The sequence below is a fragment of the Prionailurus viverrinus genome, chromosome D1 (genome assembly GCF_022837055.1).
Source record: "Prionailurus viverrinus isolate Anna chromosome D1, UM_Priviv_1.0, whole genome shotgun sequence".
Lineage (NCBI taxonomy): Eukaryota > Metazoa > Chordata > Mammalia > Carnivora > Felidae > Prionailurus > Prionailurus viverrinus.
The window spans coordinates 4,615,870-4,687,958 of record NC_062570.1 but is presented as its reverse complement, the minus strand read 5'-3'; positions in this window follow the sequence as shown (position 1 = coordinate 4,687,958).

Here is a 72,089-nt window from a genome sequence, read left to right as displayed (position 1 = left end):
GTCCGCCATCACAGAGTACCACAGACTGGGTGGCTTAAGCAACAGAAATTGATTTATTTATTTTCTCACACTTTAGATTAAGGTGTGGGCAGGGTGGGTCTCCTCTCTCCGTGGCTGGTGGATGACCTCCTTCCCACTGTCTTGACGTAGTCTTCCTTCTGTGTATGTAGGTGTCCACTCTCTTCTTATGGGACACCAGTAATCAGATTAGGGTCCCTCCCTCCAAATGAGCTCATTCAACCTCCACTTTACCTTTCAAGATTTGGTAGCCAAGTACAGTCACGTGGGTAGTTAGGACTTCAATGTATGGACTTTGGGGGCAAATCCATTCCATAACAGCTTTCTGTCTGTAGTACCTAGTCTCTACTCACATGGGTTTTTTTTTTTCTGTATGCCCTTACCCCCATTATTTGCTCACCCAGTGCTAATCCCAGTTTGCCCTTAGTCCAAGTTATAACTGTTTATTTATTTGTATAGGCTTGCCTCTTCCCTCTACCTCTATACTCCAAGTTCCTGGCTGGCACTGGAATTACATCCTTAGCATGCACATCATAACCTCCAGGTGAGGTAAGTATGCTTACTCTCGTTTCGAAAATCTACAATCTGTATGATTACTCTCATTTCGAAAATCTACAATCTGAGGCTCAAAAGAGAGAAGGTCATGTTTCTGAGATCACAGTACTAATAAGTGCTCTCATTTTGATAACTTCGTCCTCATGGGCTCACTTTCTTTCTTCTACCACACTGTCCCCAAGATGAATGGGGAAAAGCCATACTCAGCCTGACATATTATAAGCAATGGTACCTGTAAAGCTGGTGTCACATTTCAGGAAATAGGATTACGTTTAGAATTTGAGTAATTATACCCACAGTTTGAATTTGAATGTCATATCCCTTTTTTTTTTTTACTGCTGCAATTTCTGTTATCCTTAAGGATTATCTAAATGGATTTTTCCCTTTGCAAAATTTAGTCACTAAGAATACTAAGAGAGTTTGTTTCCTTTTTAAGAGGTTGGAATTATACAATGAATTCATAATGTCAAGGTAATAGCTGTTATTTTATCCTAAAATATAGAGAAAAAGGTCATTGCCTTTGTTGTAAGACTTTACCATGTGTTCTTGATAACATGCCTGAGCTCTATTGGTGAAAAACCGTCATAGACTTTGAAAATCAGTTACTTATAGTTAGGGGAATATCGTTGTCTCTTTGAGTGCAGCTGATTGTTTAAAATGGAAATTAGAATTTTTCTCCATAGATTTTATATTTTAGAATGAGCTGTGCTTTAAAAAGTATGTAGTGGGGCACCTGGGTGGCGCAATCGGTTAAGCGTCCGACTTCAGCCAGGTCACGATCTCGCGGTCTGTGAGTTCGAGCCCGGCGTCAGGCTCTGGGCTGATGGCTCAGAGCCTGGAGCCTGTTTCCGATTCTGTGTCTCCCTCTCTCTCTGCCCCTCCCCCGTTCATGCTCTGTCTCTCTCTGTCCCAAAAATAAATAAACGTTGAAAAGAAAATTTAAAAAAATAAAAAATAAAAAGTATGTTGTATTTGCATTCATGCAAGTTGTGCAGTCATTAAATTGACAGGAAAGTAGCTGTTAATAGTTGTCATTTGGACATGTAGATGGAAATACTATAGGTCATGGTGTGAACACTTACACTTGTTGAGCTCTGGTTTCATTTGGCATTTCTAAACCATTGCCCTGAGCTTATGGGTGCCCTCAGCTCATGTAATTGTTGTTTTAAATTGGCATCAGGGGTGTAGAGATGGCTCTTAAGTTGTATATGAGGAAACTATTGGTTCTCTGCTTCTATGTCTGTGTAGCTCCTAAAAACAGAAGTCTAGAGCATTTTATAGAAATAAATTTTGTTTAAAATAAATGTACCTTGTGAATGAGCTAAAGGCTTACATAGTCATCAATACTTTTGCAGTCTGATATTAATTTGTGAATTTAAATAGGTCTAGGGGCATCTGGGTGGCTCAGTCGGTTAAGCGTCTGACTTTGGCTCTGGTCATGATCTCACTGTTTGTGAGTTCAAGCCCCATGTTGGCCTCTGTGCTGACAGCTGGGAGCCTGGGGCTAGCTTCAGATTTTTTGTCTCCCTCTTTCTGCCCCTCCCCCGCTCATGCTCTGTCTCTCTCTCTCTCTCTCTCTCTCTCTCTCAAATATATAAAACATAAAAAAAATAGTTCTAGAATAATTTTGTAGACAGTAACATACTTATAATGACTGGTGACTAAAACAAAGAAATAGCCTGAATCTCCAAGCATAAATTACTGTTCTTTCCCTAGGAACCCATCATATATCACATTGACCATTAAGTTGAATGAAAGCATTAATCTTCAAGTAACTTGGAAGAGATAAGCATACTATCTTAGCTAGTAAAGTTTGGTATATATCATTCTTGTAGACCTATTTTCTTTAATGATCAAAGAATTAATGTGTGGTATCTTTTATTTGGGTATTCAGGATTAAGATAACAATCTTAATGGATAACAATCATGTTGGAGGAGAGTTTCTGGGGTTCCCTCCAAAAATGGTACATGATTTTGAGTCAAGGATACAGACTCACTGACTCTACTTTCACTGAAACGATGGTTCAGATATCAACAATGTTGTCTCTTGGAACTGTCTTTTGCAAAACTGATATCCTTTCAGTTTTCGGCATGATTAATCCACCAAAGAGAAAAAAAAATGTTTCCCTCTTTCTGAACCATAATTATGTTTGTATTTAGAGTTGTCATTAAAAATAGTATTTCTAAAAACGGTTAATAAATAGACGTCAACATAAATTTGCTTGCGAAGTTATCAAATGGAAAACTGTTCCCAAGGCAGTTATTTTGTTTTACAGGAAAATTAAACTTTTATGTCCTTAGTGCATTTATGTTATATCCTATTCACTTTCATGCTGTATATGTGTGTGTGTGTGTGTGTGTGTGTGTGTGTGTGTACATGAGCATGTGTATGTGAGTAAGTGAAATGTGCAGTATTTGGTCATTTAAAAGGCTTCACTAATTTAGGCAAAGTCAGCCAGAAACAAATGCAATACATTTTGTCCAAAATAATCATGCAGATTTTCCATCATGAGAAATAGTTGGTTTATCTCAAATGAATTTTCTTTGCTCCTTTCTTTTTAACAAGCCAAGTCACAGGAGAATATTTTCTTTCTGCTAACCTTGAGGCAGGGCAAGAGCAGATTTGGGTCAGAGCACACGGTCTATATTTATGCGAAACTAGGAAAATTAAGAAAGCCACTTAGTTACAAAGCTTAGTGGGGACTCATGACTGATTTGGAGTTTTCAACAATATTCTGTTGGGAAATCTTTTATTTACTGGGTTAGTTTTACAGAGCAAACTATATATTTTCTTGGTTGTAAGAAGGAGTTTTAGATACCACAAAGCCCATGTCTCCACTAAAAACTTTTAGCCCATCATGTTCTTACCGACCAGAATTTTCTCTCTAATAAGCCACGTTAAATTATGCCACTGCCCTGCTTGACAAACAGGATTAGCTTCCCTTTATCTTGTAGGTTGGAGTATAAAATCCTTACCAGAGTTTTTATACTGTTCACCAAACCCTCTGACTCTTCACTCTCTGCCTCTTCCTTCCCCACCTTTTCCAGCTGCTTGGTCTCATTGAAATCCCTAAGTGCTAATATTAAATGGGTAGTAGTGCCAGCCTGCCATCCTACTGTATTTCTCTGGTCCACTCCCCTACATGACTGCTCCATAGCTTTCCTTCACTCCTCAAGTCTCTAATACATCAGTCTTGATCCTTCAACTCAGCAGATTCCTTTGTTCCCTATTGCACGAAAAGCAGAATTAGTTAGCAGATATATCTTGCTGCTCCTAGAGAGGAATTGTCCATGCTCCTGCCTGAAGCCAGCTCCCCCAGCCTTACATTAGGTCCCATTAGATTCACTAGATTCAGTTCCTTCCCCCTTCCTTAGGATGTTGGCGACTCTCACCTCCTTGGCATGTCAATTTCCCCCTCTTGACTGCATCATCCCCCAAAGCATATAGACATGTTATTGCTTTTCCCCTAAGAAAAATATAGCTCTCTTGATCCCATTCCTCATTCTTAGATACCATTCCATGTTTCTGTTCCGTTTTCTGCCGAAACTGGGGATACATTCATTATTTCTAGTTTCTCTGATCCATGACCTCTAGAAGCTACTCAAAGCAGGCCTCCTTTTTTCAAGGTCACCAAAAACCTCCATATTGCTAAGTCTTTTGAGCAATATTAGACTTCATTCTTTCTTCTTAGTCTTCATCTTACTTGACCAATCAATGATGTTTAGATCAATGCAAATGTTCACTGTTAGGGACTGAATGTTTATGTCCTACCCTAAATTTATATGTTAAAACTCTACTCCCCAATAAGATGGTATTAGGAGGTGGGACATTCGGGAAGTAATTAGGATTAGATGTGGTCATGAGGATGATGTCCTGAGGGATGGGATTAGTGCCCTTGTAATGGGTCATGAAAGAGCCTGCCTCCTTTCTCTGCTTCTGCCACATGAGAATACAAAGAGACATCTGCACCCCAGAAGAGAGCTCTCACCAGAACCTGACCATGATGCTCCTTGATCTTGCACTTCCAGACTCCAGAACTTTGAGAAATAAGTTTGTATTGTTTATAAGCCACCCATGTGTGGTATTCTGTTATATTAATCAGAACTAAGACACTCTCCTTGATACAGCTTATCACTTGACTTGTAATATATCACATCGATCAAGTCTCTTATTCCTCAGTGTTTTCTTTGCTGATTCCTGTTGTCTCCCCAAACCCTAAATATTGGAGGCTCCACGTCTCAATCCTCACATCTCTTCTTTTGATTGTTATCACTCTCCTAAATACCTTTTCCCCTGATGATTCTCAAATTTAAATCACCAGCCCAGACCTCCCCCAGAACTCCTGTCTCCTATTTCCCTACTTGAAGCCCTCTGTTGTTTGTCTAACAAACATCTCAAACACATTATATTCAAAACCTGTATTGACCTCCTTGCTGTTTTTCAAATGCACCAAGTTTTTATCTCAGAAACTTTGCAAGATACTTGGAAAGTATTTCCTCAGCTATACACATGGATTGAAGCCTTCCCTCTTTCTGGTCCTAGAGCAAATGCTATCTTGTCAATAAGGCTTTCCCAACCACCCTAACTAAATTACACCTTCTTTCCTAACTTTGAATTATCATACCCATTTATTTTTTTCCAAAGTACTCATCCTGAACTCATATATTATATCCTTTTGCTTATGTTTTTGGTAAATTATCTGTTCCCCAATCCCCCCATTAAGTATTAGCTCCATGAGGGCAGAGATTGTGGTCTGTTTGTGAATGACTGTATCCCTGTTTTTTTTTAAACAGGGCTTCAATAAATACATGTTGGAAGTTCAAATACATTCGTATCTTTATATTAACTCTTTCCTCTGAGATGTCTTGAATGTTGTTTTTCAATTTTTTAATCTTTTTTGTAATACAGCATCCTATCAGACAGTTTTCCCTCTCTTATGAAAACAGCTTCTAGTTGCTCTTACTAAAATAATAATAATCACTAGCAGTTATATTATGCTGACTCTGATCTAAATGCTTTATCTATTTTGTAGTTACCATAACAACCCCATGAAGCAGGAGCTGTTGTAACATCTATTTTCTTTTTTTTTTTTTTTTTTTTTTTTAAATTGTCTCAGTTTATTTTGTTTTTTTGTTTTTTTTTTTACTCTGTGATAATTATTATTATTTTTTTTTGTTTTATTTACTTATTTATTTTTTTTCTGAAATTTATTGAACAAATTGGTTTCCATACAACACCCAGTGCTCATCCCAAAAGGTGCCCTCCTCAATACCCATCACCCACCCTCTCCTCCCTCCCACCCCCCATCAACCCTCAGTTTGTTCTCAGTTTTTAACAGTCTCTTATGCTTTGGCTCTCTCCCATTCTAACCTCTTTTTTTTTTTTTTCCTTCCCCTCCCCCATGGGTTCCTGTTAAGTTTCTCAGGATCCACATAAGAGTGAAACCATATGGTATCTGTCTTTCTCTGTATGGCTTATTTCACTTAGCATCACACTCTCCAGTTCCATCCACGTTGCTACAAAAGGCCATATTTCATTTTTTCTCATTGCCACGTAATATTCCATTGTGTATATAAACCACAATTTCTTTATCCATTCATCAGTTGATGGACATTTAGGCTCTTTCCATAATTTGGCTATTGTTGAGAGTGCTGCTATGAACATTGGGGTACAAGTGGCCCTATGCATCAGTACTCCTGTATCCCTTGGATAAATTCCTAGCAGTGCTATTGCTGGGTCATAGGGTAGGTCTATTTTTAATTTTCTGAGGAACCTCCACACTGCTTTCCAGAGCGGCTGCACCAATTTGCATTCCCACCAACAGTGCAAGAGGGTTCCCGTTTCTCCACATCCTCGCCAGCATCTATAGTCTCCTGATTTGTTCATTTTGGCCACTCTGACTGGCGTGAGGTGATACCTGAGTGTGGTTTTGATTTGTATTTCCCTGATAAGGAGCGACGCTGAACATCTTTTCATGTGCCTGTTGGCCATCCGGATGTCTTCTTTAGAGAAGTGTCTATTCATGTTTTCTGCCCATTTCTTCACTGGGTTATTTGTTTTTTGGGTGTGGAGTTTGGTGAGCTCTTTATAGATTTTGGATACTAGCCCTTTGTCCGATATGTCATTTGCGAATATCTTTTCCCATTCCGTTGGTTGCCTTTTAGTTTTGTTGGTTGTTTCCTTTGCTGTGCAGAAGCTTTTTATCTTCATAAGGTCCCAGTAATTCACTTTTGCTTTTAGTTCCCTTGCCTTTGGGGATGTGTCGAGTAAGAGATTGCTACGGCTGAGGTCAGTGAGGTCTTTTCCTGCTTTCTCCTCTAAGGTTTTGATGGTTTCCTGTCTCACATTGAGGTCCTTTATCCATTTTGAGTTTATTTTTGTGAATGGTGTGAGAAAGTGGTCTAGTTTCAACCTTCTGCATGTTGCTGTCCAGTTCTCCCAGCACCATTTGTTAAAGAGGCTGTCTTTTTTCCATTGGATGTTCTTTCCTGCTTTGTCAAAGATGAGTTGGCCATACGTTTGTGGGTCTAGTTCTGGGGTTTCTATTCTATTCCATTGGTCTATGTGTCTGTTTTTGTGCCAGTAACATCTATTTTCCAAATGAGTTGACACAGGACATTTAAATTTATATGGGTAATAAGTGGTGGAGCCAGGATGTTGTAAACTCAAGGAATATGGCTCTAAAGCTGTACTTGCAACCATTGTGTTGTGCTGCTTAGAGATAGAAGTTGTGTTAAGGAGGTCTGCAGAAAAGGTGAATAGAGACTTTCATCTGATTTATGGAAACCAGTTTCTCTTAGTGATGGCATCTGAGTGTTCTTGAAAATGATTCGATAAATTTGCATAAAGGAATCTGTGTATATTTCAGGAAGAAAGGTTGAATTGTGATTTCATTTCTGGTGCATAATGGTATTGGAGAAGGTGACAACTCTTATTGTCATGGTGAGACATGGGATCAGAAATAGTTCTGAGTTGTGGCAAGAAGCAATGAGAGGGCTCTGTTCGTGTGATGTGGCAAACCCTGGAACTAGTCCTAATGCAGCTAGCTAGCTCTCCTGTAAGCAACTGGGCTGGTGAACTGAAAACTGGCTCAGGGAAGCCTTGAAAACTGGGCCCATTAGAGCAAGACATCCTCTCAACTGAACCCTATAGCTGTCCTCATAGGGCCTTTGGGAAAAGTTTCCTCTGCAGGAGCACAGCCCCCTACAGTCTTCTGTTCAGTTCTTGCCATTATTCCTAAAAAGGTTCCTCTCACAGCCAGAACTCCATAATCACTAACCCTTGAGGTGACAGGCAGTCTCTAAAAACCTGACTTGACCTCACCACTCTGGGACTGCCTTATGCCTTACGAATATGCATAGGTGAGGAAATGACAGAGCATTGATCCTCAGAGTCCTGGCCCCTTCTCTGAGCATAATGCTGGGGAGTGTGCTCTTCCATCTTCAGAATCTTTAACAGCTGTGAATAGATGCTGCCATACTCCTTGAGTATGACTTCTGAGCCCCCAGTACCATGCTTCCAACACAGCCTGCTGATACCAGGTTTTAAATCTCCACTTAGCAAACTGGGTTAGGGCAAAACTGAAACCCACTGCTGTTTTGATGTATGAAAGAGAAGAGAATCTGAGAGATTCAGAATGAGTGAACTTTCTGTTACAGTACCTGATGGTTGGTAACTCCAAGCATAGCCGAGATAGCGTCCCATTAATTGCACTCAAACCTTAAAGAAAGATGACCAGGTGTACTTCCAAATCCATCACAAATGTTATCTTACTGACTTCCTTCAGGCTAAATGTTAAACCACTGTCTCAACTTTTCCTTGCCTTGATCCTAATTTGTATGCTGTTAGCCATTAGTTGATATCTCTGTCTCTCCCCACTAGCCAGTAAATTCCTCAAGGGTAGAACCATCTCTGGTTGATCTACTTACCCTTAGACTTTGTTGTGCCTGACATGGTAAGACTCTTGCTATATGCTTGATAATTGACTGGACAAATGAATGAGTCATGGGTGGACAAAGAATTTCTCTTTTCAGATTATGTTATTGCTACTGGTTATACATTTTGTTTTAACAAAAACTTTGTCAAGAGACGGTGTCATATCAAAGAGATTTGTGGCAGGTATTTTGGGACAATTGTTCTTTACAAACATTATGCTTCAAAAGATGTTTCCTTTATACAAAGTTGGTATCTGACATACGTATGTTAAATCAACTGAATTGGATTTATGGAACAGGAGAAAGTCTCATTTTTGCCACTGACCTTGAACAAGGAGGTTGACTTCTGAAGTCCCTTCTGGCTCCTTTGTTCTACAGCTTTGTGAATTTATATGTGGAAATAAACTATGCATTGTTTCCTAGTCAAATTAGTGAAAAGGCAGATAAAAACACCCAGCCCCCCCCTTCAAAGCAGAGTCTGCTTCTCTGATAAGAAAAGAATGTAAGGAATTCTCTCTGTTTGGCTCCATTGGGTATGGATTATTTTGCAGTTGTGGCACTAATCTCAGAAAAAGCTATTGATTGGGGCGCCTGGGTGGCTCAGTCGGTTGAGCATCCGACTTCAGCTCAGGTCATGATCTCACGGTCCGTGAGTTCGAGCCCCGCATCGGGCTCTGGGCTGATGGCTCAGAGCCTGGAGCCTACTTCCGGTTCTGTGTCTCCCTCTCTCTCTGCTCCTCCCCCGTTCATGCTCTGTCTCTCTCTCTCTATCTCAAAAATAAATAAATGTTAAAAAAAAAAATTTAAAAAGAAAAAGCTATTGATTGAACATTTGAACATAATAGATATAAATAGAAACCCATATACTTTCTGTTGTTCAAATGGATGTAATTCTAACATCTTCAGAAAACCTGATAGATTTTTGGAAAAGTTCCATGAGACCAACAATGAAATCATAACATAATCTATTGTCTGATTTGGAGGGCTTTATCATTCCATTGCTAAGAGATAAAATAATATCTTGGTAAATTGGCATCTGTGAGGATCACTAATTGTTAATTAACCTCTATACTGTTAAAATTTGCTGAAAATAACCATAATAGTATTGCTTTGATTGATAAGAAAAAATGTACCACATATGTCCAATAGGTACCACATATAACTTACTATCACAAAATCTTATGTTGATTCATTTACTGATATTAATGACCACATAATGACATATATGTATATTTTCTGCAACTCTGCTGTTAGGCTTGATCAGATTCAAGCCCAGAGACCTGTGCACTGAAGCAAATTGGATGCTGCTAGTGCAGAGGGAAGAGGACAGGTGTGATGAAATCAGAAGGGCTTAGTCTCTTAATCAGATAAACCAGTGAATGTTTAGGTTGTCTGTCACTTTGAAGTAATTTTCAAAGCAAAAATGTACTTTGCAATAATAAGATTTGGGGTTCAGAAAGTCATATATAATTGGGGCATTAGGTTTGCATCAGAGGAGAAAATCTCCAGTTCTGAGAATTGTCAGGAAAGAGGGGAAAACAAGCCCAGCCCCCCGGAGTAGAACCTGGGCCTCCCAACAGTAAACCCGGGGTAGAGAAGCCAGCCATGGTCAGATGTCAGGACACATCTGGGAACATTGTAAAAGTTGCACCTGCTCAGAGACTTAGATCCTGTAGGGCTGGCTTGGCATGGGCTTTAGGAATCTGAGTTTTTAACGAGCACCCTACTAAATGGAAAATTCCTTAAAAGTGAGGAGTTATTCCCGTGTAAAACATATCAGTCATCTGTGTAAAGAGTTATTTTTCACAAGAGAATAAACAGATTTTTTTTTTATTGTGTTCATTGCCTCAGACTTTAAGGGCATTACATGTGTAGGCATAGTGACCTCAGGATATGTTACAACCTCTTGTTTCCCTCTTGGTTTTTAAAAAAGTTATACCTTGTTTTCAGCTCAAATAGAATTTCTAAAGCATGCTTGAGAAGTTTGAGCCAAATTTCCTAGATCAATTTTTTTCCAGTTTGAATTTTTATTGGAGAAACAAAGTTTATTTATTCACTTCGCATTTATAATCTAATTTTTCCCACTTATAATCTAATTATGTAAAGCTGTATTTTAGTCACAAAAGGTGTAAGTAAAGATGAATAAAATAGTCCCTGTCCTCAAAGAGCTTATAATCTCTTAGTGGATGATAGGCATACAGGTAAATAAGGGTAATAAAATGTTATTAGTGTTATTATTAGAACATATGCTTAGTATGGTTGGAACAGAAGAACTGAGTCAACTCTCACTGTGTGGGAAAAGGGTCCCAGAAAGGCTGTATAAAGAAGTAAATGCTCGACCTGATTTTTCTTTCTGGCTTTATTGAGATATAACTGACAAATAACATTATGTAGGTTCAAAATGTACAACGTGATGATTTGGTACACATATGTATTGTGAAATAATTACCACAGTAAGGTTGGTCAACACATCCAACACCTCTCATTGTTACCTGTTTGTATGTGGGCTGGAGGGTGGTGGTAAAAATACTCTTAGCAACTCTCAAGTACACAGTACAGTACTGTTAACCATGGTCACCATGCTGCACAATCCCCAGAACTTAGTCATCTTATAATTGAAGGTTTGTGTGCTTTGGCCAACATCTTCCCATCCCTAGCCTTTGACAATCACCAATTTACTCTTGGTTTCTATGAGTGAATTTGACTTTTTTAGATTCATCAATAAGTAGTATTTTACAAGATTTGTCTTTCTCTGTCGGACTTATTTCACTAAGCATAATGCTCTCAAGGTCCATCCATGTTGTCATATATCACAGGATTTTCTTTGTTATGACTGAATAATATCTCCTATACATCATATTCATGTGATATATCTATATCTATATCTATATATGTATCTATATATATATTACATCTTTATCCTTTCATCTGTTGGTGGATACTTCGGTTGTTTCCATGTCTTGGCTATTTTGAATAATGCTGCAATGAGCATGTAGGGGCAGATATCTCTTTGAGGTACTGATTTTGTTTCCTTTGGTTGTACATCCAGAATGGGTTTGCTGGATCATATGGTAGTTCTATTTGTTTTTAAGTTTGTTGGTTTGTTTATGCCATCTCTACACCCAGTGTGAGACTCGAACTCATGACCCTGAGATCAAGAGTCCGATGTTCCACTGACCGAGTCAGCCAAGTACTCTGGTTGTTATATTTTCAATATTTGGTTGATCCTCCATACTGTTTGCCATAGTGGGCATATTAATTTATATTCTTACCAGCAGTACACAAAGGTTCCCTTTTCTGTACATTCTCACCAACACTTGTTATCACTTGTCTTTTTTTATGATAAGAATCTTAACAGGTATGAGGCAATATCTCATTCTGATTTTGATTTGCACTTTCCTGATGTTAGTAATATTGAGCATCTTTCATGTACCTGTAGGCCATTGTGGGTGTTTGGAAAAATCTTTGGAAAAATGTCTATTTAAGTTCTTCGCCCATTTTTAAATTGGATTTTTTTGTGGGTTCTGCTATTGAGTGATATGAATTCTTTATATATTTTGGACATTAACCCCTTATCAGATATATGATTTGCAAATATTTTCTCTCGTTCTGTAGGTTCACATTTGATTTTGTTGACAATTTCCTTTGCTGTGAAATGCTTCTTAATTTCATGTAGTTCCACTTGTTTATTTAATTTTTAATGCTTGTGCTTTTGGTATAATATCCAAAAATGTTGTCAAGACCAATGTTTAGGGGCTTTTCCTGTTGGTTTTCTTCTAGGAGTTTTACAGTTTCATGTACAACATTTAAGTCTTTATTTTGAGTTAATTTTTGTGACTAGTATAAAATATGAATTCAATATCATTTTTCTGCATGTAGCTACTCAGTTTTTCCAGCACCATTTAAGGAAAAGACTGTCTTTTACCCATTGTGTATTCTCGCCTTCTTTGTTGTAAGTTAATTGACCACATATGCATGGATTTACTTTTGGGCTCTTTATTCTGTTGGCCTATGTGTCTTTTTTTATGCCAGTACCATAATATTTTGATTGCTGTAACCTTGTGATATAATTTGAATCAGGAAGTGTGATTCCTCTAGCTTTATATACTTCCTCAGATTGCTTTGGCTGTTTGGAATCTTTTGTGGTTCCATACAAATTTTAGTGTTGTTTTTTTCCTACTTCTGTGAAAATGCCATTGGAATCTTGATAGAGATTGCATTGGCCTATAGATAGCTTTAGGTAATATGGGAGTTTCAATGGTATTAATTCTTCTGATCCATGAACATAGGATATCTTTCATTTGTTTCTGCTTTCTTCAATTTTTCATCAAAGTTTTATAATTTTCCATGTACAGCCCACTGTCTCCAGAAATGTGGGTGCTAATGGGTCCTATAGAATATGTAGATCTTTCAAATGCCCCCAGTTATTCGTGTTATGGCTTCTGTGGCCTATAGAGGAAATGGGGGAAATTCGCTCTCATGCCTAATATACAGACAGGTATAGTTGGGGACACACAGAGGAACTCAAGTTGCTATTTAACCCATTAGTGATGCCATCTGGATGGAAACAGGAACAAGCTAAGCAGTCTCTGGGCTGAACTCAGAGCAGTTTCACTGGTGATCACTCATGAGCTCTAGCCGTTAACCCTTTGGACCGACAGGTGGGTTGTTCTAAAGAAATTAACCTAGAATTTAGACACTGCGATGCCAAAGGGCAGATGGTCATAATTAAGCCCTGTGGTATCAGCTTATGTGGAAAGACATTTGGGCTCACCTGCAAGAGCCTGAGGTGATCCTCACTGTTTTCCATGTCCTGGCTCATAAACCACTGGTTTGTAGAAAGGAAAAATGGAATATTAAAGCAGCAGATTAAATTATTAACAGGGAAAACCACCTTGGCCAGGTGTACTAATGTGCTGTCACAGGCTTTAATGCGTTTGAATGATCAAGCAGTAGGGTCTGTGGTCCCCGATGCCAGACTGGGGACCCCTGCTGAAGCACCCAATACTATAAAGATATAGAAGTCTAGGGAGACACCTAGGGCCCCAGCTCTCACTGTGGATGAATGTGCTATGCTGCTGAGAACACCAAAAGATGTTGTCTACTGGAATTTGCCATGGGATATCTCATAGGATAGGTGAGTTACTTTGTACCCCTGGGTGAGGGGGATCTACTCAGTTTCTACTGGGATCCTGTTCTGCTGAAAGCCAGACCTGTTGAAATGCACTATACCTGGAATGGAGCGCACCCCATTGAAAGAGGGGAGAACATGGGGGTCCTGGTCTGGCATATTCTGCCCCATTCTATCTCCTCATGCCTGACAGTGCTGCTTCCCCCTGCCAGCATGTATGGCATGCACAACCAGGTTAAGTTCCTAAAGCTGCTGGTCTACCTCTCAAGGCCATAAGGCATTGACACCCCACTGGCAATCAGGAGGCCGATCCCTGGCCTGGGTATAAGCCCTAACAACTGACTCTGCAGTAGATACAGCTGATTAAGTGCAGCTACTGTAGATCCTTGGAATGGACGGAATGGCATATTGCCAGGATTTTCCCTTAAGATACAGTGACATGGTAAATATAGTAGCAACATGTCTTTTATATGTTTATATCTCTTTTCTTTCTTTCTTTCTTTCTTTCTTTCTTTCTTTCTTTCTTTGTTTTATTTTTTGGTGGAGTCTTTTGGGTTTTCTGTATATAATAAGATCATGTTATTTGCAAATGGGTGATTTTACTTCTTCCTTACTGATTTGGAAGCTTTTTATTCCTTTTTCTTTCCTGATTGCTCTGGTAGGACTTCCAATACTATGTTGAATAGATGTGGTGAGAGTGGACACCATTGTCTTGTTCCTGATCTTACAGCAAAAGCTTTCAGCTTTGACTACTGAAAGTGATACTGTCTTTGGGCTTGTCATATATGGCCATTATTATGTTGAAGTAAATTCCTTTTATACCAAATTTATTGAGAGTTTTGAATTTTAAGTTATTTTGTATCTATTGAGATAGTTATAAAATTTTTATCTTTCATTCTGTTATGATGTATCACATTTATTGATTTGTGAATGTTGAACCATCTTTGCAACCCTGGAACAGATTCCCCATTTAATCATGGTTTATGATCCTTTTAATGTGTTGTCAAATTCAGTTTATATGTATATATTTTTTAATTTTTATTTTTTTAATTTAGAGAAAGAGGGAGCATGAGCAGGGGAGGGGCAAAGGGAGAGAGAATCTCCGGCAGGCTCCATACTCAGCATGGAGCCCGATGTGGGGCTTGGTCCCATGACCCTAGAATCAGGACCTGAGTCAAAATCAAGAGTCCGATGCTCAATTGACTGAGCCACCCAGGTGCCCCAGTTCATATTTTAGTTAGAATTTTTGCATCTATGTTCATTAAGGATGTTAGCCTATAATTTTCTTTTCTTGCAGAGGTCTTGTTTGTTTTTGGTATAAGGGTAATGCTGGCTTTATAAAATGAGTTTGTGTCCTCTCCTTTTCTCTCTTTCCTTTTTTTTTTTTTTTTTTTTTTTTTTGGAGAGGTCAAGAAGGGTTGATACTAATTCTTCTTTAAATGTTTGGTAGAATTAACCAGTGAAGCCATCTGGTCCTGGGCTTTTCTTTATTGGGAGATTTTTGATTAGTGATTCGGTTTCCTTACTCATTATTGACCTGCTCAGATTTTCAATTTTCCATGGAACATTCACTGTCTGTTGGTTGTAGGTGGATTAGGTGGAAGAATAATAGTTTCTAAGGTTCACAGGTTGGCCACAAGGAGGGCCACAATGGGATGTGAGTGTGGGTAGGGGTGTTCAGCAATAATTTATTGGGTAAGTGATTTGAATTTTATTCTATACATTATTAGAAGCTGTTGGGAAGGATTTTAAGCAGTGAATGACTTTGATGTTTAATAAACAGTGTATTATTACTTAAACGCCCCCCCTTCAAAATTTGCTTGAGTCCCCTATGAGACAAAAAGGGAGATTTAACGGAACTGTTCAATCAGATACTTCCTCCTTCTGATGTGTTTGTTTATTATCAGCAGCTAAGTAAATTTAAAAATAGCAGATATCTTAAAAAAGAGGATGGGCTTATTTATTGACACATTCACTCTCTCATTGTCAGATTTTATGGAAGGGACCCGAGTTACCTGTTTATTTTTTTCCCTAAACTTGAGATTGAATGTTCCTTGGATACCTCTGTGGCTCAATAAAAACCTTTGGAAGTATTTACAGAGCTCTTAAATCTTATCAAGGCTGCCTTGAGAGATGAAAAAAGTTCAAAAAAAATGTATGAAAATGAAAAGCTGTCTGCCTGCCCAAAGAATAATTCTAATCCAAACAGTGCATCCAGTTCAGCTTTATGGAGCCACAAAGAACATATAACGACATTGGTTATACATTAATGCACAAACTTCAGGACTTATGTTTGTTTAATCTATCTAATTAATTAATTGAGTCATTGATTTTTGTTTTGAGCATTGAAAACACAATATGAACTATAAAGACCCTATAAAATTAGATACAGCCAAGTGTATTGTTGTTTTATCTGATTTGTATTATACATACTTACTTGGTTTATTTTTGTACAACATTTAAATTTTTTTTTTTATTTTGAGAGTGTGTGCACTCCTGGGGGTAACACAGAGGGAGAGGGAGATAGAATCTTAAGCAGGTCTGCACTCACTGTGGTCCCAATGTGGGGCTTGATCCCATGACTCTGGGATCATGACCTGAGTCAAAATCAAGAGCTAGACCCTCAACCGACTGAGCCACCCAAGTGCCCCTATGTACAACATTTTTGTAAAGCTAGTCCAGTATTCATTAGCTCTATTGACAATTACTCTATGAGAAATGATTCAACAGTCATTTCTCCTGTGATGGATTCAGTGCTTAAAATACCAAGCATAGCTGAAACTGTTTAACAAAATGTATGCTTCAAAGAGAAATTCTGTATATGCAAAGCCTGAGGATGTAAAGTTAAAGGTAAACCTGAGCTAAGTCTAGGTGCTGGCTCCTAGACTAAGTCCTGTGCCACAAAGACATACTGAGAGCATTCCTGGGTCTGAGGCTTGGGTCCCTTCTGCAGCTGCAGAGAGGAGGATTTGAGAAGTAAAAGTACAGTCTGATGTTAGGGTGGTAGGAAGAGAAATAGACAACACTGAATAAATGGAGTATGTATTTGGTGATGCAAAGATGCCCCAGGCATGGTCAGCAACTCTTGGGCTGGTGGCTGTGCTCTTCAGCCTATTATCTAATAGAATATAAAGCCCTGCTCAAATAGTTGACTAATGATTAAATGAGTAAGCCACCTGAAATGGAGGAACAAGTACAAACGAACGACCTGTAAATTCTAGTTTATTTGCTTAATGACCGTTGACACTTTAGGTGAGATATTAGCAAAATCAGGATAAAAGGAAGCTCAAAATCTGACCTGTGCACTCTACGCAAACTACAAATATGAGAATTAGAAGTTTTATGTGTTTTTGAGTAAACATCTGAATGTTTGCTTTGAAAACATAGGAGAAATATACTTTGGGTAAGCTTTCTATGTTTGTTCCATTAAACAGAATGCTTTGTATATATGTGAAAGAGATGATTCAAAAGTTACATGTTTTGCATATAATGTTGGATTTGTTGGTATGTAGAAACTATCCTGTGCCTCCCTAATATTCACCAAAGATAAATTGGTGAAAACTCCATGAGTTTGGCAGTCATATTAATTAAGATTCTTTCATTTCTAAGTGTTAGAAACCTAACTCTGTCTAGATAATGCAGAGAGGAAAAAATTAGCTCATGTATCTGGGAAGGTGATGAGAGTGAACTTTTGTTTTGTACCTACTGTGTGTCTGGGAAAAGCCTGTACTCTAGAATCCAATGGTCTGGGTCCCAATCCTGGCTTTAATCCAGTGGTCTACAACAATCCTGGCTTTACTTCTTTCTAGAACTATGAATTTAGGCGAGTTTTTTTTTCTTTGTGCCTCAATTTCTTTACTTATGAAAGGAAGATAATAATAGTATATTCTCCATAGTGTTGTGGCATGGATTTAGTGAAATATTATGCATAAAGAGCTTAAACAGTGTTACCATTTTCTTAATCCTGACAACACCCCAATGAGGAAGGAATCATTTTACAGAGGGAGGAACAGAGTCAGAAAACTAAGCGATTTGCCCAGGCTCACACGGCTAGTTGAGACGGCACTGTCTTTTTACCTCTCTCTGTTGGCTTCTGATTAGTGATAAATGTGCTTTGAGATTAATCTGGTACAGGATTGTCAAATGAGATAGAATGGAGGACAGAAAGCAGCCCATTAAGAGGCCACAGCAAAGATCCATCTTGGAAGTCATTAAGATTGGAGTTTGGATAGCAGAATCTGGAACACATAGGACAGGATGGATTTGGAAGATATTATGAGTTGGTTGGACCTAGCGATGGGTTGCATGATCAAGGAAAAAGGCATTAAAGGTGACTGTGCCAAGACTGGATGCCCAGCAGCTGTCCCAGTCCCCAGTGCCTGGTGCACGACAGATGCTTGAGTGGGTTTTTGTTTTTCACTGAATGAGTAAATAACAATTAGACCTTGAGTAGGAGTGTCTGGGAGAATTGTGTTGTAGGGGAACTCAGGAGAAAAAACAGGTTTGGGAGGGAGGTAGGTGAGTTTCATTTTTGAGGCACTCACTTGGAGAAGCCAGCCAAAATTAGGAGACCCCTAAACAACCGGAAAGGGAAGATTAGGTGACATTTCAGTAACAAAAGATAGAGATTTCAGAGTCTACTGGGTGAATATGGAGTTTGAAGCCATATGATAAAATGAGATTTCTAATGGAGAAAATACCCAGAAGAGGAGAGACACAAAGGCAAGTCAGTTGGGTAAGACTGGTGAGGTGGGCTTCTCAGGAGTGGCCAGAGAGAGTGGAGGTGAGCCAGACACCATCCAGAGGGCAGAGACACAAGAGCACCTGGCAGCCATGGCTGAGAGCCAAGCAGCATGAGGTAGAGAGTCCACATGACTTGAAGATGGAGCCCATTAACCAGAGCTGTTTCCATAAAATAATGGGAAAGGAAGCTAGATTCTATTGGGCAGATGTGAGGGGAGATGAGGCTTCCCAGCTGGTAGGGTTCTCTTCTTCCACCTATTCCTGGTGTTGATAATGGCCCTGTCTCCTCAGACTGCACATACTCAGAGGTAAGCCTACCTACTGCTGCAGCCAGGCACACACTTTGTTTCTGAGGAGAGCTTGGCTCAAATTCGTATTTTCCCTTTCACTCTTCCACTGGCCCAAGTCAGTCCCCTGGGCCCATCCTGGCCCCTCTCAAATCCCAGAGCTAAGAATCCCTCCAAAATAAATTACCTTATGTGTTATCTTTCTATCTGAAAGGGGCCAGACAGAAACCAAGAGAAGCCCACAAGACAGGCAGCAGGGAGATGTTTATAATTTTTGCCTCTCCCGTCAAACGTTCATGTTCGTATTTTCTCTTTGACCAAACTCAGAAAGACCGACTAAAGAACAAGACCCCGGGTTTGCCAGAGAAGTGGTGTCAGAGAATGTTTATTAGGAGTGTGGAGATTTTCACAAAGCCACACACCGTGTGGAAGACCCAAGTAGAAAAGATTGTAAGTCCTGGTGGACCATGAGGACTTTGAGTTCTGAAAGGTGCCTGTGTGTTAGGTCCATCCATGCACTGGAATGAGGGTCTGTGGTTTAGGCAAGGGCAGAGGCAATGATAGCCATTAGATTTCCAGTCCTCTTGTTCTTCCTTCCATGACCAGTCCTTGCTGAACAACCCAGTCTCCCTTACCACATCCCATTCCATGCCCCTGTTACTCTTTCTGAGCCTCTTAAGGGACAGATGCCTTCCCTCCCAGCCTCTCCTTTCTTCCTTCTTTTTTACACACTGCTCTCAGATTAACCTTCTGGAAACTCAGGTTTATAGGACTCCCCACGTTAGTGGCTCTGGAGCACAATTATAAGTATTAAAAAAAAACCCTTTATTTAATGATGAAGTCCTACTTTCCATCTTCCCCCATCCAAACCCTGCAATCCACAATCATCAAAGCAGCAGGGGAGGCAAGAAAGAATGTCTTTTCCCTTTATTTCTAGTGCAATCCATTTTTCCCTTATACATAAAAACCTATATTGCTAGACATTACGACATTTTATTCTATAGAATGTTATTGAGGTCATATATAATACATATTCATTTTGTTGGAGATGCGTACCTATATTTCTACGCATCACAGTTCAGTGTAACTGCTCCACAGAGAAAGAAAACATAACCCACCATCCTTAATACTAGTTTAACAAAATGTTTTAAATTGTATTTCTTCCAGTTAATGGTGTAGAAAGCAAAATGGGGAAAGTACATGCATTTTCCTAGAATGAGCCATCAGACGTCTACATAAATGGACCGAATGAGTTTGTTTGAATGTTCCCATTCACATAGGATTACACATTCAAATAAAGCTGTGTACATTTATTGGAATATGTAATCAAGGAGCTGAGCCGAAGTGGCACCTGCTTCCAAGTGTAACATCCCTGGTTTACACTTGTGGGTACCTCAGTGTGTTGTTAAAAAGCAGAAAATGGTTATTTCTATATGCATTTTATGCAAATTTCACAGCCCTTGCTATTGTTCATCAGCTTTGTTGTTTCTCATGCACAAGGCACCTGTATTAGCAGTAATGGTGCTACCCAGAGGAAGGCTGTGTTTAAGTTTCTCAAGTTTCCCGGCCCTTTGAGAAAGTTTGGGCTCACCCACTCCTTCCTTTTTCATTCAACAAGTATTTGATGGTTGCTGGGTTACAAAGGTATTTGAGTGAACCATCTAGGCATTTTACAGTGCCTGTTCCTACCGGTCTCAGTACTGTTCGTTGGGATGAACCTGTCGTGGTCCATGAACCAAAGCATTTGGGCCACCGACGTTTGTAGGCTCCCAAGTGGTTCTTAAGGAGTGGAGGTGGAGGTGGACAAATGATCGTGCTGTCATGTGCATGATGTGGCACAAGAGTACAAATGGGGACCCATGTGTGTAAATATTTAAAAATTGATTAACCAAACTAAATGTTTTAAATTCTGTCTGTCTATCCTATTTCTGTCTTCACAATGGCTGGAAGGCCAAGTTTGAGCTGAGAACGCTTGGCTTCCTTGGAGTTCTGTGCTGGAATGTGGGAGCAATGGGGAGCTAGCCCATAGCCCCTGGCCAAGGCCTGTAGCTTGCTCCATCCTCTGCATGCCCTCGGTTGTGCCATTCACCACATGGAGGTTTGCATTCCCAGAGGCGGACACTGTGGCCCACACATCCAAGCTCTGTCCATGCTGCATAAATAGCTGTGTCAGACCTCATGAAGAGAACTGAGCAGACCCTGGAAGCAGTTTGGAGACACTTGGGAGGGAAATTGTGGGGTCCCACATAACTGGCAAGGGGCCTAGAAGGGGGCATGTGTGAGCTCTGGCCTTGCTAATGGAACCACTAAATAGTTCTCCCGACTGGAGGCACACTGCTGGACAGCTTGTGAGCATCATACCTTTCCCTTGCTTTTTAATCACATGAGTATTCATGCCTTTCCTTTGGGTGACTCTCTGGTCCTTCGTGGCTTTTTTTTTGCACCACCATACCATGTGGAAGCATGAGAAAGAGGAGGCCACGCAGACAAAGATGACTCTAACCTTCCTTCCTCCTTGTACCCAACTTCATCTCCATTATGGTGGCACAGACCTCACGGGAGTGAACCATGCTAGGAGGGCAGCGGTAGTGTTGGCCTGAGTGCTGTCTGTGGGTTTTACATTAGGACAGAGCTCTTTTGGGATTCAGGAATTTTGATGACTTCTGCCTAATCTGTTGCATTAATTCTGAACAAAGTGTGGAGAGGGGAGAGAGACAGCAGTAGATGGAAAGATGCTGCTGGAGAAGTACAACTAACTAAGGGGTTTTGGGGATTAAAAAAGAGGTATTTTCATGTGTATGTTGTTATATTGTTTAAAAATAATATGAGTTATTATTAAGAAAGAAAAATAGTTGACCAAGGCATTGTATTGAATAACTGAATGCTAGTAAGAAATGCATATACCACGTGATTCAAAGCTATGTAAATGCATCTATCTGCATAAAAACTTGTATGAGTAGATCTTGCATTAGCAAGATGATGATGTTGATTATGGTAGTGGTGATGATGATGATGGTGATGTTGATTATGGTAGTGGTGATGATGATGATGGTGATGTTGATGATGGTGGTGGTGGTAATGATGATGATCATTAGCATTTATTGGATGCTTTTTGTGCCAAGCACTTTATAAGGGTATATATTAACTCATTTAATCTTTACAAAGTCCTCAAGGCAGATACAATTAGTGACCCATTTTGCAAATGAAAATAAGGCATAGAGCTGTCCAGCAATTTGGACAAGTAATACAGGTTGTATTTTGGATGTGACTCCAGAGGCTATATGTCTAACCACTGCACCTAAGAGACTGTAGTGTCATCGTCACTGAATTAGAGTGTCCCTTTTTATTTTGTTTTGGTCTATTTTTATTTTTACCTGTTACAGAAATAAAAGAATGGTAACCTACTTAATAAACATACTTAGCAATTTTCTAGCATACCCATAATAGTACATTTTTTTCTCCAACAAGTTTGGGGGCACCATGGTGACTCATCCGTTCCTCTCCCACCTCTGTGACTCCTTGTGATGCTAGTTTTGTCTCTTCTGGGTCTCTGTTTCGTCCTTGACCCTTAGTAGATCTTGGACTGCATCAGTGATTGGGACCCCTGTGCTCTTCCTAGTGGTTACAGTGTATGATCAGACTAATTACTGAACAAAGCAGTTTGATTAAAGACAGTGTCTATTTGAGGGAAAATTAGAATCCGGGACTGAAATACTGACACAGTGGGAAGAAAATGGATTGTCTCACGAAAAGGCGTGGCCTTGCTTATTTGGTGCACTATGTGAAGAAACTGCCTGACAAAGACAGTTTGGATGTTTCTTCTTCACTGAAGCAGATGACAACAATTCTGAAGATCTGGTCCTTCCTCTCATTCTGTTTAATCTTCCTGAAATAGAGCTTTTGCTGTGTCATTCTGGAGCTCAGAGTACTTCAGTAGGTCACTCTTGCTTCTGGAATTAATTGCAGATATTTGCAACTCTCAGCGAATATTCCTCAAACTCCTTTGTCCTGGGAGTTTTCCTACTTCCTTTTGGTGCTTTTAGACGTCAACCAAATGAAACTTGTTTCTTCTTATTCATTATGGTCCCATTACTTCCTCACGTGGCAGTACCTCTCTTAGTTCCATACTTAATTACCTTTATATGTCCAAATCTTACTCACTTTGAAGGTCCAGCTCATGTGCCGATATTCTCATGAAATAAATCCCCAGTTGGAAATAACTTCTCCCTTCTCTGAATTCTCAGGACATGCACTTATTTCTTTTATTACAAAAGACATACTCAACCCTGCTAATCATCAGGTCACTGCCATCTCCATATTGACCTCTTGATACAGGACATATATTTAAATCATCTTCCTATTTGTTGTGGCACTCAGCTTAGCACCTTGTGGTGCTGAACTATGTACCACATTGGAGACAACAGATGTTGTCAGATCATATCTGAAACAGATTTAAGTCCTCTTGATATCTCCTTAACAATAAAGGCATCACAGTGGAGGCTCTAGCAACATCTAGAAACTGTAGAACCAAGGCATTCATTCCTGCAGCTGGGAATGTTAACTCTCAGTGCTGGCTCATAGCTGAGCCCCTTCTGAGAAATGACTTCACCCAAGGTATGGGCCTTACCTGGAGACACCTGGCATACAATGATTGGTAGAGGTGGAGTTCAAAGACCCTGCCCCCTCACCTCACTTTGGAGACATCTCTGAAGGGCCATCCCTGCTTTGAAGTACCCATGGGACTGAATGAGGTCTCTTGCAACTGAATTACTGTTAAGCTTCTCTATCTGTCCAGCATTCATGGATGTGGTACCTGAGAGAATTCTTCAGTAAGTTTCTTTTATGCAAATCTCCAATTTCCAGCTCTAAGTCTGTTTCCTGGAGAACCAAATCTAAGAAACATGTTTCTTCACTGGATTATTTTCTAGAGCTCTTGGACTTTGGCATCATATAGATCTGGCTTTGGAGCATGTTTGAATCCTGGCTTTGTCACTTACTAGATATGTGAACTTGGAATGTTACATTCTTATGTCAGTTAGGATCAGATTCACCTACATATGATGAAAACACAAAATCAATTCTGGCTAAATGATATTTAAAAAATCTTTCTCATACAGGAGAAGATCAGGGGTGTGGAATAGAATCCTCATGATGTGCATAGGAACCATTTCTGTGATTCTCCACTCTGTGGTGTGATCCTTGTCTTTATGATCCAAAAATGGCTGCTGGAGTTCCGGCCATTACATGAATTAACAGAATGGAGGAAGCAGAGAATGACACACCACCTCCCATTTAAGGAGACTTTCTAGAAGTTTTATACAACACCTTGGTGTATATCATCAGCTCAAACGTATCTCATGGCCACCCCTAAAACTGAAAATGTATCTGAAAAATGTAATCTTTTAGCCATATGCATGGTAAAAGTTTTGTTTTCTATAGAATGCTTTGTTACAAGGATTATAAATAAATATACATTGTCTAGGTAGATAATGGTCAATAAATACTTCAAAATCCCTTCTTTTATACCATAGATATTTTTTGTGTTATAAGAAACTTGATATTTTAATAAGGTAGCATTATAGATAAGTCAGGAGTAGGAGAAGCTAAACATGAATGAGTACTATTTGTTAAAACCTAATGGAGGTTGAGTGACCTTGAGATCACTGAGCCTTCCCTTCCTATGATGTTGTTGTAATGGGATAGTGATATGATTAACAGAAAGATGCTAATACATATTGGTAAAGAAAGCAAGTTCCTTTAATATAGGAAAAGGATATAACTAAGAATGTGCAGATAGATATTACTTAGAGTAGGAGAGACAGAAGCAATTAGAACCAGGGTACCAACTGTCCCTGGTCTTCAGGCCCTTCCCAAAGTGTTGCCATCATTTGGGACAGGAATCCTGTCTGGTCCCTTGAGTAGCGCCCTCTACCTTTCTTTGAGCTTTTGGTTTGTTTGTGGACTCCTGCCATCTCCGGACTATTCTGTAGATTTTCACCCATTTTCCTGCTTGCCAACAAGATGCAACCTCAGCATATTCTCAGAGCACTTACTCAGAGGGCTGTCAAAGGTAAGTTTTCCAGGACCAAATTTCCCTAGCTCCCTAGACTACCTGGGAGTTTTGGCAAGCTGAGCTGGGAAGATTAGATACGAGAGTTCCTGGCACTCCTTTATAGCCTTCTACTCTGATGTTCTGACCTTGGCTGCCATCTGCCCGCATTTACCATCAGGCAGAAAAATCATAGCTTCTATTCTTTTGCTCTAGTCAGAAGTTTAATTGTTACACAGGGTCGGTTGACATACAGTTATTCTTCTGTAAATTGTGGTGAATTTTATGGCTGTCTATGAGCAGTATGTTCATCCCATGGTCACTGTTTCTGAAATCAGTGTACTACATCTCCGCATTCTTTTGATCAAAGCGAATTTGTGGCTCTTTATATCTGCAGAATCTGGACCTGTTTCACCACACTCAGGCTCATCTGCGTCGATTTAGTGTTGTCTCTGTTACCTTTTAAGTTATTTTTTGGATAAGGCTTATTTTCATCTTGGGGCTGTTTGTAATTCTTCCAAGATAAAATATAGATGCAGCGATGAAAGATCATCTTGAGCACTGACCTCTGCTCGGGACAAAAAGCTTCATTATGGGGTAGCTTTAGGTCTTTATGGAAAACAACACAACTGGCTTGGCTTTTGTACAAGAATCAGTGGGGTGTATGGAAAAATCATTTGGCTTTGTCACTGTGCAGCCCTAGTTCTGAGACTCTTCTTCATTACCTTTGAGTTCTGTGATTGTCGGCAAATAAATTAATCTCTCTACGTGTACTTCTTAGTATTCATAGTATTTCTGTAAGGATTTAATGAGATTTATAAAGCCCAATTGCATAGTGTCTGATATAGTAACCACTGCTGAAGATGAAATTTTATAATAGTATTACTCATTACTTAGAGGATTTTCTTCTAATTTAGCTTGCTCTTCTTAAAAATAAGATTTTAAACACATGTTAAATCTGATCAAATCTTTTTGGGCATTGGCTGAAATAATCATGCTTTTTCTCCTTTAGTTTATTGACATGAGACATTACTGTAATATTTTTGAGATAAATCACTCTTACATTCCTTGCATAAACCCTCTGCAGCTTAATGCTATTATTTTTTGAGAGGACTTGTAGAATTGTTTAATGAACATGTTACTAGCTAACATATTATTTAAGGATCTTTTCTACTACATGTATAAATGAAATGGACTTACAATGTTCTTTCCCCGAGGTTATGACAGTGGAATCAAGAATACACTAACCTCATGAATCACTAAAGTCTGCTCCTGAAACCAATATTACACTATATGTTAACTAATTAGAATTTAAATAAATAAAAATTTGAGAAAAAGATTACACTAATTGGGCATCTGTTTTTCCATTTTTTCTGAAATACTTAATGTAAAATAGTAAAGCATTATTCCTTGAAAATTTGGTAGAATTGTCCTGCAAAACCAAGATAGCCTGGATTTGGGGGGAGAAACATCTTTAATACCATTTTAATTTCTTTAATACTTACTGCTCTATAAAACTTCTCTTTGTTTTCCCTAGGTTCATTTATTATTTATTTTGAGAGAGAGAAAGAGTGGGAGAGCATGTGGGAAGGGCAGAGAGAGAGAGGAGACAGAGAGAATCCCAAGCAGGTTCAGTACTGTCAGCACAGAGCCTGATGCGGGGCTCGAACTCATGAACTGTGTGATCATGACCTTGAGCTGAAATCAAGAGTCAGATGCTCAACTGACTGAGCCCCCCAGGGACCCTTAAACATTCTCTTTCTTGCACCAGTGTTTGTGTTTTGTACATTTTTAGAACTTTTTCATTTTGTCTTTTTTCAAATTGATTAGTGTAAACTGCTTACAATAGCTTTTTATCATTTTTAAATAACTGATATCTTTTTACTTTCATTTTTTAATTAAATTTGATTTAACCATATCCTTCCCCCCTTTCCTCTTGCTTAATCTTAATCTTACTATAGGTATTTCTTGCTTATTAGGTTCATCTTTCAAAGAACTAGCATTTAGTTTTGCTCATCTTCTGCTTTTAACTTTATTATTTCCTCCCCCCTTGTTTCTTTTTTTGGTGGGGGGGGGGGCATTTATGATTGGTTGTTCTAAGTCCAAATTTTTGAGATGAATACTAGTTGTTAGAAAAACTTTTGTTTTGCAACTTTCATGCATATTTTTTTTATATTATTATTTTATACTTGTATGTTTAATATTATTTTATATAGCAATATATATTATTTTATATGCAATTTTATATTATTTTATATAATAAAATATATGAAATATATCATATAATGTAAAATATGGAATAGTTTATAAAATAGTATGTATGTATGTGTGCATGTGTGTGTATATATATATATGTGTGTGTGTGTGTGTATGTGTGTATTTATTTATTTAAGTAGAGAGGATGCAACAGTGATGTTCCATATGCCAGCACACAGCTTTAGCAGGTACAGTTTGGACCATCTCATCTCCCCTCTACCTTGTCTACGTCTCTCTCCCTCCAGATCACTTTACAGCAAACCCATACATTTTTGAATTTAACCTATAAATATCCACACTGTAATCTCCAAATATACGGATTCTTTTTTGAAATATAACCACAATGCCATTATCCTACCTAAAATTTAAAAAACTGAGTGATATCTTTTTTTATTGTTTTGTATCATTTCATTTCACTTCAGAAAAGATACTTCACATGAAATCTACCCGATTAACATATTTATAAGTAACATCTCCTTGTGGTTTTGATTTGTATATACCTGATATTTAGTGATATTGAGCATCTTATCCTCTATCTGTTGGTATAGCAGAAGATTCACCCTAAACCATTTATTTAGGTTTTTTAGAAACGTCTATTCAAAAGTGCTTTGCCCATTTTAATTGGGTTGTTTTTTTTCTATTGAGTTGTAGGAGTTCCCTATATATTTTAGAAATTAACCTTTTGTCAGATACACAGTTTGAAAATATTTTCTCCCATCCCATGGGTTGCCTTTTCCTTATGTTGATTGTTGCCCTGGCTGTGCGGAAGCTTTTTAGTTCGATGTAGTCTTGTTCATTTTTCTTTGGTTGCCTATGCTTCTGTTATATCCATGAAATCATTGCCAAGACCAATGTCATGAGATTTTTTTTCCTTTTTTTTTTTTACAAGTTTTACAGTTTCAACTGTTACATCAAAGTCTTTAATCAGTTTTGATTTGATTTTGTGTATGATGTAGGATAAGAATGCAATTTTATTTTTTCACATGTGTATATCCAGTTTTCCCAGTACCTTTTCTTGAAGACACTGCTCTTTCTTCGTTGTGTATTCTTGGCACCCCTGTTTGAAGATCAGTTGACTAAATATGGATGAGTTTAGTTCTGGGTTCTCTAGTGTGTTCAATTGGTCTATATGTCTGTCTTTATAACAGTACCATATTGTTTTAAGTACTGTAGCTTTGTAATATATTGTGAAATCAGGAAATATGATGTCTCCAGCTTTGTTCTTTCTCAAGATTGTTTTGGCTGTTTGAAGTCTTTTGTGGTTCCATATGAATTTTAGGATTGCTTTTCCTATTTCGGGAAAAAAATATTGAAATTTTAATAGGCATTGCATCAGATCTAGAATCTCTTTGGATAGTTTGGGCATTTTAATAATATCAAATCTTCTAGTCTATGAACATTGGATATCTCCATTTATTTGTGTCTTTAATTTATTTCATCACTGTGTTGCAATTTTTCAGTGTACAAGTCTTTGGCCTCTTTAGTTAAGTTTATTTCTAAGTATTTTGTTCTTTTGATGAATTATCCATGAGATTGTTTTCTTAACTTCTTTTCTGGATGGTTCATTATTAGAGTATAAAAATTGGTGGTGGGGAGTCTGGGTGGCTCAGTCGGTTGAGCATCTGACTTGAGCTCAGGTCATGATCTCACAGTCCGTGTGTTCGAGCCAGTGTCGGGTTCTGTGCCGACAGTTCAGAGCCTGGAGCCTGTTTTGGATTCCGTGTCTCCTCTCCCTCTGCCCCCTCCCCCGCCCATGCTCTGTCTCTCAAAACTAAAAGAAATGTTAAAAAAAAAATAACAAAAAACATAACTAGTTGTTTTCGTGTAGTTTTGTACCTTGCAATTTTATTGAATTTGTTTATTAGTTCTAACAGTGCTTTGGTGAAATCTTTAGAGTTTTCTACATATGAGATCGTGTCATTTGTAAACAAAGGCAGTTTTACTTCTTTCTTTCCTATTTGTTTGATTTTATATCCTTTTCTTGCCCAATTTATGTGGCTAAGACTTCCAATACTATGATGAACAGCAATGGCAAGAGTGGACATCCTTGTTTTGTTCCTGATCCATGGGGAAAAGATTTGCATTTTTTAACATTGAGTGTTATGTTTACTATAGTTTTTCCTATATACCCTTCATTATGTTGATGTAATTTCCTTTTATTCCCAGTTTATTGAGAGTTTTTATCTTGAAAAAATACTCAATTTTGTCAAACAATTTTTCTATTGAGATGATCATGTGATTTTCATTTGTCATTCTGTTAAATGGCATATCCCAAAGAATGGTTTTCATATTCCTTTCGTTCCTAAGAATAAATCCCTACTTGGTCGTGCTATATATATATTTTTAATATGCTCTTGAATTTGGTTTGCTCCTATTTTGTTGAGGATTTTTGCATGTCTGCTCATCAAAGATATTGACCTGGAGTTTTCTTTTCTTGCAGTCTGTTTATGCCTTTGCTAATTTGGTAATGCTGATATCATAAAATGAGTTTGGGAGTATCTTTTGCTCTTTAATTTTTTGGAAGCATTTGGGAAAGGTTGCTGTTAATTCTTTACGTGTTTGGATTTTTTGTTTCTTCATGATTCAGTTTGGGTAGTTTGTATGTGTCTAGGACTTTGTCCATTTCCTCTAGGTTATCAAATTTGTTGACATATAATTATTCACAGTAATCTCTTATGATTGCTTTATTTTCTGTGGCATCAAAACTGAATGATATCTTAATAATAAATTTATGCACTTGGCTGAGGAATTTTTTTTTGGTACAGTTTATTTTTCTGAATCAGTATTGAAAAAATGTTCCCAACACCACAATTTGTGAGCTGTGTTTTAAGTTACTTTTGGTCTATACATTTCCCTTTGACTTTTTTCTTGCTATATACTTGGTGAAGAAATTGAGTAGTCCCTATGGTTAAGTTGCCTTGCAAGTTAATTTGTTTCATTTTTGCTTTCAAATTGTGGTCATTCGTCTTTAAATTTAATTTTGCTTTTAATTTTGAAAATTAATAGTTGCAAAGAGTCACTTTTACAAAATAACTTATATCCCTGTCCTTTCTACCTTATTAGATTTCTCTTCTTACACTTAAGCATGTTATGGGACTTGTTCTTGTTATGGGACTCCTGGATGGCTCAGTTGGTTAAGCATCTGACTTCGGCTCGGTTTATGATCTTAACAGTTTGTGGGTTCGAGCCCCATGTAGGGCTCTGTCCTGACAGCCTAGAGTCTGGAGCCTCGAGCCTGCTTCAGATTCTGTGTAGACCTCTCTCTCTGCCCCTCCCCTGCTCTCACTCTTTCTCTCTGTCTCTCAAAAATAAACATTTCTAAAAAATTTTAAATATTTTATCCTTCCATTTACATATATATTTATATATAAGCACTATAAGCATATAGTGCTTATATATTAATATATATAATATATAGTGCTTAGATATTAATAAAATCTATAGCTTTTTCTGATTACATCCCTGTGGTGTTATTTAATATGACCCTCTGTGCACTTCAATTCATGTAAATTGGTAGGTTATTTATGGTGTGCATTCTCAACATGGGTGATAACACCCTCAAAAGGGTAAAAATTGGCTCTTTGTGAGTTAAGACATAACTTACTTTTTAGTTATCTCCACCAAATTTTAATACACTGCTTTCATAATCACTAACATCAGCATCAGAAGGTGTATTGTTTTTAGCTGTTACCTCCTGCCTTTTTAGATATTACAAATAAACAAATTTAAGTAAAAACCAAAAAAAACCCCATAATCACTAACATACATATTGAATTTCCAATATGATTTCCTTTTCATTTTTTTAGAAATATTCCACCTAGTTTTTTCAAATATATAAATTTTAAGCTCTACTTTGTTTTTATTTTTCAATTTTATTGCATTATGGTCGGTGTATATAGTTTACGTAATATGAATACTTTGGCTTTTATTGATGATTTCTTTTTTTTTTTCTTAACATACAGTCTATTTTTGTAAATGTTCCACGAGCATCTTACTTTCTTAGGTATAGATTGCTTTTTCTTTTCTTAAATTAAGTTTTACATTTTAATTCCTGTATAGTTAACATACAGTGTTATATTAGCTTCAGGTGTACATTATAGTGATTCAATAATTCTATACATTACTCAGTGCTCATATGGTAGGTGTACTCTTTATGTTAGGTATAGATTTCTTTCTGTGTGTGTGTGTGTGTGTGTGTGTGTGTGTGTATGTGTGTGTATTTATCTATGTGCGTGTGCCTGTGTGTGTGTGTGTGTTAGCACCCACATACTTATAATATTGTTCAAATCCTGATGTTTATTTTTGTCTCTTCCATCATTTTCAGAAATGGGTGTGCTAAATCTCCAATTACTATTATTCATTTATATATTTATAATATATATATGAATATATATGAATATATGAATATATTCATGAACATATGAATATATTCATATATATGAATATATATAAATGAATATAAATATATATTATTCATATATATATGTCTTTCTTTACTTATGTCAGTTGCTGCTTGACATATTTTCAAGCACCATTCTTAGGTGCAATGATGTTAATAAGGGCTATGTCATCTTGCTCTATTGTTCCTTTTGCCAGCATGTAATATTCTTTTGTGCCACTTTTTGTCTTCCTTGTATCTTGTCAGATAACAATATTGCTTTCAAAATTGTTTCATATTTGCCTAATAATTAAAATTTTTTTCATATTCAACATATAAAATTTTTCCAAGTTGTTTTGTACACAATGTTTTATTGACTTTCTTTATTTTCCTAATCTGAGTCCTTCTGTCAATTGAAAAATTACACCCATTTATATTTATTGTTATTATTGATATAGTAGGCCTTATTCTTGCTACCTAACGTCATATCTTACATTTGCTGCATTTTCTTACTTCCCTTCTCTCCTGTTTTGTATGAAACACATTAATTTTCTTCTACAGATATAAAAATATTTATTTCTATCTTTGTTGTTGCCATTAATACCGTACAATCTATTCTTAATATACCAACAAAAGGAATTCTTTCAAAAACTTAAGTAAAATCTCATTATTTCTCTGCTCCAAAACCTTCAATGTCTTCACAGGTCACTCAGGTAGCTGTAGAGTACTACAGTAGTACTTTATCAGACACTACATGGTCTGGTCCCTCATTACTTTTCTGATCTCACCTCTTGACACTGTGGTTTGCTTCCATCGGTCAAATGCTAGGCATCTTCTAGCATCAAGGTCTACATACTTGCTGTTATCTCTGGTTGGGATGTTTCTCCCCCATATATCATGTGATATGCTCACTCACCTCTTCCAGGTGTTTGCTCAGATATCATCTTTTCAGTGAGGTTTCCTTAATGAATTTGTTCAATATTGCAACTTTAACCATATACATACACTATCTTTTTCTTCCATGTTTTTTTTGTTTGTTTGTTTTCCGTTGCATTCTTTACCCTTGGATAGTCTTATCAATTTAATACATCTCTTCTCCCACTAGGAAATAAATCTCCATGCAGGCAGGGACTTTCTTCTGTTTACAGTAGCCTCTCCAGAAGCTGGAACAGAGTGTTCCAGTCTCCAGTGCTTGGAACAATGAAAGTAATCAATCACTATATATTCAGCAAATAAATGAGTGGATTTAGAGTCTTCACATCTTTTCAGTCTGCAGCTGGGGAGACTGAGGGATGGAGGAACTGACAAGTAGTACAAAAATCTGGGTCAAGACGCAGGTGCAGGAGTAAATGTAAGTTTGGGTGTCAGTCATTCTCTGTGAACCTAGGGTGGTCTGTCATATTCATGATCTTATATGGGAGAATGAGTTCTGTTTTTTTTTCTGGACACAGCAGATTTTGAAAACTCAGTTTTCTAAAAATATTTGTATGAACAATTATAATTGTTATAAGAAGGTATTCTTTTAAAAAGTTTTTAATGTTTGTTTATTTTTGAGAGAGAGGTAGAGACAGAGCCTGAGCAGCAGAGGGGCAGAGAGAGAGGGAGACACAGAATCTGAAGCAGGCTCCAGGTTTTGAGCTTTCAGCCCAGAGTCCCAGGCCGGGCTCAGACCCACAAACTGTGAGATCATGACCTGAGCCAAATGTGGACGCTTCACTGACTGAGCCACCCAGGTGCCCGATAAGAAGGTATCGTTGATAAGAAGAAAGGAACGTGATCAATGTGGAGAAAAGAAGATCAAATTAATTTGCAGGCCACTTACAGGATAGTTAATTAGGACATGAGTTAATTGGATGTATCTTAAATGGAAGGGGAAATCTTGTTAAGCCGAGTTTTAAAAGCGTCAGGTTAGGTTTTGTATTTTTTTTAAAAATGGAATCATCGATTGGATTCCTCTGACCCTTTTAAAAAGTATCAAAGCTGGCATCTTGTAAAATGCCTCAAAATAAGTCAGATAGGCACATGTCGTGGAAAGAAAACAAGCTTTACGATTAGATCCGAGTCTTAATATTCACAGCACCACTTACTGGTTATCATTGGACAATGAATTTGAATTCTCTGCGTGCCAATTTTCTCATCTGTGTAATTGAGTAACTATTACAATGGGTGATGGAAAGGTCAAAAGTGAATGTATGCAAAATCACTTAGTATGGTAGTTGATGTGGAATACCTAATGGCAACAGTTCATATTTAGTGAGGGCTAATAAATGTATTTACTTGCTTATTTCTCTTACTCTAAGGATCTGTTATCACTCCATTACACAGGTAAGGAAACTGAGGCACAGTTAAGTATTTTACTCAAGGTCATAGAGCCAGTAAGTGGTAGTATTGGGATTTGAACCCAGTATGGACTGGACTGGAAGCCGATATCCTTAACTACTCTACAATACTTCCTCTTGCTAGGGATAAATGTTAGCTTTTTCTCCTTCTCTCTTTTACCTGCAAACTATAAAATTCAGAAAATAAATGAGGGACCATGTCTTGTCTTCTTTTATATTAATTTTAGTTTCTAACAGTGTTTGTCCATTAACTGACACATACCAATAAACTAGGGAGAGAAGATGAGAAAGCAGGGCAAGAGAGACATCAGGTGAGAGGCTGTTCTTCAGGTCTTCATTGTCTTTCTTGTTGTGGACCCAGGGTCTAAGATCTAAGTTTCCTTTCTAATAGTCCCTGTCTTTAAACATGTATAGTTTGGCTTATATGAAATCTTGGCACATTTTTAAATGGTGAAGGAATAGCTTCCTTTTATTAATACGGAGCTGGATGAAGAGAGTTTAACTTTCTGCCTTCCAATAATACCATGTATTCATTTAGTAGAAATATGGATTGGCTAGTTTTCAATTAGTCGTCACTGATGGGGGAGCTGTTAACACAGTGGTTAATGTTGCATATTGTCCCTTGAGACTTTCTTTCTGGATTCTCAGACTTGTTGCAAATACGAGATCCATTTTTATTTTACCATTTTAATTTCCAGAGCACATTTTCTAATTCCTTTCAGAAGCTTTCATTTTAAAGTGTTTTGAGCCAGTTTAATAAGAACCTAAACTAAACTGTACTTGTACTTGAGCTGTAAGTTTCAACTAGATGGGGAAATGTGTCAATTTGAAATAAAATGTGGGCTTTTCATAGAGCCCACAACATTTGGTGACCTTGGTCCTCTGGAGACATTAGATTTCCCCAACTGATACATTTGTGCTTGGCACTGGGGAAAAGAATGCATTTGGAAATGAATCTCTTCTGGTATTTTTTTTCCAGTTATTTCTATGTAGCCTTGCAGGCTCAGATGTCATTTTATTGACATTACATAAGCTGCCCCCAAAGATAGAATAAACAATGAAAATTTTATTTACAGGGTTATTACTCTGATGACCGTGGTTTGGAAGACTTCAGTTAGGATAGAAATAGGTTCTAAAATACTGATTCTGGTAAATCATCACTAGCAGTAATTAAGTGTTCTGGGATTCCTGGTAGTTTGGTTTTATAATACAAGCCTTCCAGGTGAGAAGGCAAGAAGAAATGAGGGTTCAGGGCACGTGGGTGGTTTAGTTGGGTAAGTGTCTGGGTTTGGCTTAGATCATGATCTCAAGGTTCATGGGTTTGAGCCCCGCATCTGGCTCCATGCTGCGGGTGCAGAGCCTGCTTGGTATTCTCAATGTCTCTTCTCTTTCTGCCCTCCCCACCTAGTGCTTTCTCTCTCTCTCTCTCTCAAATAAATAAACTTTAAAAAGAAGAAATGAGGGCCTTCTCATATTTATTCAGTTCACTTAACTAATACTACTGTGATCAAAATAGACAAGAGACAGCGAAAACCAGAACAAAACAAAAACAAAGACATGGGCTCTTCTGAGCTAAGAACTGCTACTAATTTCTGCTCTTAAGCCCCAGATAAAATGGCATTGATGTTGTTAATTACACACGTGGACATGTTTCCATTGTGTTTAGGCAAACAAAACTTTTTTGCCCATAGGACAAATTAATGAAATGGCTTCCTGATGAGAAGAAAAACAAGTGAGTGTAGGGATTTCAGAGCATCACAAGACACTGGTAGATATAATGAGACTCAGGAAAACCATCTTTGCCCCGTTTGTTCAGGCATTGAGCAGAAGTGATAGGTGCAATGAAGACAGAAGCAGGTGTAAACAGAAGTATAATGGATAGCTATTTACAAATCTTTCCATTTATAAATTAACTTGGCATCAGACATGCAAGGTATTGCTGACTGAATAAAGCCATAGTATCTCCTATGGGAATCAGATAAAATTGCCTCAAATAAAAATTTAAAAAAATGAGAGGCATGTTAATATATCAATTTTTAATCAAAATGCATAAACAGGAATAGGAATTAAATTACTACTCTTGGACCCCAAATTAATGGCTGTATGTAGCTACAGTGGTATAAAAGAGGCAGTGTAATACAGTGGAAAGGGTATTAGGTTTAAAGTCTGTTATTCTGGGTCCAACTCAAATTCTTTCTCTCTTTATCTTTCTAATCTTTGGAGACGTTCCTGAATATATCTGAGTCTATGTTTCCTCATATTAAAAATGTGAACGTAATAAGACACATGATAATATCTATCATATAGTGCCATTTGGATATATATTAGATGAGTTAATATATAAGAGAGTCTTTGTAGTAATGATCTTTAATAAATATCAGTTCTCTTTTTTCTCCTTCCCACTAGTTAGAATACATAGCATTAGGTAAAGGGTAGATTCATTTTGTAATGGAGATGGTGTCTTGATAAGGGTAGAACCTCAATCACGATCTTGCCTATGCTATAATTAGAAATCACATCTGAGAAAAAACAATAAATGATGAGGAATCTTCTTAGTGCTATCACTGGTTTTAGCATAATTGCTCATTAAGCCTTTACAATTATTAGACCTTGTTCATTAAAAAGCCTTTCCTGAAGTGCAGTGAAGATGCTGATTCATGTCAAATGATTGACAGTGAGATCCTTCTAATTACAGATGTCACAGCTTCATTTGCATAGTTGGGATCCTTAGCTGCAATATGCAGCCGGGGTTCACTGTGTCATGAAGTGGCTCCAGCGTATCCCTGGGAATTCAGTGTGCTTTTGGAACCAGTGTTAGAACTGGTAAAGAGAACAGTGTTGGGCTAGCCTTGTATTAAATCTTAGCTATAAGCAAGATTAGCGTTGAAACAGAACATGGGTCTCAGAATCAAGCATTTTTGATTTTGCCACTGGGGCATTAGGGTATCTTCCTGCTCAGAGAGAGAGAAGAGGGTGCATAAGAGAACCAGTGTTTAGTCAAGGAAAATGCTGTACTTGGTACAGTACTATGTTAAATGATTTTCCCTTTTCCAGTATAAAAACCATAGCAGCTGATCTCTGAGCAATTTATCTGATTCCATTATTCAGTGATGCTTTTAAGAGACTTTGTATCCTCATTTATAATTTTTAATGAAAACTGCCATGGGAAATGGGGCATACACTGACTGTTGAGAACCTCTTATCTGTCAAGGGCTATGAATCACAGAGTGGGAAAAGAAATCACCTGGGTCAAATAAAAATATGAACCATATTTTTTTGGTTTTGTATAGGGAAAGTATAAAAAGCAAAAATCAGCTTCTAGTATAATAAATGTTAAAACATACTATTTATCATACTGCACAAATAATATTTTTAGGATTATATTGTATATAAAAATATGTAAATATCTGTTTCTTCTATTCAATATGTAACCATCTAGAAAATATATGTATATTTCTTCTACTGTATAGAGTTGAGTCAATACCAGAAAAAGCCTAACTCTTTGGGAAAAAGAGATTTTATCAGGAAAAAAGATGGGGTCTGAACCTATGATTATGAATAATTACAACCTATGATTATGAATAAATATATGTTATAAACAATGAGTTACTTTACTACGGTATATTATGGTATATTTCTGGTATATATCCTGAAGGATCACAGAATCATTTTGTAGTTTTCCTGACAAGAGTACGTGATCTTAATGTAGTAATGAAGAGGTGAATAGACAAACCATTTGAACATGAATTTTAAAACAACTGTTCTAGCTCTTGAAAAACAGGGAAATACTTTTCCAGAATAAAAAAATGGTAAGACAGCTTCTATTTCTGCCCATGAAGGAGTAAAGGGACTGGATTTAATTTCCTGTCTTTTTTTTTTTTTACGTTTATTTATTTTTGAGACAGAGAGAGACACAGCATGAACGGGGGAGGGGCAGAGAGAGAGGGAGACACAGAATCGGAAGCAGGCTCCAGGCTCTGAGCCATCAGCCCAGAGCCTGACGCGGGGCTCGAACTCACGGACCGCGAGATGGTGACCTGAGCCGAAGTCGGACGCTCAACCAACTGAGCCACCCAGGTGCCCCTTAATTTCCTGTCTTAAACAATTAGCAACCTTGACAAAATCTGTGAACCAACTCTTTCAGACATTAAACGGCAGAACCCATTGGATCATGATCCCTGAAGGGAAGCAAATGAGTTGAGCCTGATGACCATGCTGACTTTTTGCCCAGGGGCACATCCCCAAACAGACAGCAGAGAGAGACGTTCCAAGTGTTTCATAATGGTCTACTGGGTTGGTGAGATGGAGATCAGGGGTCACGGACTTTGAAGCAGCTGGACGTTGCAGAGTAGATTTCTGGAAAGGAGGAAATTATACAGGAAAAGAGCTCCACAAATCTGAAGATGGATTTCTATATATTTTGCTGAATATGGGGAAATGAGTCCATCAGATGAAAGCTCCAAGAATTTGGAAAATTGAGTCACTGGGAAATTGTGAGCTGAATGGAACCCAGAACTCCTGCAGGAGTGGAAATCAGTTGATTTTTCCACCAGGCAGAAGAAAGAGCCCTTGTTGACGGTTTGCACACATTCAATAAAAACCCCAGATGAGCCCTGCTTCAATAGTGGGGATAATCTACCCCTAAAGAATACTCCGTAACTGCCTTCACAAAGCTTAAAACAGTCCTTGAGCCCTTTAGACTAAACTGCAAATAACTTGATTGCCTATCAGAAAAGCCCAAACTCTTTAAATAAAAACAAGACATCCATGAACTATTACCATAAAATTTATTGTCTAGCATCTAATGAAAATACCACTGGACATACTAAAAGAAGAGTCAGTTAATAGGAACAGACTCAGAAATAATGCAGAACAGTAGAATTAGCAGCATGTATATTAAAACAAATTATAAACATTTTCAAGAATTTAAAGGAAAGCATGAATAGAGGAAGGATAGTAAAGGTATACACACACACACAGACATCAAATAAAATGAAAAATCAACAGATTAGACTCTGGAGAACAAAACATGTCCACTTAACAGGTAAGACACTTCAGAACAAATCATCAGTAAGCCTGAAGACAGAAATAGAAACTTCCCAAAATTAAGCGCACAGAGAGAAAGAGACCAAAAGAGATGAACAGAATATCAGTGACCTCTTAGATAAATAATCTAAATATGTGTTATTGGACTCCACAAATGATACAAGAGAAAAGGACATGAAAAATATTTGAGGAAATAATAAAAAAATCCTTGCAATTTTGACGAACACTGTAAACTTACAGGTCTAAGAAATTCAACAAGCTTCTAGCAGGATAAACATGACTAAAACCACGTCTGGACACATTTCAAAAAATTTTGTAATATCTTAAAAATAGCAAGAGAAAAGGACACATTGCATTCAAAGGGACAAGGAATTACAACGATGTATCAGAAACTATGCAAATCAGAAGACAGTAAACCCCATGAAAATGTCTTTCTCTTTCTTTTCTCTTCTTTTCTTTTCTTTTCTTTTCTTTTCTTTTCTTTTCTTTTCTTTTCCTTTCTTTTCTTCCTTCCTTTCTTTTTCTTTCTTTCTTTCTCTTTCTTTCTTTCTTTCTTTCTTTCTTTCTTTCTTTCTTGATCTTCTATTTTATTTTCCAAGTAATACTGGTTAAACACACATACTTTGAAGCCCACAGTTTAGCACTCTTATTTGTATGGCTTTAAAAGTTATAGCACAAGATCTTTACATTAGGATCAGAGAAAGAGATTCATTCAAAACAAATCCTGATATATGCATATTTTTCTCTGTACTTTACTTTAAATACATTATTTTTTAAATGTTCATTTATTTTTGAGAGAGACAGAGAATCAGAGCACAAGCAGGGAAAGGGGAGAGAGAGAGAGGGAGACACAGAATCTGAAGCAGGCTCCAGGCTCTGAGCTGTCAGCACAGAGCCCGACATGGGGCTCGAACTCAACGGACTGTGAGATCATGACCTGAGCCGAAGTTGGGCGCTTAACCAACTGACCCACCCAGGTGCCCCTAAACACATTAATTTTTAAATGATATTCCTCTTTTTTTTCATCTGGTGGTAAAATACTGGTGCAACTTTTTATCAAAAAAAGTTGAAGACAGATATAAAGGAGTTTCCCCAGTTGGAAATGGCCCTTCAGTTGCCATTAAATAAAATTTCTCAACCTAACTTATTAAGAAAAAGAATTAGTAGTTGCCATTATAAGCAAAAACAGAAAGTACTATAGCATTACCTACATTGCTCCTTACAACACATACTCTGAAATAATCAGAGACATTTTATATAAGTTTAATTGGTTTTAAAAAGGCACATGGGTGTGATATTTTTTTTAACGTTCTTGAAATGTCCCCACCTCTGTTTCTATTGCAGAGATGACATCTGTGACTATCAGTATAGACAAGAACTTTGTTCAAACTAAAGGACAGGGACGTCTGGGTGGCTCAGTCAGTTAAGCGTCTGACTTCTGCTCAGGTCACCACCTCGTGGTTCATGAGTTCAAGCCCCATGTCAGGCTCTGTGCTGACAGCTCAGAGCCTGGAGCCTGCTTCGGATTCTGTGTCTCCCTCTCTCTGCCCCTCCCCTGCTCATTCTCTGTGTGTGTGTGTGTGTGTGTGTGTGTGTGTGTCTCTCTCTTTCTCTTAAAAAATAAATTACAAAAACATTTAAAAAAGATACAGATAAACAAAAAGTAAAATGTTTGTAAAAGACATACTATGCAAATGCTAGTTATAAAACAGGCACAGTGGATATATTAAGTTCAGACCACGTAAACTTTAGAATAAGGCATATTACAAGAGATAGAGATGTTTTATAATGATAAAAGCTTCAATGTCTAAAAAAATATAACCACATGAAACAGTATGAACTGAATTACAGGTTTCACAACATACGAAGAAAAACTATCGGAGAAAGTGGAAAGAAATATGGATAAGTTCCTGGTTATATTTGAAGATGGCAGTGATCCTTTTTAATAAATGATAGAACAAGTAGAAAGACAGCCAGTAGGCATATGGAGGACCTGCACAGGACAATCAGTACACTCAGCCTAAGTGACGGTTACATAGAAGGCTATAGCAACAACTGCCCTGCATCGTCCTTTCAGATCCACACAGAACATTGATCAAGATGGACCATCTCTTGGTGTATCAAACAAGTCTCATTAAGTTTAAGAAGGCTGAGATCACACAGATTATATTCCCTGACCACAATAAAACAAAGCATTAAATAGCAGAGGAATACCTATGTAACACCAAGTGTTTATAAATCAAAGAGTACACAGCCAAGTAACCCATAGGTCACAAAAGAAATCACAAGAAAGGTTAGAAATACTTCATATTGAATGAAAACGAAAACACAGCATATCAGAATTCCTAGGATGCAGCTAAATTGTGCTGTATGGCAAGTCATGTCTTTAAATGTATTTATTAGGAAAAAAGTTCCAAAATGCATCCTCTGCACTTTCCCCACAGGGACTTTGGGAAATAATACAGTTAGTATAATCCACCTTATTAACCATCTGAAGAAAAACCACCTGCTCATATCAAGTGCTGAAGGAATGTAACTTGAACAAATTCAACATCACATCATAATAATTTTCAGCATACTAGGAATAGAAGGAACTTCCTCAGTCTGATAAAGAGCATCTAAGAGAAGCCCTCAACTAACATCATACTTAATGGCGATAGCCTCATGCTTTCCCACAGGTGGATGTCCACCCTTGCCGTGCTTCCTCAACATCCTACTAGAAGTCCTACCCAGCAGAATAAGGAAAAACAAAGAAACAAACACACCAAACCCCAATCCAGAGTGGAAAATAAATGAGTAAAACTGTCCCTGTTCACAGATAAGGTGATTATTTATGTAGAATATCCCAAAGAATCTACAAAAATATTCCTAGAACTAACAAGTGAGTTCAGTAATATTGTAGGATACAAGGTGAATACATGAAAAAGGTGTACATTTCTTCAAAAAAAAGCAATGAAAACCTTGAAACCAAAATTTGCCAAGGATGCCATTTATAATAGTTATTAAAAAAAAGATAAGGGAGGGACCTGTTTGCTAAAAACTACAAAAGAGTGATGAAAGAAATAAAAGATCTAAAGAACTGAAGAGACTTACCATGTAAGTGGATTGGAAGTTTCGACATACATTCACATTTTCCCAAATTGATTTTTCATTATTAGTATTGTATCGTGGATACAATATAGATCTCTGATCTGTCTGGGTGATTCCAACATTTTATGCAGAAGAAATGGAATCTGAATGGCCAGATCTATTTTAAAAAGGATAAAGTTGGAGAAATTGCAGTACTCCATATTTTTTTACTATTTTATTTATTAAAAATTTTTTAAGGTATATTTATTTTTGAGAGAATATGATGGGGGAGGGGCAGAGAGAATGGGGCAGGTTGGGGGACAGAGAATCCAAAGCAGGCTCCACCCTGACAGCAGTGAGCCAGATGTGGGGTTTGAACTCACAAACTGTGAAATCATGACCTTATCTGAAGTCGGATGCTCAACCGACTGAGCCACCCAAGAGCCCCCATAGTACTCAATATTATTTTTTTTTAATTTAATGTTTATTTTTGAGAGAGAGAGAGAGCAGGGGAGGGCAGGAAGAGACAAAGACACAGAATCTGAAGCAGGCTCCAGGCTCTGAGCTGTCAGCACAGAGCCCCACTTGGGGCTCGAACTCACGAACCATGAGATTATGACCTGAGGCAAAGGCAGACAATCAACCGACTGAGCCATCCAGGCACCCCCATAATACTCAATATTAAGTCTTAATATAAAGCTATAGCAATCAAGATGGAGTGATATTGACAACAGGGCAGACACAAAGGTCAGTGCATACAGAAGAGTTCAGATATAGACCCACGCAAATATGACTCATGGGGTTTCTTGTTTTTGTTTTGACAGTGGTACAAAGACAATTCAATGGGGAAAGAATAGTTGTTGTCAACAAATGGTGTTGGAACAACTGGATATTCATAAGCAAACACACACACAAATCGAGAGAGACCTTTGACCTATACCTCCGATATAATACAAAAATTAACTTAAAATGGACCACAGGTCTAAACACAAAATGTAAAACTATAATGGTTTTATTTTTATTTTAATTCCAAAAGAAAATATAGGAGAAAATCTTTGTAATCTGAGATCGGGCAAAGAATTCTTAGTTAGGGCCCCAAAAGCACAATCTGTAAGAGAAAAAAAAAAGTGCTGAATTGAATTTCATTAAAATTAAAGTATTTTGTTCTGGGAAATACATTGTTAAGATGAAAACTCAAGCTACAAACTGGGAGAAAATATTTGTGAATCACATGTCTGGTAAGGAACTCAGATCTAGAATATGTAAAGAGTCTTAATACCCAGAAATAAGAAAGTAACATACAGTTAAAGAAAATGGGCTAAAGACTTGAAAAGACCATTCACCTCACAGAGGAGATACGGATGACAATCAGCTCTGAAAAAAACATGGTTTAACTTCAATACGTGGGAAAATGCAAACACCAAATTTGGTCACTAGAAGTGGGATTCAGCTAAACAAATAAAATATGTGGAATTGACTCTGGGATCATGAAGTGGGCAGCAAGGAAACTGACTGGAGGCCCAAAAGATGGAAGCCTGTGTTCTTCAGTGGACAATTATTTGATAAAAATATTGTGATAACATACAAGCAGGTAATGTGCCTGATGTGCATGTGGTTTTAAGTGAACAGGTTGGGAACAGAATGTCACTTACGCACCTTGGTTCTTTTTAGCTTCCTTTGGCCAAGGTTCTACTGGAAAGAAAGGATCTTAGAAAAGAACCAGGAAGTTTGCAAGAAGGGATGGAAGAGAACAGAAGGAATCGAGAAATTCTAGGACTTGAATGATGGAGAGGTGAAGTTGTGTTTTTTTCCCCAACTAGTTAAAAAAAAAGGAGAAACAGAAATGCTGTGAGCAATAAGGGCTCATTGGGGTTCAGCCTTGGGACAAAGACCAGATCAAGAGTGTGCCATGTTATCTATTCTTAAAACCTCCACATGGACAGAGTGTACTGCAGGGGGCAGTATATCCTTTTAGTTTTAAAAAAATCGGCTGGTGGACAAAGATTAAGGGACTGATCTAGTAGAATCCTGATAAACTACCAGTTATGAATGTAGAAAGATGTATATCACAGAAATAATGACAGTGTGATTACTGGTAAGTGAAGCTGATTATAACATAGTAATAAAAAGTTTTTAAATGACGATGCCAAAAGAGTTGCCAACTTGGATTAAAAGCAGCTGTGACTCCCAAAGCTATTTCCTGCAATGGGTAGACTGAGAAAGCTGCCCAGCCCCAAAGAGCTGTATATTCTTCTATACCTTCTTCATGTGTGGCTAAGGAAGATATTGGAAAAGGGAGCACCTCCTAGGAATAACCAAGGACTATGGGGAACCATAGGTTGGGGAGCTAATCCCAAATAGCAAAACCTGGCCTTAAACAAGAATATGTCTATTCCCCAAGATACAGGTTTATTGAAACATTAGTCCCATAAGGCTTCAGCATTGCTATTAACCAATGACTGCTGTGCCTTCCAGTTATTCTCTTTGTTAAATAGCAACATCTACATCATTATCCTGTCCCATCCCACCATGGTATGTTGGATGTATGTAGGGAAGATATCTTCTGTTTTATTTTGTTGTTGTTTATAGGTGTCTGAGTCAGGAGGGCTTAAATCTGGTATAGAGGCTAGAACAAGAAACTGGATTTCCAACCTGGTTGGAAAAACATTTACAGTCTCATTCATTTTGTGTGAATAAAAGAGGTATGCAAATAGTTGTGACCAGAAAGGTGATTATGCTAGACTGAATCATTTGGACACAGAAAATCTGTGTTGCCTTCTTTGAAGACATTGGGCTTGGCCTTGTGACTCGCTTTGGCCAATGGTGTATGAGTTGATGATGTTTATGTTAATACTTGCTTCCTGAGCCTATCTTGTTTTTTCTTTCTGTTTACAGAGCATCATGTTTCAGACAGGGTCTCTTTCAGGTTGGGTCCTCGAATGAGAAAATTTGTGGCAGTTGACCTATAGCCAATGACATGTAATGCAAACATAGAATAAATTGTTCCCATAGCACATTGATACTCTGAGGTTGTTTGTTGCCATGGTCTAAACTAGTGAAAACTGACTAGTGTCCTCTCTTAATTAACAATGCCATCATCCACCAGATCTTGCAAGCAAGAAATCTCTTATTTCACTTGATTCCTTTCTCTGTCTTACAATTTCCCCCCTTGCTTCAAATCCATTCCATCTAATTTTAATTTCTTTAAAATTTTAGAGTCTAACTCATTCTCTACTCTCCATACTAGTAATAGTAATATTTATCCCGGCTAAAAGGTGAAAAGGTCAACTTTTGCCCTCAACATTAAGTGTAACTCTCTTGAATTGGTTTATATTATTTCTTTCTCCTCTTTCTCCTTTTCCTTAGCTATCCAATCTAAACTTTTACCTCTCCCTCATGGTCTTCCAAGTTATATCATATTTTATCAAATGCATACTTCTTTTATTTATTTTATGCTTTCTGCTCTGGACACCCCCACTGGTTCCAAATGTTACCCCATCCCACTCATGTGTGATTAACTCATTTTCTTATTCTCTCCCCTCTTAGATATCACTTGCTCTGGGCCCCCTTCCTTGACCTACTACTAAAGCTTGGTTTCTTGCTTTCCTATGGTGTGGAATTATCTCTGTATGCTTACTTCATCCTCATGGTAACACCCATAATAATGTACTGCAAAAAATGTCTTATAATGTACTCAGTTTTCTTGCTTGCTTGCTTGCTTGCTTGCTTGCTTTCTTGCTTTCTTGCGTTCTTGCTTTCTTTCTTGCTTGCTTTCTTGCTTTCTTGAGGGAGAGGGGCAGAGAGAAAGGGAGAGAGAGATTCCCAAGCAGGCTCTGTGCTGGCAGTGCAGAGCCCCACATGGGGTTTGAACTCACAAACCATGAGCCCAAACCAAGAGTCGGAAGCTTTTGACTGAGCCACCCTGGCACCCCAATGAACTCAGTTTTCTAACTGTCTCTACTCTAGACTCTACAAACCCCTTGATCTCAAAGACTTTTGTTTGCCAACACCCAGTAGGACTTGGATTCCTAAATATTTGCAAGATGAACACATGATCAGGCTGAATTCTATTGAGAAAGATAGCTGAGACAGAAGGAATAAAACCTTGATATTTCAGAATTTTAATTTAACGTTCCACATGTGATTTAAATATTTTGTGAATCTTTTGCAACAAAAATTTAAATCTAGGCTCGCTTTATACCACCTACCAATGCTTAGGTGCCATTTTGTCCTACTGTCATTGTAGATTTAGATATCATAGAGATGAACAGACCTTGGAAAGACCATGGAGTATAAGACTCTTATTGTTAATATGAGGCAATTACTAACACAGTTAGTGGGTAAAATCAGACAAAAATGCTTTGTACTATATACTATGGTTTTGAAATATCACATTGTTAAATGAAAAATTAGTTTGTATCAGGTGGATTCCAAAATCATATTAATCAAATTTGTGTTACACGAACGATATTTCCTTCTATTCTTGCCATAATTAATAATGATGAGGTCTTCTTCCACTTGTATAGTATTTATAATTTATGGAACACTTTTATGGACACAAGCTTGCACAATGACCCTTTGTAATAGGCAAGGATCATTACAGGTAAGAAAATTTAGGCTCAAAGAGAAATCATAGAATGTTAGTAATGATGTAGGAAAACTCTCTTAGGTTGTTTTATACTTAATTCCAGGCTCCTTTTGCTGTATTCCTAAGCACGTCTATAATCAAGAATTGACTCTTTGATAAAAGTTACATAAAAATGTATATTAGAGTCCACTGCTTAAACAGGTCATGATGTAAATTTTGAGATTTCTGTTAACATTGTAGCTTATTAAGGCAGTGAACTAGAAGTTCTAATGGGTTCAGCACTTCTCAAACCAATTTTGTTGTACAAGTTCAGGGACCTATGTTTGCCTTACTTATGTAGGGTGAAATGTGGGACTTTAAAAAAATGTTTATTTGTTTTGGAGAGAGAGAGAGAGAGAGAGAGAGAGAGAGAGAGAGAGAGAGAGATCATGAGCAGGGGAGGGGCAGAGAGAGAGGGAGACACAGATTCTGAAGCAGGTTCCAGGCTCTGAGCTGTCAGCACAGAGTCTGACACGGGGGCTCGACCTCATGAACCGCGAGATCATGACCTGAGCTGAAGTCAGATGCTTAACTGACTGAGCCACCCAGGCACCCCTGAAATTCAAGACTTTTTAATAAATAAGATCACTGAATCAGATGAATTGTATTCAACACTGCTGTTTTTTGCTTTATATCTTTAAGGTATTATGGAAATGCCCATTCTTTATTTCTAATCCACCTCTACCTTCTAGACAATTATGTATATGGAATAAAAAATGATTTGCATGTTCCTAATACTCTTGCCAGTGCTGGTCATTTACATGGTATGGTGCTAGACAGTCAGCATTTCATTTTAGATTTTTGTGAGTGCCTTTAAAGCTCCTAGACACACACACACACACACACACACACACACACACACACACACACATGCATACACACAGTGTGATCATACTGGCTTCCTTTTCATGAGGGGTTAAGAGAGGAAGACTACATAATAAACTCCATAAGGGAGGATATAGTGTGTTTTTTTCCTTGTATTCCTGGCACAGATAGGCCTTAATAAATAGCTCTATTAATCAATGCAAATATGCAAAATTAGACTTATTCTCTATTGTCAGTATAGAACCTTTATGGCTTTCTCAGGGGAGAGAGGAACAAAATGCAACAGACCTAAATGAACTGGATGTTAGAAGCATTAAATGGGTTAGGTATATAAAATGCTTCATGTAGTGCCTCATGTATGTAGGATTCCTAGATTTAAAAATACAGGATGCCCAGTTAAATTTGAATTTCAGATTCTTTTATGTGCAATTGGACATACCTGTACTAAACAGTTATTTATGTGAAATGGAAGATACACTAAGAGTTACTCATTATTTGCCTCCCATTCCAGTTTAAATGAGCATCCAGTATTTCATCTGGCAACCTGGGCATAGCTTAAGTGCTCAGTAAATGTTAGATAAAGTTGCTGATGCTACTACCAACTTGAAACTTGAATTTTATTCCCAACACACTGCAGAACTGAAGTGGTAAGAGAGTCCTGCCCTTTTGCAGACCTTGTGAAGCAATTATCTTTGAACTACCTGGAGCCTCTGATCCTACTTCCCACTCTCCCTTGAAGTGCTCTGTCGCTGTGGCTTTTGTGACAGCACATTGTTTTGATTCTCTTTTGAGGCTCTTCCAGGCCCTAAGATGCTCAGGGTTCTTCTGTGTCATTGTTCTTTCTTTTCCCCAGCAACTGCTAACTGTAGGCATCGCCTGAGGCTTGAGCTTTGTTCTTGCCTTGTTTCCTTGCACCCTTTCTCTTTGAGGAGCACAGCTTCCTGTCTTGTTCTAGTCATCTTTCTTATGTCATCTTGGGAGCTGTGTGTCACCTAAGCTCCAGCGCTGACCTCTTCCCTCTACTCTGCGCCCACATGTCCTGCGCACAACTGGACACGTCCCTGTGCTCAACGCCAGGGACTTCTGACCCCGAGCTTCCCAAACCAAAGAGTCCATCCTGCATCTCGACACCTTCTCCTTCCAGTTTCCTGAGTTTAGGGATATGTCATTTTTGACTTCTCTTTGCTCTTTAATATTCAAAAGTATGCAGCCTCAGTCTGTATTGTTTCTTTGAGTAGTGGGATGAACAAAAAATGCAATGCAAAGATATAATGTAACTGTAGCTGCCTCTGCTTTCTCAGGTTTACTTGCGAGTTTAGGGAGAGACTGTGGGGGAGGGTTGGTCCTTCTGTAAATATCTACACTGTGCCCTTTTATTTGCAGAGATTTTTGGGTATGGACAGACAGAAATGAAGCTGTCGTCTCTGAAAGTTGTTGTGTCTGAAGGGTGAGACCCAGAAGGATGGGCCTTGATGTGAATGGGCCTTATTAATGGATGTGCTGGTGCAAATACAGGTCCAGGGCTTAGGAGCAAGTGACAATTGACATTTTCTGAAAAATCGTAAAGGAATTGGAGATAATAGAGACTTAAGGGAGAAAGGAGTCTGAGCTCTGTGGTGGAAAGCTGGCGTCTCCAGAAAGAGGCTCTTAGGGAGAAGCTGCTGGTGTCAGTTTGCTGAAGAACTTTCCAGACTGTGGATGTCCACTCATCAATGTAAATGCTTATGTATCAGCAATGTATAGCATCCTTACTGCAAGCCTTTCTCAAAGTTTGTAAAACACAAAAATATGTGTATCTGTCAGTATGGAACAGGCGTAGAAAGGAGCCAAGGGTTCTGAGGAGGGGAAGAGATTTCCCCGAGAACCCTTCCTTCTACCCACAGACCTCTTCGGTTTGGCTTCTGTGGGCTCTGAGTCTGAAGTTCTCTTCCCAGCGAGCTGCGTGACTCTGCCTTGCATCCTTTGGTTTCTTTTACTACCACACAGAGACATTGATACAGTCGATTCCTGCTTTTCAATGTTACGAGTTTCTGTAACTCATGTGAGTCCAAGAACAGCTACCTGGTGAAAACTGTTTTCCTTCATTGTAGCCATGACTTTACTCTTTATCGCCAGCAGATGGGGCCAGGGAAAGGATTTTGCCAAGGTCCAAATGCTTAGTGAGGTTCCTTAAAGCCAGCTGCTTCATCCCATGTTCTCATCTAATCCTTACAACAGCCCTGTTAAATAGGAATTAAGTTCCCTGTTTTATGGATGGGAAAGTTGAGGATTAGTGGGTTAAGCAATGTGACCAAGACTGCATGAGCTACTAAGTAGCAGAACCAAGATTAGATCAGAAGTCTTTCTGACTCCAGCTGTCAGGCTCTTCTCTACTGTGTTTCTTCCCAGAAGAAAAATGCTTATTTCAGCTATGTTCCCTAGATACAAAGGTCTGGAGCTTTTTTTGAGATTGCAGGTGAGGTGATGATTAAGCAAATGAATCAGCAAAACACAAAGTGTAAGGATTTTTGGTGGAGTTGGGTGAGCACATGGGCGAAGTGCAAAGCAGCAAAAAGCAGGGACTCTCTGCAAGCCCTTGCCTCTCTTAGCTCACAGAATTATTGTGAGAATCAAAAAAGAAATGGGCAAGTATAGCGTGCTAAGTATGAGGTTTTATGGCTTTATTATTGTTTTTGAGATTATTCTCTGGGTTCCCATTTGTGTGGTGATTTCTTTTATAACTGGGGTTTTGAAAACAGTGATTAGCTTTCCCAGGGGAAGCATTGACTAACTTCCCAAACCTGACCGTTGCAGGCAGGTGCTCTGCTCTGCTCTTAGGGCAGTGGCTGGAACGCTTGGAGGAGGTTCTGTGGGGACAGGTGCCATGGAGTGCCGACAGGACGCATGGGACAAGTTCCCAGGGCAAGGTGCATGCGTGTAGGTCTGCATTGTAGGCAGCACGTCTGTTTTTGAGACAATGACATTTGTGGTAATAGCAGGGGAAACAGTCACCACTGAGTTCCATCCTTGTCAAAATCCTGCAGTGTATCAGTAATAGGCACAACAAGATTGGGCAGCTTTGGGCATAACTGAATATTGTGCAAATAGATGCAATTTGAAAGCGTTAACCTTTTTCTTTGTAACTGACATTTTTTAAAAGCAAGGAAATTCATACCTATCAACTGAATGTCCCATTTTCCAATTGTCATTCCCCCACATCACTGTATTAAAAATTTGGTAGGTATCTTTCTAGCATTTTAATCTATTTTCTCTCCCATCGTAAGTCTATTAATATATATTAACAGATTAAATAGGTTTGAATGCCAGAAAAAAACATATGTGTTTACTGTAACTTATTATGTATATATAAACACAAAAACTGGACTCCTATAACTGTTCTGATTTTTGTTCCCCTTACTTACTCTATCGTGAACATTTTTGTGTGTTCGTATGTTCAGCCCTGCTTCATGACAAGAACAATTTATTTTTTTTTTGAATATATGAAATTTATTGTCAGATTGGTTTCCATACAACACCCAGTGCTCATCCCAAAAGATGCCCTCTTCAATACCCATCACCCACCCTCCCTTCCCTCCCACCCCCCATCAACCCTCAGTTTGTTCTTAGTTTGACAAAAACAATTTAAAAAGCTAATTTAGAAATAGCGACAGAGAAGGTACAAAAGAATACTTTTCAAGGGTTGGGAAATAAAGAAGGGAAAGAAAATGAGGAGGAGAAATGGCCAGTAAGAAACAGAATGGGTTGAACAATTGTTTCTATCTTGGTCTCTCTCTGCTTCTTCTGTCCTAGATGCTCAGTGTTTTATTTACAGTGCAAAGTGCCTCAAGAATGCATGTTTGAGTTCAGCAATTTTTTTAGATGTAAGTTGTATGGTTAAAGAAATCTTCATGTAAAGGGCTTCGAGAACAAGAAGTAAAAAGCACATGTAGGAAACTAAAAGCCGTTTCTTTTGCTGTATAAGGCCTCTTACAAGAGCCAACCAATCTGTATGGATACTGCTTTAGAAATGGGATTTATTCATGTTACTGCTATTGTTTTGCTCACAGTTGAGTGGAAAAGCATACTGTGAGTTTTGCTCTATTAAAAACAAACAACACTGATGGAAACATTTGGCATGTCTTGTTTCCATAAGAGAAAACTGGAAATAATTTTCTTAGAGGAAGGAGTCGCATTCTCAGACATTTTCTTGATGGAGTTAAACTTAGAATTCCTAAGAGTTCTTAAGAACAAATGCAACATTAAAAACAGTTCTTAAAGGAGGTTTCTCAGTTGGCCAATGGAAACAGTCACTTCAAAAACTTTTTCACTTTCTACTCCTGGAAATAACTCTGGAGATGACATTAATAAGATGTTGGAATTAGCAGTGTGATATAAGACCTGCCACTGACCCCTTTAAATACAGCCTCCTTGATTTGAAGTACAGGGCTGACTTTTACCTACTCTCTGCCTTGCAGCAACTTTTTCCCAAGGCACTTCTTTAATATAATACCCAGATCTCTCTGTCTTTTTAAATTAAAAAAAAATGTTTATTTTACTTTTGAAAGACAGAGGGAGAGACAGAGCAAGAGTGGGAGAGGGGCAGAGAGAGAGGGAGACACAGGATCTGAAGCAGGCTCCAGGCTCTGAGCTGTCAGCACAGTGCCACCTCTCAAATAGAGACACTGATAGTAAAGAAATGCATTCCACTAAGAGTTTTCAGACACCTAGCTGAACTAGTAGAGGGTGGAATAGAAATGGGGTATGGATTGCCAACAAAAAACTCAGCCACCAACCAATAGGCCATCACATCATCCCTGCCCAGAGTGTATTTATAAATTAGCTGCAGAGAGCAGACTAGTGGGAGATGAATATTTCAATAGAGAAGTCAAACAACTACTTGAAGATCAATGGTAAGATTTGGGGTCAGAGAATATTAATTTTTTTTTAATCTCTTGTGGTGCTGGATGTGGTGGATAGATTCTAAACAGGCCGCCAGTTTCTCTGCTTCCTGGTATTTTCTGCTTTGTGTGGTCCCTTCCTCTTGAGGGAGGAAGGAACCTGTGACTTGCTTCCAGCTGATAGAATATGGCAAAGGGGTCAGGATATGGGATTGTATATGGGATTACATTGGATAATATAACTTCCAATCCCTGAGGAGATGTTTTTCTCCTTGTTGGCCTTGAAGAGCAAGCTTCCATCTTGCAGATTTCCCTGTGGAGACCGCCGTGTGGCAAAGAACTGAGGGGTGGGGTGCCTGGGTGGCTCAGTCGGTTAAGCGTCTGACCAGCTCAGGTCATGATGTTGACCAGCTCAGGTCATGATCTCATGGTCTGTGAGTTGGAGCCCCGCGTCGGGCTCTGTGCTGACAGCCCAGAGTCTGGAGCCTGCTTCGGATTCTGTGTCTCCCTCTCTCTGTGCCCCTCTCCTGCTCATGCTCTGTCTCTCTCTGTCTCAAAAATAAATAAAAAAAGAACTGAGGGTGCTCTCTGGCCAGCGAGACACCGAGACCTTCAGTTTGGCAGTCTGCAAGGAACAGAATATTGCTAATTACCATCCAAGCTTGGAAGTGGACCTTTCCCCAGGAGAACCTCAGATGAGAACCTGTCCTGGCCAACATTTTTTTGCAGAGAATTCAACAAAGCAATGCCTGGACTTCCAACTCACAAACTCTGAGATGACAAATGTGTGGTAGTTGAAGATGCTAAGTGTGTGGTAATGTTATAGCAATAGATAACTGATACACGGAGACAGAAAACTTATGGTTTAGTTATCTGGTATCTTCTAATTGTATCTTATGATCTTTGCCCACAGTGGACACAGGGGAAAATAACGTTAGGGTCTATACTAAATTCTCCCACTGCCAGCTTAACTTATTTCTGTCTTTTGTTTCCAGACACCCATTATTTGTTCCTTTTTGGGGATAAGCACCCCTACTCATTGTACTGGTGGTTTTGTGATGCCAACCATCCGTGTCCAGGGGTGGGGTTTGCCAGAGCGGTTAGAGTTTGTCTCCTGGACATACATGTACTTGAGGTGTAGACAGAGTCTGTGAGACAGGCTAAGAATATGGAGCTGAGACAAGAGTGAGTACTGATGTAAAGTGGTGAGAGAGAGCCTATATTAGGGCAGGTCAGAACGAGGGGCTGTTTCGAGGTGGCTGGCCTCCAGACAGGAGAATGGCATCAGACACAGGAGAGAAGGAAGGTGACAACCTCTCAGGGAGAGATGCAGGATAGGGCTTGAGGATTTTCCAGTTTCCAGAGGTTTGGATTTATCTTCCACAAAAAGGAAAGGAAAGGGACTGGAAAGATTCCCTCTTTCTTTGCAACAGTCCTTTCCTTTCTCACTCTTCCAACCAAATTCAACATGACCAAGATAGTATGTTTATTTTTTAAACTTGTATTTACATAGGGTTTGAATAGGGAATATACAATTTTTGCTTAAAAAATCAAAACGTATGAAAGGACATAAAAAGCCTCCTTTCTCATCCAATCTTCCATTCTATGCTCTGTATCTCCACCCCTTGTGAAGACTTTCAATGTTATCAATCTGGTGAACCCTTCCAGATATTTATGCGTATTCAATTAAAAATATCTTTCATTCCTTTCTTTTTCTTAAAGTTGTTCTGGAATCCACACTGTTTTGCATTTTTAACTTTTTCTGCTTGACAACCTATCTTGTAAAGCTTGCTCCTTTTTTTCAGAGAAATAGAGCAAGGAAGGAAACATGAGTGGGGGAGGAACAGAGAGAGAGAGAGAGAGAGAGAGAGAGAGAGAGAGAGAGAGAGAGAATCCCAAGCAGGCACCACTCTCAGTGCAGAGACCAACATGGGGCTCAATCCCATGAACCATGAGATCATGATCTGAACTGAAATCAAGAGTTGGAGGCTCAATGTACTGAGCCACCCAGGCACCCTGCTTTCTCACTTTTACAGCTGTAGTTTCCTTTTACAGGAATGTACTATGATTAATGTATCTTTTCCCTCAGTGACAGGCATTTGAGTTGACTCTATTCATTTTGCTTTTACAAACAATATTTCATTGACTAAATCTGTACTTGCTTGATGGTTTCTATAGGTCAAATTTTGTAGAAATGGAATTGCTGGATCAGAGAATACATTTATTTGTAACTTTTATGAACACTGACTAATGTGCCATCTAGAAGGGCTGTGTCCTCTGTAAGGAAGGGTGAAAGTCATTGTTGACACAGTCTTACCAAAAAGGGCATGGGTCTCTGAGATGAATATACAATGACCACTTTTGGTGTAAAATGATCTTTCAGTGTACTTTTAATTTGCATTCTTCTTAGTGTATCTAAAATAGAGCCCCTTGTCATGTGTTTCTCTGTTTCATGGCCTTTCATGGACTCTGCCTATTTCTCTACTAGAGTTTTAGTCCTATTGACTTCTAGCATACCTTTTATTTATTTTTTACCATGGTTACCTCTTGGTCTGTTATATGAAAGAAATGTCCCTCTAATTTCTTGGATGACTTTTGAATTTATGCCTTTACCAAGCATAAAAATTTGAATTTCGGGAGTGAATTAATCAAACTTTAAAACTTTATGCTCCTGGCATTAAAGTCCTATTACAAAGTTCTTCCCCATATTCAGATTAACAAATGTTTTCTCCAGAGATTATTCCAGTTCCCTATGGTTTCATTATGTTTCATCCATTTGAAATTTATGTTAATCTAAGGTATGAAAAACAAAGCCAACTTAATTTTTTTCCAGGTTACTAACCATCTGTTCCCAAACTGCTTATCAAACAATCCATCTTTCCTTTCTTTACTTAAATGCCATTTTTGGTTCAAATGATCAACATTATTTTTGTAAATATGTAAGTCTTTTATATTTACTCATATATTTATTCCTTGTAATGTCTTTAGTTTCTTCCCGTAGGTCTGGACTTCTATCTGGAATCACTTCTCTTCAACACGAAGAACTTCCTTTAGTGTTTTTTGTAGTATGAATCTGATGAGGACAAATTCACTTAACATCTGTTCATCTAAAAATGTCTTTATCTTTGCCTATTTTTGAAGGATACTTTCACTACAACTTAAAATTGGTAGTTTTCTCATTTCAGCATTTTAAAGCTACCTTCCTTCTGCCATTGCTTCCATTATTTTGATGAGAAGTTAGCTGTAATTCATTTTTGTTTTTTAACCCTGATTTAATTTTTTTAAAAATGTTTATCCACTTTTGGGACAGAGAGAGACAGAGTGTGAGTAGGCAAGGGGTAGAGAGAGAGGGAGACACAGAATCCAAAGCAGGTCCAGGCTCTGGGCTCTCAGCATAGAGCCTGATGTGGGGCTCGAACTCATGAACCGTGAGATCATGACCTGAACCGAAGTCAGACGCTTAACCGACTGAGCCACCTAGGTGCCCCTAGCTCTGGTTTTTATGTGGCATTTTTTTTTTCCTGGTTGTGTATAAGATTTCCCTTTTACTTTTAATGCTCACTCTGATGTACCTACGACTGGATTCCTTCATTTATCCTGCTTAGGATTTGCCAAGCTTGACTGCGTGGTTAACATCTTTACCCTTTTGGGGAAATTCTCCCCCATTATTCCTTATTTCTTTTGGATCTGAGCAGTGCAAGTCTGTCAGATCCTTCTGTGTCTTCCAGACAAGTCCCTGTACGAGTATTTACTCACCAAGGTCTGGTGGAAGGAAACTGGTGAACAGGAAAGCCCAGCCCTGGATTTGGGCTTCTTGGGAATCTGGTCCCACTGCACCAGACAGCATACAGCTATTGAAAGATAGGGTGGTTTCTGCTCAGGTCTGCACAGGTCTGCCGCCTCCTGGACTTCTCCGTGCTCCCAGCCCCAGCAAATACCTCCACAGAGGTGACGGTGACACTTATCTCTGCTCGCCTGCAGAAGGCTGGCTCTTTTTCATGATTGAATTTACATAGACTTCTTTGTTTCCACAGATCTTCAGTAACTTGAAAGAAAAGTATATTGTCTCCCGTTTATCTGCTATTTTCTCATTTTTCCCCCAGAGGAATGATGGTCTTTTGCAACCATTACATTCTAGGTGGAAGTGAACCTATTTTTTTTCAAAACCTTGTTACATTTATGTTCTATTTTGCATGCTTTTATTTTTTCTATACTATTTGTCTTCTCCTTTGCTTTAATTATTGATATACTTCATTCTGTCTCTCCCAGTTCTGCCTTCATTTCTGTGACGGTTTAACTTTTTCTTCTATTTTTATTTTCCTGAGCTTTGTCAGTTCATGCTTTATCACCTGTTGCTTCTTTTCTCTCTGCTTTCCTTCTGTTTTCCCTCCTTTCCATCTCAGCTCTTGAATCTTGACCTTACTTTTTCTTTATAAATGGTAATATTTTGTTAATTTTAAAAAGTCTTGTGTAAGTATGGTCAAATTTTCAGCTGCTCCATGGTGGCATTTCCCCCCCTGCGTTTTGTTCTTTCTTTATCTGGCCTTCTCTCTCTCTCTCTCTCTCTCTCTCTCTCTCTCTCTCTCTCTCTTATTTTCTTGTGGTGGGTTTGAATAGATAGATCCTGTATCAGTTCTTTTTGATTATCAATTTTTGAAATACCCTAACATTTTCATATAGTTGCCTAAAATTCATCCTGAGGAGGCCCAGAACTCGGTTTCGGGTTAGTTGAGATAGTTGTTGATGATTTTGTGCATGTGCGTTTGTACTTCTTTCAAGTCAGTTGATATAGGATCTGAGTATCCGTGAGATAGATACATATTTATATATCTATAGATATAGATATAGGTATAGATATAGCTGTATAATCAGTGAAAAGCCTTTTTCCCCATTCTGTCCCTGAAACAGATGGGTGCCTACCACTGTGACTTCTGTATGATTCTCCTGTCACTTATTCGTCTCATTTCTGTCATCACAAGAAGTTTGTCATCCCAGAAGCATTTCATACCTCAGGGCATGCTCCCTTCCCTTCCCTTCCCTTCCCTTCCCTTCCCTTCCCTTCCCTCCCCTCCCCTCCCCTCCCTTCCCCTCACCTCCCCTTCCCTTCCCTTCTCTCCCCTTCCCTTGTCCTCCCTCACCTCCTTCCCCTCCCCTCACCTCCCTTTTCCTTTCCAAGCTTGTTTTCCATGTTCTTTCTGTCCCACTTGGCTTTCTCTCTCTCGCCCTCTTCCCTCTCACACTTCTGCTCCATCTTCACTGTTTTTGACAGATTGTGTACCTGTTTTGACTTATGGGGTTTTTGCTTTTCCCCTTTCCACAAAAAATGGATTAGTGATTTTGTTTCTTGTTGTCATCATTGGTTTTGAATGATTTCCAAGGTAGAAAAAGAGGAAATGCAGACTTTAAGTTACCATCTTCAAACTTGTAGTTATTTTATTATTTATGAATGTCTTCTATATGTCAGGTTCTATGGGGTGGCTGTTGCAATACAAGTTATAAGATATTTGTGTTCTGGAAGAATCTGACCTGGGAAGACTTCTTTCTTTATTTACTTAAAAATTATTTAAGTTTATTTGTTTATTTTCAGAGAGACAGAGACAGTGTGAGCAAGGGAGGGGCAGAGAGAGGAGGAGTGAGAAAGAAAATATCAAGCAGGCTCTGCACTGCCAGAGCCCAGTGTGGGGCTTGAACTCACAAACCATGAGATCATGACCTGAGCTGAAATCTCAGGGTCAGAAACTTAACCGACTGACTCACCCAGGTTCCCCTGGGAAGACTTCTTAAACAGGGTAGCATTTAGAATAATAAGATCAAAATTTCTCACAATTAATCACAGTTGTTAATTGTGTCCTGAACTGCAGTAAAGTCTGTGCTTCCCTTGAGAACAGCATTCTGGGCAGCTGCTATCAATCAGCTGGTACTTGCTTTGGAGGTAAAATCAGTTGTTATTCATAAGATGGTCTGTAACACCCCTCTCCCTTGTAACTGGTTCCCTGGTACTTTTGCAAAATGGCAGGCAACACCAGGTTTTTGCATAGTAGGTATAAGGGGACAAAGTACTTTGTCTTTCTTGAATATTGGTGGGAGATAAAAATGATGTGAAGATTTTAATTATCATTGAGGACAAAAATATTTTTTGGCATCTTGCTACAAAGCTTCTTTCCTATGTTTGATTAAAGAATAATACTATCTTTTTTATTTTTTTAAATTTTTTTTTTCAACGTTTATTTATTTTTGGGACAGAGAGAGACAGAGCATGAACGGGGGAGGGGCATAGAGAGAGAGGGAGACACAGAATCGGAAACAGGCTCCAGGCTCTGAGCCATCAGCCCAGAGCCTGACGCGGGGCTCGAACTCATAGACCGCGAGATCATGACCTGGCTGAAGTCGGATGCTTAACCGACTGCGCCACACAGGCGCCCCTAGAATAATACTATCTTTAATGCATTCCGTACTGTTACTCTAATGTTTTTATTTATTTTTGAAGGGGAAAGAGAGACAGAGCATGAGCGGGGGAGGAACAGAGAGAAAGAGAGAGGGAGACACAGAATCTGAAGCAGGCTCCAGGCTCTAAGCTGTCAGCACAGAGCCTGATGTGGGGCTCAAACTCACAAACTATGAGATCATGACCTGAGCTGAAGTCAGAGGCTTAACCGACTGAGCCACCTAGGTGCTCCATCCATACTGTTAGTCTAGATTATCAGTCACGCTAGATTACTATCAGGCTATCAGGACCCTAAAACCTGCCTAAGGTTCTAACCACTCTAATTATAATCTGGATGTTTCCAAAACCAAAAAACAAACAGAAGAAGAGCTGTTAGAAAAGAGAGATCATAAATTTAAAATGTTCTTAGAATTTCTTTTGGGTCCTCATTTCCATAATATTTCCTTTTTTAGTGTTTTCACTTACGTGGTAGTGATTTTAGTTTCTTGTTTTTAGTTGAAAAAAATTCATACGCAGTCTTTTGATAATAGGTAGATTGTTGCAGGCAGGGTAGGTAGTGTGATAGTTTGATATTCAGACAGATGTGAGTGAAGTCTTGACCCTGCCACTCAGTGACTTTGGGCAAATGGAATTTGTTGTACTTACTCTGGTGGGTTGTGGCAAGAGCCAGAGTGACATAAATAAACCCCCTGGATACAGTTTGTTGCATGAACGAGTAAACATTCTCTAAGTACTCTAGAGGTAAAAGAAAGATAAAAATTTCTTTTGACTTCATAGAGCTGAGTGTTTTGAAAATAGAGACACCTACATTCCCATATTCACTGACAGAAAGTTAACCTAGGGTAAAGCCTGACTATCTGCCAAATGATTTTTGAACACCAACAAAGCCCACTTCAGCTTGAGTAGCTGTGCCCTATGATTAAACAGTGCCATCACTGGGGAAGAATAATTCTGAGGATAATTACATTATGTTGAGATATTTTTGGAAATAAATTGTACAAAACCCATTCAGTTCAAATGGCTTTATTTCTATAGGGATTTCACTGGTAGCAAAACCATTTGTTCTGTCAGTAGCTGGCTGGCATGGTGATTTTTGCTAAAGTATTACTACTCATTCACATTTGATTGGCTTGGTAAGTGTTCTTACCTATTTAAGGTGATCAGAAAAAGCCCTTAGTACATGTGTAATAAATCTGTGGACCTTAAAAGGACACACAGTGATCTTTGAACATATATATTTTCCTTGTGCTATCATTCTATTTTTTCATCTCTAAGTTTTGCATTGTATTATATTATTTCTGTTCCTATTTCCATATCCCCTCCCCCATGTGTTATTAGGAAGGACACTCCCAGGAAGAGCAAAACTGCATATCTATTTTAATCAGCCTCTGCAAAAGATCTGGAGCCTATCAGGGTGGTTATGAGATACTCACTGCTCACGCTGAGCACATTGAGGAGCTCCTCAAATGGAAAATAAAGCGTGGTTGTGCCTGACGGGGTCTCAAGCTATGTTTAGAAAGATCCTGGGCTTTGAGGGGTGCCTGGGTGGCTCAGTTGGTTGAGTGTCTGACTTCAGCTCAGGTCATGATCTTGTGGTGTATGAATTCCAGCCCTGAGTTGGGCTCTGTGCTGACAGCTCAGAGCCTGGAGCTGCATCACATTCTGTCTCCCTTTTTCTCTGCCCCTCCCCTACTTGCATTCCATCTCTCTCAAAAATTAAAAAAAAAAAAAAAGGAAAAGAAAGACCTTGGGCTTTGAAGCCCACAGACCTGGATTCAGGCTTTGGCTTTGCCACTTAATTTGCTTTTCAACCTTGAGAAAACCACTTCACCTCTGAGTTTCTATTTCCTTACTTTGGATTATAATAACATATATTGACAGAGTTGGTTTGGAAGGAACTAGTTGGTATTGTGGCCAATTCATGGCAGATGCATACTCTCTAAATTCCCTTTTTCTCTTTGCTTTTGAATGGAAAATAAAACCTCTTCAAAACACATATTCTTAAAACAAATAAAATGAAACCAAAGCAAACCAACCAAATGGCTCTGTATAGATATTCAGATTTTGTTACTCAAGTCTCAGTGATTTTTAGGGAAAAAAAAAAGCCAATGTTGCATTTCCTTTCATAATAGGAAAAAAAAACAACAACAACAGCATGAGGACCCATAATTTGATCAGGTGCCAGGACTGTCTGGTACCATTCTTCAGTGGGACACCATGCTTTCTGTAATGCATGCTCTGCTTGTAGCTTCCTGTTTCAGTTTGCTTTATGGGAATTGTTTGAATACTTGTATATCCATGAGATATAGTAGCCACAGTGAGTCATTTAGCCATACTTTAGCCATGCAGTCACTCATTCACCACATATTGTTCAGAATATTTATGGAAGGAACAAAATTGTTGAAACACATAGCCCTCAGGTGGGTAATTCTGAAGGCAAATTGAGTAACAAGGTTTTATTCTTTCTATATGCACACTCATTTGCTCTTGAATTCATTGGGGTCTGTTTGTATAAGTGGATTCATTAATTTAATACGTATTTATTGCACACCTACAATGTGCTAATCATGGGCTCCAGTGGCAAAGAAGATTAGAAAATTTTATATATGTATATAGATGTATATGTATATATACACATGTACACATAGACACATATATAGATTCAAGTATATATCTACAGTATATATTGAATAAAAAAATAAATGAATTTTATGTGTATGTATATAAATTTCAGTTGTCCTACCCATTGTGTGGAGGTATTTGAGGTAGCTTGCAGAAGCCGAGATTAACAAGCGAATGGTGGTGCAGTCCATTGTAGCAGTAGAGCTTGTCTCTGGAGCCAGACAGGTCTGCATCCGATAGCTGACTGTGCCAATTTTAACAAAGAAAGGAAATCCTTATGCGGCCTCAGTTAAACTATTGCAAGATTTATACATTTGAGAATGCGTATGTATGTTTGTGTGCCTGTGGCTGGGTTTAAATCGGGGGAGTTGAGAAGGAACATTTGGACTCCCAGAGCTAGGATCTGGTGGTATCCTCATTTCCAGCCTCCTGGTTGTCTTCACTGGGGAACAGCCTCTTTACTGGGTTACTTTACTTACCTGGTTTCTTTCACTGAAACTAGAGCCATTGTAAACATGGTCCGTGATTTGCTTGTGTTCTCACTGGCTCCTCCATGCTGAGTCCCAGCCTGACATACAGACAAGTTGGCCCCAGTCTCTACGATGTGCAGTTGGCAAATATTACATTATAAAATGAAAATCTGAATGTTCAGTTGTGTCCTAGCCCAGGTGAAGGGCTGATCAACTTATGTAGATGGGTTGCAGGGCTGTGTTTTACAGGGATTTCTTGAGATCTGTTGTCCACATTCCGACTGAGACCTCAGAGAACTTCATCATGTACCCTCATGTACTGACATGTTTGCTCTAAAAGGTGCAGAAGTAGATCTTATCCAAAGACTAACCATAATAATATCTGAATCTGAGGACTGTCAGGAAAATTGGGAGGGAAAGTGTTGCTCTCAAGAAAATTGGGACTTAAAAGAATTTAGTATTGTCCATACAAGCAATATGAAAGTAGCTCAGCCCAATTCAATAAACATTTACTAAGCCCCTGCTGTATGTCAGACATCTTAAAAGCACTGGAAAACAAAGACAACTAACACACAAACTCATTTTTTGAAAACCAGTAATATAGGGAAAGAATCCTCATCTTTCCTGTTATAAACTATTCCTGAGGGTGTCCAAATAGTCAGTGAGAGGAGTTTTCTCCTTAGAGGGGGATTCAAGCTAATCAATGCAGCATAAACGATAGGATCAGAAGGTCACATTTTACATGTTTCTATGAACTCAATTGTGTCTCCCCCAGTGAAGAAGCCCTAACTCCCAGAGTGGCTCTATTTGGTGATAGGACCTATAAAGAGGTAATTAAGGTTAAATGAGGTCATAGGGTAGAGCCATAATGTGATAGGGCTGGTGCCCTTTCAAGAAGAGAAAGAGACCCTAGAGCTCTCTCTGCTATGTGAGAACACAGCGAGAAGGTAGCCTTCTGTAAGCCACTGAGAGAGCTCTAACCAGGAACCAAACTGGCTGAAAGTTTGCTCTTTGACTTCCTGCCTCCCAGAACTTCGAGAAAATAAATTTCTGTGGTTGAAGCCACTCAGTCCATGCTATTTTGTTATGGCTGTCCTAGCAGAAAAACACAATTGTCTAATGAAATAAGGATTCTAAGCAGTGATCATCAATTACTGCTAATATCAGAGAGGACCAGAAAAACACGTCTCATGATAGAGGTAGTAGGTATTACTGCCTTTCAAGTCGTATTGCCAGAAATTCTAACCTGTATCAACTAAGCTTCTAGACCTAATTTGTAGTAAATACAAGGGGTCAAGGGATGTTTTATATGACAATATGGTCTTATAGTCAGCCAAGGCCTGGCTGTGGGAAACTCCACAACACAGATAAACCAGTTTCTTCAACATCTAAAGAGAAGAACAAAAATGGGAAGGAAAAGAAACTGTGGATTAAAAAAGAAGCATATCTACCAACTGCAGTTTATGGGCCTTTTGACAATCCCAATTAAAGTGAACATGCAGGAAAAAATGTTTTGGAGACAAAGAAATGTGAGTACTAACTGGACGTCTCATAAAATTAATGAATTATATAATTACCAGCAGGGATAATGGCATTGTGATTATATTTTATAAAGATGATTATCTTTTAAAGATACATGTTCAAACATTTGTGGAGGGAAATGATACTGGCTGCCAGGAATTGTTCCAAAATAATCCAGAGGAGGGGAAAGGATGTAGCAAAACAGATGAAGCAAAATTGGCCTTGAGTTGATGATGGTTTGAGAAGGGTGATGGGTGAGTAGGGCTTCACTGTATTTTTTTCTCTACTTGTTTGCAAATGTTTGAAACTTCCCATAACAAATACCTTAATAGAAAGTTGGAAAACAAGTAAAAGCTCAATTTGCCCTGAGGGATCTCAAAATGTAATAAAGATGGGCATGCCTGCATGCAGATAATTCTGCTAGCATGAAGGGCAGTGAAGGGGGAGACAATAGAACAGCTATGTTGTTCATTATTAGAATTTCAGTTGTTTTCCAGCTCGAGGCACTGTGCTCTGCTTGTTGATTTGTGAATTTGCCACCTAGGGGCAAATTCATCAAGGCATGAATTTTCTCTGAAAAATGTACTTAGCTATTTTCTATAGGCTTCAGACACACTAAAGATGTTTTTTATCCCCCGTCATTCCTCTCAATTCTTTGCTAGTAAGTGATGCTTACAAAGAGTCCACACAGCAATGGTGGTTTCTCCACGAAATTGTTGACTAAGTATAACATTTGGCATTTGATGGTGCCATAATCATGCCTCATCATGCCAGACAAAAGGTGGTTTGCCACACCTCCTGTCCTTGCACCTTACCAAGCCTCGGTTCTTCACCTGTAAAATGAAAATGCTAATGATGTGAGAATATATCTTGAACTGTCTCCACAAGGATTGCTGGTTGAAAATAAACAATACACTCTGGCTCTTTCAGGAAGGAAGAAGCACATTCTAAAAAAGTGCTAGGTGAGCATGGAATACACTGAAGGGTCAGAGAAATGGGCTAGAAGCTAAGCTGAGCTTTCAAAATCAATACTCAGAGCCACGCTTCAGCACTGGCATGGTGACCAAACGTGCCCACCATCCCACCTCCTCCCTGCTCCCTGGATGCCAGGAACCCGTCACTGTGGCAAATGGTAGATAGACCAGGACATCTTCACTGTTGCCTGTCACTTGTGTCAGAAGGTGGAGGTCCCCCTCAAAGCCTCTTTCTTTCCTTAGGCTACTCGCTTACAAACTGAAGTCCTATATAGATGTTTATGTCAGATGAAACACACATCTCATGCCTTCATCCTGCAAGGGTTCCAGGGAGCAAAATGTTCTGGACTCTGCCTTAGGGGGCAGAATGGGGTATGGGTCTCTCAGAGAGGGTTAGGGTCCTCAAAGGATGAGGAATTCATTTTACTGCTCTTCCTCCGATGACAGCATCACCTTCTTTTGTCTACATTTACAAGTACTTAGCAATGGGCTGAATGAGACTACACATAGCCCCACTTTGCAGTTGAGTAAATGGAGGTGCAAAGAGATTAAGTTTGCCTTCGGTTGGTTAGTGGCAGAGCCAAGATTTGGGCCTCTGTCTGACTCCACACTCCAAATGGGAAATCTCTATATGATGCTTTCTCTCTGAAGGCTCTTCCCCTATACTTAATCGTGTTTCCTTTCCTTCAGTCTTGCCCTAAGAGCTGCTCAGCATCTTGTCCTATTAACTCCCTACTAGTGCTACTTGTTCAAAGCTACACCCATGCAATGGCCCTCCCACCCTGCAGAAGAGCTTTGGGAAAGTGGGTCAGATAAGCACTTAGACCCATCGGAGGCCCTGGTGAGCAGGATGTGCACAAAACCACTTTGGTGTCGTAGACCTCCCTTCAAGATGCTTTAATGTAGAGCCCTTCCTGTATTTCCCACCCCTTTTTCACCAGCCTGTGTGGTGTTGAGCATAGGCAGGCAACCCAGTGCTGTGAAAAGAACATGAGTCACACTCCTTTTGATTTGATTTCAAGTCCTGACTTTGTCACTGACTGGCAGTGTCAGCATTGAGAGATGATTTAACCCCTCAGTTTTCTCATCTGTAAAATGGACCTTGCTTTAAGAGCTATGGGGCATGTGGTGCGGTGATATTTTGACCCCCACCCCCATGCCATGCACCTTAGCTCATTCTGTAGGAAGCAGAGACTGAGACACAGGTCACCTCTAGAACTTTATTGAAACCCAAGGATGCAAGAGCAGCAGAGAGGTGAGGCAGGAGAGGAGGAAAAGCCAAAAAATACAGGAGATGTGTTATTAAGCTGGCCATGGCTTCTCCAGAGCACACTGTTGGGGGCTCTGCCCCACAGAACATTTCCAGAAACACCTGGAGTCACGGATCCTTAGCAGTTTTCCAGGAAAAGAGCAGCAGGCAGTTTATCAGCTGGATTTTTCCCACCTCCTAGTGTTTATTGATCAAAATCTCCCTCCTGATACATTAACTTGTACCCTGGGATGTGTGATGTGGCCCCTCTGGGAATCCCCTGGAGAGGGCAGTGTGGAGACTGTTTTTCAGAGCTCCTGAGTCCTCTTCCTTGTTGGGCATTCTTGAGACAGTGCCGGGCCCCAGTCCTGCTCAGAAGGGGTATGTGCAGAGACAATGATGGCCTGAGGTCTTCGCACAGTGTCTCTCACTGCTTGCTTTGTGTTCACAGGAAGAATGTGAACCGTTATCCACCTGGTCTGCCAGAGACGTGAGGCACATGGCCAGAGTCCAGGGGACAGGTTGTGCTGAGCACATCGGGGTGGTATAAACTGGGTCAGAGACACCATCAGGGGTTTAGCTATCTTTGGGGTCATGGTGGAAAGCAGCACTGATCCCACCAGTGAAGCTGAAAACCTTTTCTGGACATTCCTGTTGTCAGGTCCTCTGGTGAGGCCAGCTTCTAGATGATGCTCTAGAGGGGCACCCAGCCTGGATTCTGACTCAGGAGCTAGGATTTGAAGAGGCCATTCGGGTGCAGGAGAGGGAGCTTGAGGAGCCACATCAAACTCCAGGAGCTGTAATGGCAGGTGTCCAGCAGCACAGGTGTCTGCCCAGTGGGGACGGTACCTTCATGGGAGAAACCAATTCTGTTGTTAAAGTTTGGGTGCCAATCCTAACATTTCTGCAGTCCAGGTCTGCTTCTCCCAGCCTCCCTGGAGACCCTGTGAGCTACTTGTCTCATGTGATACATTGCTTTAGGTTAAATTAGCCAGGGTTCTCGTGTCTAAAAGCCTGAGTGACACAGTGATGACAGGAGAATAGAGATGAGTGGCAGAGTCAGAACCATTCCCCCCATTTGCTCTAGCCCTTGTTGAAGCATCTGTGTCCTGTTGTATGCCTAACATTCCTGGGCATGGATTTGATAGGATGAAATCACAGGGGGAAAAAAAAGACAATTTCTGGCCTCCAAAGCCTGATGACCTTGGGGAGGGTCCACCAAACTCCAGCAGACAAAATATTTGAAAGAGAGACCACAAGAATTGGAGAACTGAGCTTCTCTTCTCCTTCAGGCTTCCAGACAGGAAAATTCTTTCCCCAGGATGGGGAGAGGAAGGAAATAAGAGAAACCCTTCAAACCACCAGAGACCACGTTCCTGCCATTTCCAGAGAAAGGGCTCTCAAGGCAGATATGAACTTGAGTTCTAGGGGGGAAATAAAGACTTCTTGTACCTGAGTTTGTGGCCTGAAATTGGTTCCTGTTACATGTGTAACAAGGAAACAAGTCCCACAGTAACTCCCACCTCCCCCAGCAGAGGCCAAACACTAGCACTTAGTGAGCAGCACTGTTTTCCGTTCCCTTCAATCTAGTTAGACATGGGGAGGCATGCTCTCTGCTCCGTCTGGTTAACAAAAGGAAATCTAGGTGCCTCGGGCAGTGCTGTGATCTGCAGGGACAGAAGCCTCAGTGCTGCTGGGGAATCTCAGTCACCAAATCTTGCTTAAGTGTATTAAGTCAAAACTGTGCTTGGGTGAGGGAGAAAACCAAAACCACTCTGATCAACATCCCCTCCTTCTTGCCCCGTGGGCTTCTGCAAGATGATCACAACAGGTGTCTGGTGATGCACCCAGTTTCATATTTGCACTAATGTGGAGGTAAGGGTTAACGGAGCCTTTAGGGCACAGCCTGTAAACTTGGCCTGGCTTTTCTGAGGAGAAGCCCTATGTGACCCCAAAGTGCATGTGATCCAGGACATTAATGTGCTTCTGAGATGGAGGAGGAAAGACTCGGTTTTGTGCCTCACTCCTGACTTGACTTAAATTCCAGTATTCGCTCAGAGCAGTTTGTCACAATATTGTTTATAATTTTGAAGGCAGAATGCTTCATTTTGGCAGACAGCAAGCTGTGAGTGTTGGCTTTTGTGCCCTGATGTGAGCTGTTGCATTACTTAAGGAGCACTTATAATTTATAGGCACACAATGAAGTTGGTTATTCTTCTTTGTTTTCAATTTTTTTAAATATTCACTTATTTTTGAGAAAGACAAAGCATGAGTGGAGGAGGGGTGAAGAGAGAGAAGGAGACACATGTCTGAAGCAGGCTCCAGGCTCTGAGCTGTCAGCACAGAGTCCGATATGGGGCTTGAACCTACAAACTGCAAGATCATGACCTGAGCTGAAGTCAGAAGCTTAACCAACTGAGCTACCCAGGCACCCCCGCCTTTGTTTTTTAAAGATAAATTAACTTTATCCACCTTACATAGATCTCTTTGGGTATTGAAGAAAAGAAAAATCCCTCAGTTTACCTAATACAGTGTAACAGAGAGGCTCTATAGCAGAAATAGCAAAAAAGTTTATTTTGTGTGTCATTGTAATTTAAATTATTTTAATCTCACTGAATTTGTGGCCCTTGTTGTTAGTAATTTTTGCTTCATTTTGCCGCTATAACTGGACTTTTTTGTTGTTATTAAAAAAGGAATGTTTGAAGAGAGAATGGATATTACAATGGTGTCATGGAAGCATGGTTAATTTTCCTTGGTGTGGCAATGTTACTGCAGTTATGTATGAAGATGTCCTGAGGAAATCCAGGCTGAGTGTTTATGAGGAATCATGCTGTTTGCAAGTCATTTTCAAATGTTTCAACAAGGAAAATTCACAGCAAGAGAGAAAAGATTAATTAAGTGTGGCAAATGATAATTCTTTTTCATGTTTTTTAATTTATTTTTGAGAGAGAGAGAAAGAGAGAGAGCATGAGCAAACAAGGGAGGGGCAGAGAGAGAGGGAGAGAGAGAGCATCCCACTCATTCTCCACACTGTCAGCCCAGAGCCTGACACAGGGCTAAATCTCATCAACTGTGAGATCATGACCTGAGCAGAAATCCAGAGTTGGAGGCTGAACTGACTGAGCCACGTAGGCATCTCAGTGATAATTCTCTCTTTTAAAAAAAAAAAAAAATTAATGTTTATTATTTAGTTTTGAGAGAGAGAGAGAGGGAGAATTAGAAAGAGAAGGAGACACAGAAACTAAAGGAGGCCCCAGGCTCTGAGCTGTCAGCACAGAGTCTGACATGGGGCCTGAACTCACAAACCATGAGATCATGACCTGAGCTGAAGTTGGATGCTTAACCGACTTAGCCACCCAGGCGCCCTTCAGTGATAACTCTTAAATATAGGCAGAGGATAAATGGGCATTTAATATACTCTTATTTCAAATTTGAAAATATTAATATGTTGAAGGCTTTTAAAGACTAATGCAGTAAGGGGTTTTGTGGGATACTGCTCATGATTATCTTGGAATTCAATATTACACAGTTTCTGGAACTTCTGGCTTTCTGATAGTATTAGGAGATCCCAGTTCTCACGAGGGCATGAAAGAATAGTATTAGTTACTTCATCCTGATCCTGTACTAAGCACTTCTGTAACTATCTCATTTAACCCCCAGAAGTACCTTATTTATATCAGCCCAAACCCCCACCAACTCTAAAGGTAGGGGGTATCAGCCCCATTTTGAAGGTGAGCAAAAATCCATTCTAGGCTAGGAAAATCGGCAGAGCCAATAACCTGGGTTTGCCTCTATGGTACATAGTTTGACATTCATCCAAAAGAAAAAAAATAGTGGTTATCACAAAATATGTTGAGTACAGATATTTTAGTTCATGTGTTAAGATAGAGAACTAAAAAGACCAATATCACTGCACAATGGAGGCCACAGTCAGTGTGTGAGAGAGCCCAGCATGCATCAGTGGAGGGGTGATTAGATAGGAGAGGAGGGGTGGGAATATGAGGTGCATATACCTATGTGTATGCATGCATACATATCTATTAAACATATACAAGTGTATATATACTCACAACATCATCAGCTTCCTGTTTCTATACTTCAGACTTGCCTAGCTAAAATGTGGTCCATTCCTATCAATTCTTGAACAAATATGAGAAAGAACAGAATAAATATAATAGACTCATAAAGATGGTTCCAAGACGAATGAACTCAGCATTTTGGAGTGGCGTTACAGGATGCTTCCTTGGAAATGGGACTTTCAGAAAAAGTTAGCTGAGAAATCATTTATTTTCCTGTTTTTATCTTTGGAAAATCACCAGTGACTCTGACAAATATAAATTAGCTGGCTCTACTTTGGTATTGAACCAAGTTTTTCTAATATAGTATAACAGAGTGGCTCAGTAGTCAGCACAAATGGCAAAAATGTTATTTTCTTTATAATTTTATTTATTTTTTATTTATTTTTTAAATTTTTTTATATTTATTTTTGAGAGACAGAGTGAGACAAAGTGAGAGTGGGGGAGGGGCAGAGAGAGAGGGAGACACAGGATTGGAAACAGGCTCCAGGCTCTGAGATGTCAGCACAGAGCCTGACGCGGGGCTTGAACCCACAGACTGTGAGATCATGACCTGAGCCGAAATCGGACGCTCAACCGACTGAGCCACCCAGGCGCCCCTGTAATTTTAAATAAAACTAAATTAATTTTTGGCTGTTCTTGTTACTCTAATTTAATTTTGCTGCTGTAATTGCACTTCAGTTTTTGCAAGACATTGCCAGTCATAAAAACTAACAAGACCTCGGGCAGCTGTTGGTTGTATCCCTTCATTTCTGAAGCCACGATTTCTTTATGTTGAAGACACAGCATGATGGAAAGGTCCTTGACTTGCCTATACTGCATGTTGGAGATGGTTCTCATCTTTCAGAATGTTGCCTCCAGAATGGCACTGCTGCAGGAGGTCACAACGATGGCTGACAGTTCTGGTGGTTCTGTAGGTGATACAACCAGTGAATCCTAGGATTACGGGCTCCCTCTTGGACCTCCCTTTGCTGTGAAGTGGGCCCTCTGGTCTGCTATAATGTTATTTGGGATGCCATGTCAGTGGGTAAACATTCCATAAGCCTTAGGACTGTGCTACTGGCTGATACACAGAGGGCAGAAAAAGACAAACCTATACCCAAAATTAATTCATTTTTCTCTTTTGAGAATGAAGCGCTAGCTTTTTCAAGCATGGAATGGACCACCAAGTAGCCACAGACTGGTTCATTGTTCTCCTTGAGGAATGGTACCATACTGAAGACTCCGTGTTAGTATGTGTGGTTTGCAGGTTGGATGTTAGGCAGCAGTAATAACTAAACAAGACTGGATAAGCTCTTGGGCCCATGTGTAATATCCGTCTCTGCTGCCATGACTACTTTGTTCATTTGGTTATTGTACCATCGCTGGTGTTGCCAGTGATCGAGGCTGGATGACATCAACTGGCTGAAATATTTTGTCTACTTGACCACTTAGTGCCTTTTCCATGGTCAGTGCTTTGTGGTAGGCATTAACATGTCATAGAGAAACCGTCACATTTTCTTCTGAAACATATTTGTCTCTCCAGAGGCATCTACCGCAGACCCCCTTGTTCCACATCTTTTTGTTTTTCCTTATAGGCCCCTCACCAGCAGGCCAAGCTATTTGCAACTGCCCCTGAGTTATTATATTCCAACCTGAGGCCATTTTCTCTTTCCACATAAAGTAGATGACTAGATATACCCCTAAAAGCTATACCCAGCGAGAGGGTGTTTTTTTCTCATCATTGTCTTTCAAATCCATCCCTGAGTCTAGCACTTACCTATCAAGCTTACGTGCTTGTAAATTGGTCTTGGATTTTTTGTTCCTCCTTCAGCTGGTTGTTTGGGATGCCCCATATAGCCATAGGAATAAGCTGGAGAAACAGTGATGGGTGCCATTGGGGTATAGACCAGTGGTGTTGTTCCTGCTTGATCTAAGATGTACCCTTTCCAAAGTAAGATGGATTTGCATGGGCCTGTCCCACTTTTTGACCTTGTTGGTTCAATAGGATCCAATTCGTGATGGCCAATTCCAGCTACACAGTCACTTGGTTTCCCAAAGTCAGGTGCTCCATCTCTGTCAGGTTCCAGGAAGCATGATGCCTGGTGGATGGTTTGGGTTCTAGAAGCAGCATGGCGTTGAGAGTGTCAGTGGTGGGAGGCCCCCAGCGGAAGTGAGTCATTGCACTTGGAGAACAGAATTATATACATTTTGAGAAACAACTCCTAGTGTGCTCCTGGGCTAGGCATTCCTGTACAATGTTGAATAGCTGAGGCAGTGATAGGCCTTCTTGACCTGTTTCTGTTTTGAAAGGGAAGATGTTCAATTTTCACCATTTAAGTATGTTTTCCTGCAGGTTTTTGTAGATAGCCTTAATTAAAGGTAGTTCCTTCAACTTTTTACTTGCTTAGGGTGTTTTAAAAACATTATCAATCTTTGTTTTTATCAAATGCTTTTTGGGCATCTATTGAAATTATATGGTTTTTTTTCTTTAATCTGTTAACATGGAGAATTTAAACTATTTTTGATATTAAATCACAATCATGCATTTCTGGGACAATTCTTATGTGATCATAAAGAATGATCTGTTTTATACCTTACTGGTTTTGATTTAGCAC